General features: G+C 32.7%; 5 protein-coding genes and 1 long non-coding RNA gene across 10 annotated transcripts in view; 3 read left to right on the top strand and 3 right to left on the bottom strand.

Annotated features, from left to right (window-relative positions):
* Positions 1–1,306, top strand: part of LOC128175330 (uncharacterized) — a 2,989-nt gene extending 1,683 nt beyond the window's left edge. The window contains exons 3-5 of the mRNA XM_052840863.1: positions 207–292; positions 869–1,105; positions 1,257–1,306. Coding sequence (XP_052696823.1) covers positions 207–292; positions 869–1,105; positions 1,257–1,276 — 343 coding nt within the window. The 3' untranslated portion in view covers positions 1,277–1,306. The remainder of the gene's footprint in view (positions 1–206; positions 293–868; positions 1,106–1,256) is intronic.
* An 8,652-nt stretch (positions 1,307–9,958) lies between these two features.
* LOC128178067 (uncharacterized) lies at positions 9,959–13,034 on the top strand. The gene is made up of 5 exons (XM_052845063.1): positions 9,959–10,352; positions 10,945–11,072; positions 11,349–11,434; positions 12,560–12,796; positions 12,962–13,034. Exons 1-5 carry the CDS (start codon positions 10,296–10,298, stop codon positions 12,979–12,981), a joined length of 528 nt encoding a protein of 175 aa, XP_052701023.1. The 5' UTR covers positions 9,959–10,295; the 3' UTR covers positions 12,982–13,034.
* Positions 13,035–26,682: 13,648 nt separating this feature from the next.
* LOC128175708 (uncharacterized) lies at positions 26,683–40,388 on the bottom strand. The gene is made up of 2 exons (XR_008242715.1): positions 36,691–40,388; positions 26,683–36,556 (listed from the first exon to the last, which is right to left on the bottom strand). It is a non-coding gene; the product is annotated as an uncharacterized LOC128175708 (long non-coding RNA).
* Positions 40,389–41,955: 1,567 nt separating this feature from the next.
* On the bottom strand, positions 41,956–54,547 carry LOC128175707 (U3 small nucleolar RNA-associated protein 25 homolog). The gene is made up of 21 exons (XM_052841532.1): positions 54,390–54,547; positions 52,782–52,842; positions 52,512–52,605; positions 51,811–52,050; positions 50,028–50,119; positions 49,777–49,878; positions 49,590–49,665; positions 49,449–49,501; positions 49,046–49,131; positions 48,683–48,748; positions 47,224–47,338; positions 46,884–46,962; positions 46,516–46,672; positions 46,244–46,340; positions 45,868–45,953; positions 45,664–45,746; positions 44,850–44,926; positions 44,435–44,506; positions 44,155–44,279; positions 42,853–42,951; positions 41,956–42,568 (listed from the first exon to the last, which is right to left on the bottom strand). The coding sequence occupies exons 1-21, from the start codon at positions 54,518–54,520 to the stop codon at positions 42,319–42,321; spliced, it is 2,241 nt and encodes a 746-aa protein (XP_052697492.1). The 5' UTR covers positions 54,521–54,547; the 3' UTR covers positions 41,956–42,318.
* A 4,065-nt stretch (positions 54,548–58,612) lies between these two features.
* Positions 58,613–60,421, bottom strand: LOC128178623 (uncharacterized). Its single transcript, XM_052845869.1, has one exon. It carries the CDS (start codon positions 59,426–59,428, stop codon positions 59,018–59,020), a length of 411 nt encoding a protein of 136 aa, XP_052701829.1. The 5' UTR covers positions 59,429–60,421; the 3' UTR covers positions 58,613–59,017.
* A 4,769-nt stretch (positions 60,422–65,190) lies between these two features.
* The window catches only part of LOC128175615 (uncharacterized), a 4,508-nt gene continuing 4,145 nt past the window's right edge, over positions 65,191–65,553 (top strand). For 2 of the 5 annotated variants that reach the window (XM_052841376.1, XM_052841378.1), the window contains exon 1: positions 65,191–65,310. The gene's annotated coding sequence lies outside the window, so the exon portion shown is untranslated. The remainder of the gene's footprint in view (positions 65,311–65,553) is intronic. The other 3 variants (XM_052841379.1, XM_052841380.1, XM_052841377.1) reach the window with 2 other exon arrangements.

Consider the following 65,553-nt stretch of genomic DNA (forward strand, 5'->3'; position numbering starts at 1 on the left):
ATATATAAAAGGATAGAAATGTCATTGTAAGAACACAAATATTTATCAGCTATATTTCAAAGTTGCAATGAAATGATATTTTTTGTGTAGCTTTTCGTGGTATTTTAAGATTTGATTTTTGCACGAAAATAAAAAAAATGGTTTTTATTTAACAAAGAAATGTCCTTAGACATATTCATTAGTTAACGTTCGTCTTTTTTTGACAGATCGCAGTGTCTCACGGATGCTAATTATTCGTTGAAAGTGGTAGATAGAGAACCAAATTTAACTATGGAGAAATCGATGAATAACTGTGAGTTGTTTTTTTTTAAATATTTTCAACTCTATTAGAAATGATCCATGCCACCAACGTTGTCGTTTAAAATATACGGTCTATTCGTGAAGGAAACAATATTATTACCAGTGTCATAAGAAACTAATAGAAAACTTACAGAAATATAAGCATATCCATGCATTGATGAGAAGGCATCCGATTTATCAATTTGATATACACTTCTCCTTTTCAAAATACGCCCATATATCGAAGTATCTATGTGTCATGTGATATAAGAATTTTCAATGTATGTTTATACAAGATTGATACATTAATGGCTTGGTTATTTTTTAATTTTCATTATAGGCAATATTGTGGTATAAGATATAATGTGATCAAGGAAATTCACTACTTGCATTTGAAATCAGGTTTTTTTTTCATTTTAGATCTTATTTGTTTTTTTAACCCATTCACACCTAATTTATTTTGAAAATTATGCATCATTCTAAGATGTGTTATAATTGATAAGCTTTGTTTATGTTCTAATGCATTGGAAACAAAACAAGCAAAAGCTATACTAATATTTTACTTATTACTTCACTTCTGGAATTTTAGGTACATTGTATCGCATCATCATACTCCATGATGAAAACAACACGGAACCTTATGTAATCCTCAATGTGAATCTCTCAAACACCTTCAATCTAAAATCAAACGAATGTATTTCCGCTTCCGGTTCCTATCCCGTGGTGCTGACCCAGACTCGGAACCCATCAGAGGAAAATCAACGGAAAATATCGGATGATCTGAAAAAGCTTGGCATAGACGGACTCCAACTTACAGACCATTCAGGTTAAAGGCCAATTTGAATTAATACTTATTATGTTTATTTCTATTTACCATCATATACATTTTGTTTTTTCCTTGTAAAATTAGCTAAAATTATTATTCAATACAAAAATGTATGAAGGATCACTTTTACAATAATTGTTTTCTGTTTCAGTTTGTCCTGACCCAGTCTGAATTGTGAAAATCAAAAGAAACTGTCTGAATATCAAATAAATTACATAATACTTATATACTATTGCGTTTGCTTAATTACTTTTTATTTTATATTCAACAGCTTAAGGAGTCTAGATGGTTAACAAATTATCCATCAGATGTCATAAAATACCTTCAAAATTAAGATATGATATTTTCATAAATTGATATTATAAGTTGATAAAAAATATAATAATCTTGCTGAACAATTTAAACATATTCTTTTATACTCATATGGAACTTTTTTTCACGAGAAATTTTAATATCCCAAAATCTTTATCAATAGAGAAACCAAATTCTGGCTATTTGTAGCTTGTTTTTGCTAGTATCATACAGACTGATGACACATGTAATTAGTGTGTGTACTGGTCATTTATAAATTGGCTGGGCTAAAACATAATTTGAACTAAGAGTACACGAGTTGACTAGTTGATTCAAAAGGTCCCGTGACACAAAGTATCCCAGCCAATTATAATGTTAAACAAACAGAAAAAGAATCAAAAACTAAAATACAGAAAAAAGGTGGTGTATCAAAGGGGCAAAAAGTAGTGAAACAAGGTAAAGTGTATTGTAAGAGTTAGTATGTAGGTCACTTCGCCATCCGAAATATCCATTATATAGTCTAAAATCGGCCACGGCTATCGAACTCTCTTAATTAGATTTAATGACATGAAATAAAAGTAATGCAAATAAAGTTGGCAATATATTCACTATAGAAACATAGTTCTCTTAATGCATTTCCATGCGTAACAAAAAAAAAAATACTTTTGAGCAGAATTGAAAGACTGTCTTTATTATTCAAAAACTCAAACAACAAACATCATCTGCCCATTGAAATAGGCCAATCCGTAATCATTTCCAAGGTTTATCACTCATTTTTAAGAAACATGATTTTTAACGAGTATATAAGAAACAAAGTTTATGCGAGAGACAACAGTAAAGGATGTTGGAGTGTCAACAAATTTACCTTCAGATCTTCTTCAAACATGTTGGATGTTTTCTTGACCCTTATGGTGGCTCAATATACCCTGAAATAGCTTTATCAAATTAAATTAGCAGAAAACGATTCGATCATTAAATCTAATATAATGTCCTGACCGAATCCTAATTGTGCAATTCAAGGAAACTTTTTTGAAATCAAATAAATCACACATATATTCACATCAAGATCATTTAAATATGCAAATTGCACTGGGAGAAATTCAGTAAACATAAAACAAAACCCGGATCTAAACTCAAGATCAGCGGAACACGCCTGATACTTTAACCAATGAGCTATGATGGTATTCAATCAATTCGGTACTTTGCAAACATTAAACAAACAAAATCCGAATGTATTAGACATTGTGAGGTTTCAGTTCCGTCTTGTTCTCTTTTTTACTTCTTATTAATTTGAAAGGTTTTTTCTCGCCGAATGTCTCGTCATATGAATCAATGGATTGCATGATAGTTACACAACATTTCATGATATATCACCAATAAATAATGTATATGCCATTTTGATAAATTCCTTATGACTATAGATTAAATGATGTAAGTGAAAGCGGAAAGGCCATATTGACCAAAAAGTAAAAATTTGTTGATTCTGGAAAAAATACTGTTTCCTGTCTTTCCTTCCCTGACATGTACATATTATATATAATATATATATTATACGATTGCATAATTAGAATTAACAAGTATTTATGAAAATAAAAATTCAATGACTTCTAAGTCAAAAGATAATTAAGGTGTTAGCAAGGCCGTACAAATCATGTAACTAAATTTTTGCATCAGTTTATAACAAAAAAGTTTTCTCTTCGCTTACAAGAAAATGAAAGGAAAACAATGGAGGTGGAAAACTTTATTAGCAAAACTGGGAAAAGGTGTGCTAGGAGAAACTTTGTTGCTGAAGGAAGAATGGGGACCTTCATTTTTTGACCTTTTTCCTTTTGACACAAATATGCAATAAAACTAACGTTAGTTTATATGTTTCATCATCTACAATAATTTTGTAAATGCTAATAAGGGTAATGTTGATTATTTCAATAAATGCTATTAACAGTTTCTATGGCGATGCAATCTAATTAAAATTAGATCTTAGATCCGCTCACTATGATCGCTACACTACACTACACTTAATGTAGCGATCGTAGCGAGTGGATCTAATTTTTAATTAGATAGTATGGCGAAGCAAACTACAGACAAACAAGTTGATATAACAGGACTATCAGCAGTCTCGACTGAAGTCATCTGTTCGTAAATTCTATGGTCGATACAACGACCTTTTCAGCAAATACAATCTTCCACTGGGTCGCATGTTAACTGACGTGTTATGCAATAATTAATGACCTATTTATTTAACATTAATTAACCATCTAATTGTCTTCGGACTTTTCCGTTTTTTCCAGATTACGACAAAGAGCACACAGCGGGTGTGACCGGTCAGCAAAGGATGCTCACTCCTCTTAGGCACCTGAACCTACCTTTATCTTTTAGAGGTTTGTGTTGCTCTGCTTTGAATTTGTATTTCGTTTTGAGATGGTTGACAGTTTGTTATTGTAATTTTTTTATCCTCAGCTAAATAAATACAAATACTGTATAAGAGCTTGGTATCTATGTTGTTCCTTAAAATATATTGCAATGTATTACTCATTGACTAATATCTGCACCAAAGCAGTTACCCGACATTAAACTACCCCGAGGATTATTCATTTATAGATACTTGTTTAGTAAATAAAATGTGTGATGTACACATGCACAAAGCATCAGAGGGCAGCGGAAAGGGGATGAGCTCCCCATTTTTTCTCTCATCAAACATTTTTCTCAAATTTACATAACGAAAATTGAATTTTGAAGGTACCGCCCCAACCTATCTTACAAACGTAGTAAATTAAGACATTTAAGATTAAAATAATTGGTCTATAGTTAGAACCTCTTCCCCAAACTCCACGGATTAGAAATCAACTGCTATCTGTAGATCCCCCATTGTGGCTCCACCTTACCCCCGGGGGTCATGATTTTCACAACTTTGAATCTACACTACCCGAGGATGCTTTCACACAAGTTTCAGCTTCCTGGCCTAATGGTTCTTGGGGAGAAGATTTTTGAAAATTTCTCAAAATTGTTCATTAATTTCTAATTATCTCCCCTTGAAAAAGAGTGTGACCCTTAATTTTCACAACTTTGAATTCCCTTTGCCTAAGGATAATTTTTGCTAAGTTTGGTTGAAATTAGCCCAGTAGTTCGTGAGAAGATGTTGAAAATGTGAAAAGTTTACAGACAGACGGACAGACAGACATACATACAGACAGACGGACAGACGGACGACAGACAAAATGTGATCAGAAAAGCTCACTTGAGCTTTCAGCTAAGGTGAGCTAACAACAGCAATTTCATAGTTACAACATGCAGTTAACCTATCTCACTAATAACCACATGTGTAATTAGGTTCCATACACAATCTAGTTACACCCCCATATATTCCACTTATACCTCCAATTAGGTAAATGGTAAATTAATCTTATTAAAATTAGATCTTAGATCCGCTCACGTACGATCACTGTAAAGCGTATGGCAGAGGAGCGGATTTACAAGTGTTAATTTCAATTAGATTTGATGGTAAATCAACCTGCAGGAAGGAAGTTTAACCATCCGTCTTCTAGTGATGAATATACAGACCTACGATAAAATAATGTGAGTGTACATTGTTTGGTTGTCAAGGATAAATATACTGGGTCATGGAGCTTTCATTGGTCAAAGTTACGTTTAACAGTAGTCTTCCTCACTTTTTTTCTCACCAAAATTCAAACAGCTGCAATCTTTTTAGAAGTGGGATCGGGTGCTTATGTGCTTGCGGTGCTTTGAAATTGTATTTCTCTATATGTTTTTTCATATGGTTGACCGTTTTATAATGTTATTTTTCATTTGCAGAAATGGACTCAAAATTTTGATTTCTTAATCATTAACAACAAAATATTTACCTGATTGAATTTATTCAGCATTACAAAGAGAAGGATACTTTTATAGTCGAATATTGCATGATATGGTCCATTTTTTTTGTTGTTGTCTCTTTCTACATATTTTTACATCCACGTTTAGTATGTTACATATTGCGTTAAATGGATCAAAAAAGCATCATTCAAAGAAAAGTTGGTTTTAGTAAGACTTCACTAAAAAGGAACAGCAACATTCCTTTTAAAAAAAAAGTACCTATTACCTGAATGTTTAACATAGGTGCTGAAAGTTTTTAATTTTGTATGTCAACCACATCATTTATTGAAATTCTTATAAATATATGGCTCATGATAAAAAGACTATTAAGTACTATTCAAATTAAAGTACTGAGAGTACTGAAAGACGGGGTCTTGAAAGTTTGATTTTGTAATTGTCCACGTTTTCCTCGATTATGTTCCAAAAATTATGAGTTTGAATTAGTTGTTTCAATCTAGTATGTTAAAATTCGGCTTTGTGCAATTACCTGATACTTTGTCATAATTTTTCCAAATCCCGGCCGGGACTCTTCTTCATAATTGTAGAAAATTGACACAACGGTATTTTAAGTAAATAAGAACCAAAGAAAATTTTAAAAAAAACTACAACCGGGAAAACCAAAACAACTATATTTATGTAGATAATTTAAATCATTAGATTTATTAATTTTGTGATCCAAGGGAAAATCTACAAGTCGGACGGTATCTGTTATACAAGGTTTATGAAAACTTCGAAAACTCTCAAACTGCTGAATTACCAAGCAAAGTTAACATTTGTATACCAATAACAAACACAGGCACCTGACGTTAGAAATAATTCTTTTTACAATAAGATTATTCCAAGTACTATAACAATAAGCAAGAGGCCCAAGGGCCACATTGCTCACCTGAGCAACAATACACATTATAAAATCAGCTTTACGGAGTAATATACCAAAGAAAAAATGTGGACGATGTAATCTAACAGATCCTGTATATCAAAAATTCAATTTTTCCCAGGATATTCTGTTTATCATTGATCCCTTTTTGTCACAGTATAGTCATTTCACATATTGAGCATTACAGTTCTCAAGAAGATCAAAATCAAATGGGATATACATGTAAACCTACATCAAACTTGTGTCCGCCTAAGAATTGTCCAGAGGCCAAAGTCTAAACAATTTTAAAGAATCAAAAATACGTCAAAATGCTGCCATATAAGTTAAACCATATATTATAACATTTTAATTTTGGTAAATTTAAACTGTTTTCTTTAGTAAAATTGGACCCCCACCCCATGTGGCTCCATCCTACTCCTGAAAAATATGATTTTGACAAATTTGAATCCACACTATCTAAGGTTGCTTTCACTAATGTTGCACCTTTTGTGGGGGTTTTTTTAAGAAAAAGATTTTTTCAATATATTCCTTTGTAAAGATTTAACCAGTCCCCATTGGCCCCGTACCCTACCCCCGAGGATCATTATTTGACCAAACTTGAATCTACCCTACATGATGATACTTCACACAAGTTACAGCTTTTCTGGCAAGTCGTGTTCTGAGTAGAAGATTTAAAAATAAAATTTCTCTTTATATTCCATTGTAAAAGTTTGACCCCACCCCATTGTGGCCCCACCTTACCCCCGAGGACCACGATTTGAACAAACCTCAATCTACACTATCTGAGGATGCTTTCACTCAAGTATCAGCTTTTCTGGCCAAATGGTTTTTGAGAAGAAGATTTCTTTTAAAAATATCACCAAATTTTCAATAAATCCTAATTATTTCCCCTTAAAATAGGGCATGTCCCTTTATTTTCATAAACTTGAATCCCCTTTACCCAATGTTGCTTTGTGCCAAGTTTGGTTGAAATTGGCCAAGTGGTTCAGGAGAAGGAGTCGAAAATGTAAAAAGTTTACAGACAGACAGACGGACAGACAGACTGTCGCTGGACAAAAAGCGATCAGAAAAGCTCACTTCAGGTGAGTTAAAAAAGTTCGTCGCAGCAGCCATTTTGATTTTTAGACCGTCTTACCTGTCACGATTTTCTTGCAGCGATTCATATAAAATTACTAGGTAAAAATAAATTCGTTCGCCATATACTACTTTTTTGTGTAAACTCGTGCATCATCTACACGAATTACAATACAGCCCTTCTGAAATTTCATGAAAAAACCATACTCAGAATTCAGTCAACTGCTTTTCAAATCGATAAAACTAGAAAATGGAGACCAAAAGTGAATGAATCACGTCATTTTTTGAGGTAGACCTTTCCTGATTAGTTGTTAAATATGATAATTGTAAATTGTTAATTTAAGCTATTAATTCAGAATTATTTGATTTTAAAATTTCTAAAATATGCAAAGTTAACGCTTTTAACAGCAAAATTAACACATGTTGTAGGACATTGTCATTTCAGGGACCTGTGTCCTTTCAATACACTCTCGTTTATTAAGCGCACAATTTCATGTGTGTCTTGGAAAAATAAACTTAATTTCGAAAGCGATTTAATTTCAATTTTTTCGAAGAGCTACAATAAAGGATTTGTAGATCAGATTTTAAAACTACGATAAAAACTTGTAGTTTTTATCTTCTTTAATTTGAGATAAGTCATATTTATTTACATGTACTACCACACGGTAAATTAAAAATTAAAAACATAACAAGCATGCATTATCTCTGAATTCATAGGACTAATATTGGTGCCAGATATTTATCGATGGGAGAAAGATCAGCCAAGTTTCTGATGAGAGACACTAAGATATTGATGAAGAATTCTTAAAATCATGAATATGACTGGTTTTGTCCGTTATAAAGCATAGAAAAAAAGTGTAAACTACTGTCTCATAACATTTAAAAAATATTACATGTTTGTATATTTCAACTAAGCCGGACAACATGAAGATTAACATTTAACTAGGTTTTTCAATCGATAAGATTGTATATATTAATTGATCTATTGGTCACCCAAAATGTATAATCTATTTAGATTTTCGTTACAATGCATTGTTCAAAATTTAAATTCAGTTTAATTAACTAAAGAGTCAATGAACGAGAAGGCATATTCAGACTTGTTTTTATTTTCTATGTACAGAATTCCTTTATAGATGAACAGCAGTCATACCGCAAATAGACTGGAAGCCAATGGAACACCTATTTTATATGTAGGACATCTGTGTATAACCCGGCCAGATTTTAACCTCGGCTCGCGCATGAAGTTTGGTATTTTTCCGGTGATAAATTGTTAAAATAAAATTCACAACTTTTCAAAAATGGCACTTTGCGTTTGGGAACTTTACTTTCGATTTAACCTTCAACCTCTTCTATTGATTAATGAGCTCGTCCACCAACTGAATCGTCGACGGTGTTGTGCATTCAGTTACGTAACTCATTCCACAAAACACTACAACTATTGAACCCGAGCAAGAATATTTTGATCAATAAAGCTATTTGTTTATTTTCTTTATAGAATTTGGTTTATACATAGACTTAAAACGATTTAATGCATGTTTTTATAATACATATTTACAGAAGTGCATTAAAAGTTTCTGCACTATTTTCTTACGCGTATACTCAATTCATGTGTTTTACGCGTGCCTTCCGGATTGAGACTTCGGCTGACAGTAAACTAATAGACGGGGTCACGTGACCCCATCTAAAAATGAGAGAATATAAAGCTTTGGTCACAGCTGGACTCTTATTGCTTGTGGTTTCTTTTTATCAATTTACTTATGATTAGAATATTTAACATATGTGCTCAAAGTTTCTAATTTTGTACGTAAACCACAACGTTTATTCAAAATGTATTAATATATGACTCATAAAAACCTATTAGAACTATTTAAAGAATGAAATACTATAAGGCTATGGTCTCAGCTGGACTTTTATTGCTTGGGTTTGTGTTTTTACATCTAATATACAGCTTTAAAAATCAATAAAACATTTGTAATTTTAAAGTAGATTAAATTGGTGTAGCTATACATTTGAAAACCATCAGTGATGCTACATTACTAAAGGTAATTGTTAAAAACTGTGGTTTACTATGTTTATTTTTACGAAAAAGAAGTATGTTTTAAAAATCAAATATCCGTATTTGAGGTATTTTGTGGTGCAGACACATCAAACATAAGTACAATTTGAGTAATACGCTGTTTCTTTTACAAAGATGTGGAATTTCAAGCTTTAACACAAACAATTTTTCAACGCCGGTTGGTAAACTTATGATTAAATTGCAACTTAAATTGTTCGTGCCGTAAAAGTTGTCCAAAGATTTCGGTGATCGCCTTTTTAGAAATATCAAACGGCCTTATAATTTATTTAGGTATTGAAATATTGAAATTTCACGACTTACACTCATACAGGTACATAATTTGTATTATATTATGAGTATTTACATTTTAACATATTTTTTATTTAAATATAAAAAATATTAAATATACAAATGTACAGCATAACCTTGCTTATTAAATTCTGTTATTAGTTGTTTTAACTTATGCGAAAAATTTCACATAGTATGATATAATTTTTCAGGGGTAAAAATAATAAAACATCTAGTAAAACTTCCTTTTTACTCGTATTTCTTTAGTTTGTTTTGTTTTTTCTTTACTTTTATTTTTCTTGCGGAAGGCTTTTTACATCAAAATCAATCTATTCATAAAATACTTTTTTATTTACCATCTTTACTATGATGTGACAAATGTAATACTATATTATTTCAGAGAGCAGATGTGAAAGTTTTAAACAATGTCCCTATAACTCGGAAAATTCTTAGAAGTAAATGAAAATGAAGTTGTTTGGATTTAGTTCACCGGTTACAGAGTAAACAAAATTTGAAGGACAACGCAATTGATGACGACAGCAAAAACGACAAAACCAATTTGATAAGGAAAGGGTATTCGGGTCTTTTGATAAGCAAAGCTAAAACGGAAATGGATTTTCATTGGTTAAATACGTTCTCTGACAAATTAATATTTAAAGATGTGACATGTGTTGCCTATAAATATAAATGTGGATCAGGATAAAATCTTAAATCATTATAGTTATCTAACCGAAATGGTCGTCCTAAGAGTTGTTCTGCCTTTGATTACTTTCCTCGGAGCGTTCAAACAAGTAAGATTAAACTAATATGTTTGTTGGGTTTTATGTTGTTTTACAAATCAAACTTCCCGGAATTCACATAACTTTTGCACAAAACGTTTTTTTTATAATTCAGATAACATTGATACAAAAAAACTTTCAATGTAAGACCATTTTGTAAAATATATGCCTCTTCTTGTACAATCAGCTGCCCATTGATAACTTCAGACTTTCCGAAATAAGAAAACCTACTCCTTACTGTTCAGCGATGACAAAACCTTTTCGCTTTGCTTTTGTTCTCCTTCAAGGATCTCTTCTTATAAAATTTTCAAATAATTTTTTTATCTTAGAAATTAAGCCGATTTTATTTTAAAGCTAAAGTTATATATTGATTAATCATACATCTTTTACAATTCATGTCATTCTGTTGTTTTTTGATGTGTGAGCTGAGGCCACGAACAGTATGGCTTTACTTTCATTAGAATATACTTTTTGTACTTTAGGGGTGGGGGAGATACGAAAATAAATACAAGCCTCTCACAAATCCATATATTGCTTCCTCGCTATTGATTACTATTGTACCGACCTGATAAAGTCTTTTGAAAACGACCATTGTTGTTGGCAGATTTCCTGCGCTTCTTTCATCTGGCACCATTACATGACTAGTCAACCATTACACCAAGATCATGTTATCTTCCATTACTTCAAAGTTGAAGATGAAGGAATTAGCATGTTTGAAAAATTATTTAACGGGTAAAACTATATATATATATATATATATATATATATATATATATATATATATATATATATATATGCAAAAGGATAGAAATGTCGCTGTAAGAGTACAAACCTTAATTACATGTAGCTGATTATTTGAATTGTAATCAAATTTCAAGTTGCAATTAAAATATAACTTATTCGTTTTATTTTCTAGCATAAATATTCGATTTTAGGACCAAAATATGATTTAAACAAATAAATGTCAATAGACATATTCATCACTTAACGTTAGTCGTTTTTTGACAGGTCGCAGTGTTACACAGATGATAATTATTCTATGAAAGTGGTAGATGGAGAACCAAATTTTACTTTGGAGAAATCGATGAATAACTGTGAGGGGTTTTTTTGCACATTTTAAAATCTATTCGAATTGATTTAAGGACCAGTTTTATTTTACATTGTGCGTGTTTTTCTGCATTCTAATAAAATGCAGTGCAATTATATTTTTTATCATTTTTTACGATATTATTAATAAAATACAAATAAAAAAAATGATATTTCATGGAAAATTTTCTTTTTTTAACGATTTTTCTTTTGCACAATAGGTGAGCGTCGCTAGTGTGCTTTTATATCGTTATGAACTATGAAACTTTGTTAGAACTTACATAAAAAAAATTTAAAAAATCGTAAGCTGATGAAAATCTATACACAGAATATTGCTATCCTCGGGGATATTTTTCTTAATTTTTGAATGAATCCATTATTCTAATCTAAATTTGTTATAATCGAAAGGTAGAGTACAAATTGGTGCATTTTAATATTTTGAGATGGTCACACTGAAAACCGAGCGTAGGATTTAATATTTGTTTACATGCAAGGTAGATAAAATGATATAACTAATCACAATTCAGTTTGAGAAGAAGAAAAAAAGCTATTGTAGTATTTTTTAAATCTGCTTTCTATTGCGGAAAATGACAATTTCCTATATATTCCAATTTAAATGTACCTGTATTTTGAGATGCCCCTTAAGAGAACCAGACTGTCGATTTTCTTGAAACTTTGGAGATAAACTAGAGTTGGTATGAATTATATATGATTAAAACATCATATATCATTCCAATAAACACTTTTAGTTTGCAAAATACCACCCACGTTTCGAATTCTCCTTGTGTCATATAATATCAGAATCTACAGTGTATGTTTATGCAGCAATTGAAACATTTTTGGGTCTGTCATTTGTCTAATTTTGTGATTGTCATTATGTGCAATAGTGGGTAAAGCGAATATTTGATAAAAGAAATTAATAACTAAAATTTCTTAATGAAATTATTCTTTTAGGTCTTATTTGTGCATCTTTCACCCATTCACACTCAATTTATTTTGTAGATTATGTAACATTTTAAGATTCATTATAATTAAATATGCTGTATTTATGCTTTAATGTGTTTCAGATAGAGCGAACTAAAGATATGCTATTTAGAAATGTTGTACCAATTACTTCACTTTTGAATATGTAGGTAAACAACTACGCATAGTCATATTACATAATGAAACTACCGAGGAACCTTATAAAATCGACAATGTGACTGTCCTAAACACCTTCAATCCAACATCAAACGAATGTATTTCCGCATCCGGTTCCTTTCACGTAGTGTTGACCCAGACTAGGAACCCATCAGAGGAAGATCAACAGAAGATATCAGATGGTCTGAAAAATCTTGGCATACACGGACTCAAACTGACAGACCTTTCAGGTTAAAGGACAATTTGAATTAATACTTATTATATTGTTCTCCATTTTTCGTCTTATACAATTTGCTTTTGTCTTGTAAAAATAATTAAACTTATATTCAATGCACAAATGGTTTTTACAAAAATGCAATTAGGATCAATTTTTCAATAATTGTTTTCTGTTTCAGTTTGTCCTGACCCAATCTGAATTGTGCAATTCAGAGAAACTGTCTGGAAATTGAATAAATGGTATAAAATTTATATACCTTTGCGTTTGCTGACATACTTTTGGATTTTGTATTCTTATAAAAGCTTCAGGAGGCTGGATAGTCAACAAATTATCCACCTAATATACCTAAAACCCTTTAGTGAAAAAATGACAATAACAAACCGTGAACCATCTCAAAAATCCATTAAACGAAATACAAATTCAAAGCAGAGCAACACGGACCTCCAAATAGATAAAGGTAGGATCAGGTGCCTAGTAGGATTGAGCATCCTCTGCTGACCGGTCACACTCGTCGTGTGCTCCTTGTCACAATTGGGCATGTCGTAATCGAGGTAAATGTCAAAATTGGGAAAATATCATAATAGGGAAAAAACGAAACGTTGATGATTTGGTTTGTTTGTGATGATCAAAATACAAACCTTGAGACAACACGGACCTCCATTACACTGGAGGTAGGATCAGGTGCCTAGGAGGAGTGAGCATCCTCTGCTGACCGGCCATACCCGCCGTGTGCTCTATGTCGTAATCGGTATAAAACATGACTATTTAGAGTCTCGTTTGCAGTCATCTTTTCGTACGTTCTATGGTGGATACAACGCCCTTGTCAGCAAATACAATCTTCCAGTGGGTCGCATGCTGACTGACGTTTTTCATACTAATTGTTAGACCATAATTAATCACCTATTTGTCTCCAAACTTTTCCGTTTTTCCCCCCGATTACGACAAAGAGCACACGGAGGGCGTGACCATTCAGCAGAGGATGCTTACTCCTCCTAGGCATCTGATCCTATCTCTATCTATTTGAAGGTCCGCGTTTCTCTGCTTTGAATTTGTATTTCGTTTTATGGATTTTTGAGATGGTTCATGGTTTATTATTGTCATTTTTTCAATGATCTTCAGCAGAGAACGACTCGATGTTAATGAATTACATGAGAGTTGCACAATATTTCATGATACTCCACCACTGAATAATTTTCTGCAATTTTGATAAACTCCTTATGATAATGTAAATGAAATGATGTTAGAGAAAGCGGAAAAGCCGTATAGATCAAAGAATAAAAATGTGTTGGTTATTTGAAAAAAAAAAAACTATTTTCCTTTTTTTCCTGATATGTAACAGACTAAGCGATGACATGATTAGAATGAACTATAAGGTCTCTATAAAAAAAATACTTATTTAGCTTAGGTACATTGCAGTAGCATTGTTAAAACGTTAGATCTCGCTTAAAGAGAAAATGAAAGGAAAACAATCTATATGGAAAGCTCTGTTACTAAAACTGTTAAAGATTTGCTACGCGAGTATGATAAGGCAAGTCTCAGCGATCGATTGAGTTAGAATTCCTCTGATCGATATGACGTCACAAGAAGCAGCATGATGAAGATATAATTTAAATAAGAAACATGCCGATTTTTACTTCATTTCTTGTTTTAATTATAAAAGCTACCGGCGTAAAATGTCCCTAGAAACTACTCTAACTGTATATATCTTCGATTTCTCTTGAATCAATGTCGGGAGACAAATCATCGGAATGCATCTAAGCAATGCCGAAATCAGACTCAGGCTTATTTCATACTAATACACAAAATCTAGATAAATGTCAGTTTGGATATAATCAGGATAATACGGGCGTGGATATTTTGTTTTTATTAGCGAGTGTTATAAGGTAAGCAGATATACATTTATATGGCTTGATCGGCATTTTCTCTGTCAGTGTGTATATAAAAGGCAAAAGTGTAACACTACCCCGAAAATTATGAAAGTTGAATTTGGCAAATATCAAAAGCATGTGACATTAACTACTTGAAAAGTACTGCTAGAATCCTGTTCTTCGTTGTTGTAAATAAAAAATACATAGTATTTACGATAAAGTTAAAGAAGTCGAGGGGTTTCCGACGAATAATGACAATATTTATTTTATGCGATTAACAATAGGATTCTATCAGGAATACTAATAAACATGAACTAATTGCCGATCAATTCATTGTATCATATATACAAATGAACTTCGGGGAAGTGTTACACTTTCTGATTTTTTGTTAAGGTAAAAAAAAATTATCTAATTTTAACTGTCACGTGATACTATGGCACAGTATGAACCTCTAATGATAAAACGCCGCTTAATGATACAAATATCATTAAGCGTTGCAATTGCAACCCCTAATGCTATAGATTCTTGCATTAACAGTTGACAATATCAACCACTAAAGATAAATTACCGCATTATGATACGATTTTATTATTAAGCGTCGCGAATGCAAAGCAGACCTAACGCTTAATGAAACAAGCAAAAAGGTACAAGATCAAACCCTTATGATACAAACGTTTTTTATCTTTAAGTGTTGCAATTGCTCTCTTAATGATATGATAACAAACCAAAATGTGAAACTCACGCCATTTAAAAAAAATATATAGGAAAGAAAGATGGATGGCAGAAAAATTATACATACAGAAGGAGGATTTTATCATCATATCCAATACAATGTCGTATCATGCGTATCCAAAAAAATTCATTAAAACACATTCTTCAAAATTACCGCTTTAGACTCTTAAATTCATAAAAATGCAAAATAAAAACAATAGCTATTTTTTTTTACTGCGAGGGTGTGTTCTTTAGCTTCACGACCTCTTTCTTATCATTTAATTGGGGATACTGTGATAAGCAGTGCAACTATCCTCTTTTTAGAATTATTTTTTAAAATGTCTCTCTGTTACAAAAAATAAAATAAATCCAGATTCCCGCAGTCACTTTTAAGCAGTATTTGTGACAATGACTGCTTGAGAGCCGTAAAGTACGGGGGAATCTAACAAATCAAAATGTTTGATGTCATTGATAAAATACATCAAAGCATCATGAAATCAAATCAGTTATGTAATTATGTAAAAATATGCAGTTATGTAAAACAGAATTAGCAAATCAAAGCAGCAAAACAATGATATCCACGTGATCAGTGTCCTGCATATCCTTAAATTTGGTAGAAATCATCATTATGGATAGGAATATATAAACTGTTTACATTTAAGACCAATTTCTTTCCAAAAAAGAAACTTGCCAGTGCTTTATGAACTTAGGTATGCGATGTGGTCCACGCGTATCTTGTTTTTATTTTCTTAATCAATGTCAGGGGGTTTAATGAACTTTCAGAATGAATCTCTGCATGATAAAGATATAGTTTGTTTTATTTAATCTTCATAATTTTTATTTTTTTATGCGTGTTTTTTTTTTTTTGAACAACTGATAAAGAAATTTTTCCGGCACAAAATTGATTTTTCAAAAACATTTTATATTAGAAACTAACCCTTTTCAACAGCTTTGACCGTTTTTTAAACACCGCCAAGATCATGAAATAGGAGGCACAGGGGTCACATCGCTCAGCGGGGCAACACTTTACAAATATGTAAAATGTTGTTCCCACGTTGTGGCCCCATCCTATCTCTGGGTTGTCAAGATTTGAACAAACTAGAATCAAAACTACATAGAGATCTTTACACATAAGTTTCAACCGGTTCTTGGTAAAAATATTTTAAACGATTTTCACGATATACTACTATGTAACAGTTTGACCACCTCCCCCATCTCTGTGACCCCAACCTACCCAAGGGGTCGTGATATAACGTAATGTTAATACAACAATGCATATAAAGTTTCATCAATTCCTATTTATCTCACTTGAAATAGGGTGTAATCCTTCTTTTGTACACACTTGAATTTCCTTGCCCAAAGGTGATCTGTGCCAAGTTGATTGAATTAGACCTACGACGACAACAACGATGATGACTACGACAAAAAGAAGACAAATTTTTATCAGAAAAACTCACTTGAGCTTTCAACTCAGGGGATATAAAATTGTATAACCTTAGATATGTGTTTCCTTTGTTTCTATATGTTATTTAATCTTTTTGTATAATCTATCAAATTTTTTATTAGGTCAAATTCCAGTCATGAATGAAAAATAAAGTGCAAATATGTTTTTTTCATTGTCAATTACTTAGGGATAAATGAGTACAAAACTTTGTATTCTTTAATCATTTTGTTTCAGATACAATCATGCAATATGAAATAATATATACAAAATACACATCGTATGAATTCAAGAAAGATCTTCCTTGAAGACTTTGCTTCTGAAGTTTTTCTTACAATATCTATTTACCGTATATACAAAGCATATGCTGCAGCCAATAATGCAGGTGTAAAGAATAATAATGACCCCCCGTAGAGTAATGACCGGGGGTCATTTTCGACGTAGATTAATGACCCCCCTTGCTGTAGAATAATTGGATTTTTATGAAGAAAAAAAACCAGGGATTATTTTTCTTTATGTTAAACACGAAGAGAAATGACCCCCGCTGTAAACAAGAATAGAAATTGCACCGTATTCAAGATATCTGACTTTGAATTACTTGAATTTTTAGTTTTAAAGTTTTAAAAACCGAACTTGTAAAGAAATCGCTGTATATTGTTTTTCATAACGGTAGCAAACACACACAAACACACTTTCATTTCAACAAATTGATTGTGAACAGTTACATCTCTTCTCTCGTCGACATATGGCGGGAAATGACGCTGTACTTGTATATAAATCGGCTGATCTGGCTCCGATTTCACAAAAAAAACTTAAGTCAAATCTCAGACTTAAGTCTGAGTTTTTTCTCAAATATTTGAGTTTTTTCTCAAATTTGAGAAAACTCAAATCTCTGCATTTCACAAAAAAAATCTTAGTCATGTTTTTTACTCAATTTGAGAAAAAACTTAAGTTTACTCCATGGCAGACTTAAGTCAAATCTCAAATATGAATATGTCATTAACATCATTAATACAGTATTATATTGTCTATAATGTTCATTTCTTAGATCTGTTCCACTCAATGATCAGCGTATATGCAATATTTCATCCAGGTTTGATAAATATTTTTTTCATTAAAAAATAGTAATTTTGGCGGAGTTATCTCCCTTGACAAAAATGTAAACAAAGGGAACTAATTCATTTGTTTGTTTTAAATGGAATAACTGTGCAGTGATTCTACTTTCTATTGATTTTAAGGTAACCATTATGTATTAAATGTGTTCTTTTGTTTGCTATATAATATATAAGATCATGTAGATATGTCATCTATAACTAGCATAACAAAGTGTACATTTCATGACTGATTAACATTTTATGACTCTTGTTATTTTAATCCGATTTTCCTCTGTTGAAAACATAAGCAGGCGTTTGTTTTTATTGAGAATAAATAAAAAAAACAAGAGAAGTTATAAGGGGCCACTTGTGACAATGAAAATTCTTGACTCAGCTAAGTAAAAAAATCAACTCAGCTGAGAAATGACTAAGTTTGATTTGTGAAATGCAATTTGAGAAAAATCTCAGCTGAGTATATTCTCAGGATTTGAGTTTAAACTTAGGTAAAAACTTAAGTTTTTTTTGTGAAATCGGAGCCTGTACTTTACACTTTACATGAATAATTTTACATTACATTTTATATACCTTTATTATTTAAAAACGATTATTGGTCATGAAAATTTAAGCACAGCTTGCTACACTTTTGTAAATTATTTATGGCAATTTTACAATTGCATTGGCACACAAACTTAAAAACACACGCGTTAGGTTTCTCAATATTTATAAGGTGGTCTGAGTGCCTCTATCATATCTAAATGTGTCCATTTAGGTCATTTGAACTTTTTGTTTTTACTTTTCACAACGATATTGTGGTGAAGGGTAGGCCGTTATCTCCCTTTTCTTAAAAGTGTACATCAAACGAATGACAGGGCAGTGCAGGAGATCTATAGAGCTATTATTTTCTAATCATCTTGATATTAATTAAAGTATGTGGATGATAAAGTATAATATATATTCTGATCGAGTACTCTCAGTATTTTGATTATTTTCCTTATTTGCCGTTAGCTTCTACTGGCTTAATGACTGCTGTTAGCGGCTGCTAACGTCAGGATGGTTTTAATGCCTAACAATGGAGTAAACTTTTCATAATTTTGGTTTCATCATTTAATCTGGGAGATGTTATTTCATATTAAATAGTTTGTAGTAGGGAAAAATCGTCAATGCAAGTATAATTCATGAACAATATCGAGTCTACTCTTTCATCCCCGATAAACAGAATTTTGTTTTATAGTGTCTTGTATCTTGAATTAATTCTATTGTTTTACTCGTTAAGATGACAACCACACCGGTACCCCGATACAATACGTCAGTGTCTTGTTATAAGGAAGGATTTTTTCCTAAGATATACCCCCTTCTCTCCGGTACTTTCTGTAAAATGCAATATTACAATATTGTAAAGACTATTTCACAAATATTAAAAAAAAATGTACTGAAAAACACTAATCTATAAGGGGGTTATTATTATACAGGGGTCAATTTTCTTCATGAAGAGTGGGCTCATTTTCATAAAAATGACAGTTATTCGCTATGAACAATTGTTTTATGCTTAAAACAAATCATGAGAGAGAGAGAGAGAGAGAGAGAGAGAGAGATCAGCTTGAAAAACCGATATATTAAACCAATGTAAACTAAAACATGACATGCGCCTTGTTGACAAGTAAAGAATTGTGAGCTCTGTATTTCGCTGATAACTCTACGACTGACACTCAAATTCTATAGTATATCTCTAGAAATCTTTTCTAAAGCATTGTTATCAATAAAAAAAATTTTGTTTAAAGGTGAATGTCAGTAGCCAGTATTTGCATGCTACAATATTATTAGATAAATACTTTATGATGACTGTAAATATCCAGTGCTTTCTGGTCGCAAAGTAATTAAAAATGTATACAAATAAATATCTAATTAAGACAAAAAAAAATATTTTTAGATAATTATTTTAGCCATGAATTGACTTTATCGAATGCTAACTGACTTTGTCAGACTAATATAATTTAACCACTTATTACACTTATTACAAAGTAAGTTCATGATATAACTTATTTCAAATTAAAGGGCTTCGGAAAAATATTTTACTTCTGAATATGATACTCATTTCAACTGTAATTTTGGAAATCAAAATTTAATCTATAGTTGTTCTGAATCGCATAATATCAAAGTTAATAACTAACTTACTTCATTTTATAGTTGATAAGAGTGTTTTGTTAATACGCCTGTTTAAAATAACATCTATGATTGAGGGGAAATATTAGCGTTATACTGAGAAATGGACCGAGTACATGAATTAAAAAGAGAAAAGATTTTAAAAAAAAATATCTATTGATTAACAGAATAATTCTGTAAGTTAAAAATCTGAAAGAATTAAAATAAAAGAAGAAAAGAGACCCCCGTAGAATAAGAACTGAAAATAAGTTTTCGACGATGAAAAATTACCTTGGTCTTTATTCTACAAAGAATCCCTCTGCCCGTAAAAAAAATTGTCAAGACATTCAAAATCAGCACATTCTAATTGATAAACAATGACCTTGAGATGAATAATGACTTATTTGTCTCCCCTTTCTTTGAACATGCAAAATAGAGACCGTTCAAAATCAAAATGTATTATTTTGTATTTTTATCAACCATTAACATACTTATTTCGATGGTCCATCTTGTGATACAAATATAAGTGTAATATAAGCCTCGATCCGAATCTGTGTTATAGGATTAAGATGCTGGAGGTGGTGGAAATTTGAAACAAATTAAAGTTTTTTCGAGCAGAAATCGTTTGAGTTCAACATATTTGTCTACGTTATTTATTGTTCAATCTTTTACGAAATGGATGGATCCAAAATCGATTGATGATGCATTTTAAATTTTATATAAAACTTTTCAAGGTTAAATGACTAATCTTAGCAATAAATTTTGGATGTAAGAGGAGTTTAAACTTTCTGGAGCACATCACATATCTATGGCACGCCAAATTCACAAAAATGAGCTTAACATAGTTTCACAGTTGATAAACTAGGTTTATCAGCTGTTAACTATAGTTTACGGATCCTAAACTTTAGTTAACGATTCGTTAACTATAGTTTACATCTGTGAAACTATATTTCACGAATGTAAACTATACTTTACGAATGAAATCATAGTAGTTTATCTATCTGTAAAAAAACGTAAACAATAGATTTTGCTGATAAATATAGATTCACATTTGTTAATTATAATTAACAATCGTACACTATAGTTAAGAGTTGTTAATTATAGTTTCACAAATTGTGAAACTATATTTATCAGACAAAATTACAAAAATGAGCTAAACATAGTTCCACAGTAAACTAGGTTTATCGACTGTTAACTATAGTTAACGGATCGAAAACTATAGTTAACGACGTTAATCTATTTCACGTCTGTAAACTATAGTTAACGCGATAATCTATGGTTCACATATGTTAACTATAGTTAACACTGAAAACAATCATTTGCGATTGTTAAACATAGTTTATCTGATAAATATAGTTTCACCATTGTGAAACTATGATTAACAACTCTTAACTATAGTTCACGAATGCAAATTGTATTATTTAGACATTAAGGCGCCAAATTCACAAAAATGTGATAAACATAGTATTACTTTGTAAAGCGTGAATTATAGTTTATGTCTTTTAAATATAATTTATAAATATAAATGACAGTTAACTATAGTTTAGAACCGAAAACTATAATTAACGATTGTAAAACATAGTTTATCTGATAAATATAGTTTCACAATCGTGAAACTATATTTATCAACTCTAAACTATAGTTTACGAATGTAAACTATAGTTTACATATGTGACTCTATATTTATCAGCAAAATCTATTGTTAACGTGTATTGTATTTCTAGACAGAAAAACATAGATTTGCATTCGTAAACTATAGTTTACAGATGTGAAATATAGATTAGCGTCGGTAACTATATAGTTTAGGATCCGTAAACTATAGTTAACAGGCGATAAACCTAGTTTATCGACTGTGAAACTATGTTTAGCTCATTTTTGTGAATTTGGCGTGCCATACATATCTACGTATTAACTTGCCCTTACCTATCCAATCTTTATGTTTAAAGTACAGAACAGGCTTCATATACGTAGAAAAATTTTGATTATCGGATTCAAAAGCAGTTAAAATTTTGAGGAAATTCAAAGTAGGTATACATAAATCTATATTACGTCATCAAATCGGACATGTGGATTTGATCACCAGATTGACTGTAATGATCACCCAATAAAAGTCAGAGAATTAATCTTTATTGTCTAAATATTAATATCAACTCAACTTTCTCTTTTGTTTCTCAAGGAAACCAATTATGATTCAGAGTTCAGTAGAAACTTACAGGACCGAAAACTGCATGATCCAGTTTTAACGATCGATTGAATCTATTATCAACCTAAAAATGCACAAACTCCTCGACACAACGGCTAGACTCAAATTCCATAAATAGAAAAACTTGCATTTTCTCCTATTTAGCGAACTGATATTCATCAAAATTAATTGAATAAATTCTACTTACTTTTTAACATTAATTGAATAATTTATTAAACAAAACATAAAGATTCAATTATTAAATGCTTTATTTGATAAATTCATTTGATTTCAAGACATATATTGGATATTGGAGAAAAAAAATTACATAACCCACGTGTGGTATTTGTGGACTTATCCATGTATGAATTAACTATGATTTGACGTCAAAAGGTGTGAATAGTGCACGGACTACATCTCTTGGGTTCCCTAGTCGAGGATGGATGTATCTTGGTGCATGACAAAGGCAACATGAACCCACCTGCATGGACCAATGTTTATGTATATAGTTCGGCAATAAACACTATATTGGCACCCAACGTGGGTCACGAGATTCACGGCTGGGTTGGTAGTCGTGAGTTTTACTCGTTTTTGACTTGCATTGGTTTGCTAGTTTTGACGCCTTTATTGTTGGCCAGAAAAATGTAGTTTGTTAGCTATTTTTATGAGCATAAGTTTACAATGTCGGAAGATATTGCTTGGTCAGTTATATTGTCAGTTAGTACCAGCACAGTCACTTTGGGTGAGGGTTGTACGTCTACAGGCCACAACCTTATCAATTCCAGCGGGCATATGGATAGGAACGGGCCGCTTGTAGTGTCATCTACCACTGTTATGTCAGGGCACACCCAGAGTGTGCAGGGAGTGTGCCTTTTGTTCCCGTTGTGAAAGAGGGATGTTTTTGTAAGAAGTTTGCTTCGGTCAGTTGTACTTCAAGTAGCGAGGATATGATCAATCATAATGTTGAATCGCTTAAAGGGGAAGGAAACTAAAAATATGTTGTACATAAATTAATTATTATCTACTATAATTGTAAATCGTATTCATTTTCATAAAAAAAACCCTCAGAACAATGCATAAATAAAGAAAATTGATCGCTTAATTTAATATTTCCCGCCGCTATGGGAGCTGCCATTGAACCTCAATATATGACGTCACACCATCGATTCCGGTTTGTTTTATCAACAAAGCATCAGTATATAATCAAATCATGATTTTCGTTCTAATTGAAACGATATCGACTTAAGACCGCTTTTTTACCTTTAACTTTCCACTAAACGACAAACCAACCTCAAACGGAGTATGTTCGTTGAAATCAAAACACGGAAAATAGTGTCGGGGTCGGAGGAATCTCAGCGTAGATGCCACGTCTGCCGTCGTTATTTCGATATGATAATTCTGACCTTAGAGAAAGTATTTCATCATCCCGATTACAAATTATAACATACTTATTTTGTAAGCGAAGAATTTGACTTGGAATAAAAATTTACTCGAGGCTGTTTTCAACTTTGAATGATAGCAGATTTACTCGAGGCTGTTTTCAACTTAGTAGTAGATTAACAACTGTCATTTATTTCATTAAAATGCAAATATTTATGCATGCATGTATTTATTCTTTAGATTGACGTGTGAACCTTAACATTATTAATTTTCTTCAGTCGATTACTCGAGTAACAGAAAGGCACAACTTAGCGTTTTATTCAGCGCACTGTGTACATTGTGTATGTATGCCTCCAGTAAATACAATTTCTCTAACTTAAAACATGCATTAAATTTAATTATGTAGTTTATTTTCAAAGCAGCATGACCACATGTAATAAATTAAACTACTTTATTAATATAAATTAAATATGTGCTTGACTAAATTCCCTTCCCCTTTTAAAAACTTGCAAGTCAGTGTGTCAGAATTTGTTTCACCTAGCAGTCATGCAAGAGCCCATGTAACTTTTTTGCTCTGTGCTAGGGCAGGTACAGACTTTTAGTAGTACCCCTGTTATAAATAAAGGACATTCAGTGTATATGGGAGGTGCTCAAGGTAACGTGAATAAAGACTGCATCTGTTTATTGACCTACCTCAAGCTTTTGATGTCCTCTTCCAGACGTCTATGCCTGGCGGGTCTTCATGCAATCCTGAAGGTAGTAATATGGTTGTTTCTGAGGGCTTACCAAGGGTCTACACTTTCCATGGATGTATGGTGTTAGGTACTGTTGCCATTGCCCTGTTATTCGCATCTTGATGTCCTGGCCTCTAAATCATTGCCTGTCGATTGCAAATACTAAGATAGCGGTGCAAACTGTAACCTCCAACAGAAGACGATGGTTCAACAACCTCAAATCTGCCCTACGCCTGCAGTCCTGTCAGCCATTTTAAAAAAGAAAGAACGGAAGATTGAGTATATGCATCCAACCTACCCGATTGGTATTTCCTAGTTGCTCAACCCTGATGATTCGCACAGCTGTACACGCGAGCCCGGGGATATACAGAGTGAACAGCCAAGAAGCAAACCTACAGGGACCTGACGTATGATAGAACACTGGAAGTCATTTCTGTTTAAGTTTGAGCGATTATTCCATAATCAGCAACAATCTGAAGTAGAGCAGCATGACCAGTTGTTTCCGAAAACGTGAGCTTTCATTCGGTATTTTATTAAAGGTTTTTCAAAGTTGTTATCCTCGTACCAAAGGACTGCTTATCCCTTAAAGGAGCAGCGAGTCACTACTAAAACGAACCAGAAAATCAGCCTTAGGGACATCTTGTGTTCGGCAGGCGGTTAAGATTGTTCGGATCTTTTCTGATTCACCCGCTAAACATCCAGTCTGCAACTTAGCACAGCAGAGAGTACCTGTTCCAGTGGGCTGACAGAATCCTTACTCTGGTCACTTCTGCTTTTCCAGGTCCGCTGGATGTGCATGTCTAAGCCATACTTAGCCTGTGCTTTGGAGCAGAGGACCAAAACGCTGGCTGTGTGCCCTTTATAGATATTACTGCTGTTCATATATTAGTAATGAGTAAATATACATTTTAAGGTACGTTTTGAAAAAAAAAATACATTTAAGCATTTACCTGAATTGGACATATTAGCTTCAATCAATCTGACCAATATATAACTTTCGCTGATTTCATATCCTTAGTTCTTCAGCATTAGTTAACAAATATCGTCTGACTAAATAACAACCTTAGGTATGAACTCAATTGTTGATTATAAACATAGAGAAATTAAAAATCAACGAATGTCACAATGAAAAAAACAAGGAACATGGCTATTGAATAATTTTAATATTTCTTGCAATTAAAAAATAACAGCTTCAATACTTACTCTGTCAAGGTTATTATGCATCTTTTGTATATGATCTTGCAAATTTTACAAACACAAAAGCTCAACTTCACTAAAGTTAATAGCTAATTCAAAAAACATTGACGATTATATGTGAAATGAAAATAAATAATTTTTGTCTATACCGATTAAATATAATCCTCTTAACTCTGTGTTCAAATGCAATATCTCACTAAGATACCTACAATTCTATGATCTTTGGTTCCATAACATGACCAGTCAGACCCTGGAATCAAGGGCGATGGTCTTTAGTTAATTCAACGTTAGCAAACACGGGGAAGATACTAACTTTGAAGCATAAATTTACGGGTAAAAATTATTCCTGAACTGCAATTAAATTTGAATTTTATATTTATAAAGGTTATCCTAGATAGCTTCCAATACATAATATATTGCTATTAAAGATGGTGATGATAGAAATTAAAAATAATTATTTACTTTTGATTAAATTGCTATCATTGTAAACAGATATTGGATATGTTTATAAGTTAAATAAAACAGTTATACATATGCAAGCACGACAGTTTAAAATATCCATGTGTCTTTACCGAGTATATGTCAATTATTTTACGTTCATGCAGCATCAAGTGGGGTTTTTTTGTCTTAGAATATTTGCTGGAAGTATTTGCCGAACAACCAAAAATCAAAATTAACGCTAGAGCAATCTTTTGGTAAATTTTAAGTTTCTGTGTTTTATATCCAGAAACTCTCATTCATACCAAAGGACATCATTACATTATGACAGGTTCAAATTGCATTCGTTTCTCATATTGAGCAACCGATTTTGATGCATGGTTACATTCATTCATGTACCGGTATATCCTACGTGTATATTTTTGGTATTATGTGTAATATGTATAATCATTAGTTTTCATTTTTAAGGAATTGTTGCAGTTCTAGACAATTTGCATAACTGTACTGTTCATTGAAACATACTTTTCTGTTACATACCTTGCATTGTACTATAACATTTGTATAAATCTATTTACACATGTTGTTTATAATGTCATAATATGTCCGTTTTTAGCAGATAAAGAGAGAAAGATAATATTAACAATAGGTAAATGATAATGAAAATACAAAACGTGCAATTATTCTATTCCGAAACTAAAATGAAAATACGGAACAATTATCATGCAACAATGGTTTAATTCAAATCATGTAACATTAAGTTCTGTTGAACGCAAAAGTAACATGTCACAAAAGTATCCACATAATGAAAATCACATATAGGTTATAGGCTTATATAACTACAATGACTTAGTTTCATATTATACAATTATCACACTGATACTTTCCCATCACTATCAATACTTCAATGTGAGTAATATGTCCATGGTGTAATAGTTACGTTAAAAGGTGAAAATGTATAGCTGATTACGACCGGTTAAGACAAAGAAAACCTTGTATTTGTATTATTGTAAAACAAAGTTTCTGTCAACAAAACTTTAATTGGACTAATGTATAGAATTCAAGTATTCCAATGAAACAAATATATTTGATATCAACTTGGCAACAAAATTTTAAAATGTTGCATTCTTTGTTGCATTGTATGCCGAACAGGGAATATGAATACCAGGAATATTTATACACAGCTATGAAAGGTAAGAAATCGGAATTATATGCACCAAAAGCTACTTTTCTCAAGTTTGCGTTTGCAACGTTAGATAATATCCAATAGATACATGTAAACGCCAAAAATATCTAATACAATAGTTGGACAAACCAAAATATTTTTGTGTCAGGCAGTTTACATACAGTTAAGACTTTATAATCCATATTGTAAAACAAAATTTATAACTAAATATTTATATACTAGTCTCTAATTCTGGTTATAACACTTTATTTGATTGGCAAAATATATTCATCAAAATTGTCATTAATAACTTGCTAAGAAGAACACAAAGTTTACAATACGTCCAAAACTTGTAAATCCGATTTAATATTATTCAAATTAATGCGTCTTACTGTTTGAGTTTACTTATAGCAAAGTATATCAACAAGAATCAATCCAAATTTTATGTTATACAAGGGAAAATGGTACTGTTTACGCGTTTTTTATTAACCGATATTCTGATTAAACAGCTTAAGTTTTCTCAATTACCTAAGAGTAAGATGATCCACAAACTTGTTACTGATTTAAACGGTTAAGATGTTTTTGAAAGTTTTGTAAGATGTATGTTATATTTTAATATCATTACTTTTCAAAATGTAAACAACAAATTTTTTTCTAAAGGAATGCTTTGTTGGCAATATCATCGATAATAAAAATTATACTTTTTAAAAGAGAAAAATAAACATGGGGATGCTGAAAAGGTATTGGAAAAAGAGTTTAAAAACAAACAAAAATGATGGACTTGGCAGTCATTGCAAGAGCACAAAGAGATACCCTTGAGCAGAGATCATTTGTAGAAAAATACCAGGGATCAGTCGATGACTCATTAAAATATTTCCATTCTTGTGGAAGTGTTTATTTGTAAGTACTGGGTAGTTAAAAAATGAAATGATTCTTAATAATTTTAATTATTAAACATTAAGATAAATAATATCAGACTTTTCAAAGGAATACTTTATGAGAGAGGAAAAGAAACAAAAATATCGATGTTTTAATTAAATAATTGTTTCCATATATTCCATCTTCTTTAAGACATTCGTTACGATTGATAATTTTAATTAAGGTGTTAAAAATATTAATTATACATATTTTTTTAAGATTTAGAAAGAGTTCTTTCTTTCAAAGCCAAATTTGAAAAAAAAGATATTAATGATTGATGGGAGACAGTCATGAGTAGAGGGACGATTTTCACGGATGAAAATTAAGAAACTGTTAGATATATTATACTAAAATATATTTGTTTAAATATTTCGAGTATCTTTCAATTTACATGAAAACTAATAAATATTAGATAATACAATAATATAATGATACTATTTTAATGAGGCGAAGGTCGTAGCTTATTCAATGAAGATAAAGATTCAAAATTCCCGTCTGATATTATGTTTTATCTTGTACAGAATCAAGTGGTAACCATAGATACGCTCGTCAAACTGAAGAATGCATTGGAATACAAGGCCCCAAAGAATCCAGTTCTGTCACTACATGCAGGTATGTTTTTGACAGACATTTTATCAGTGTGAAAAATGAAAAAAACCTTAAAGTTATTAGCTGTGTTGCACATAATGATTGTATATTTATTATGGGCTAGTGAATGGAATGGAATGAAGAGCAAGAAAGAAGATCCTCCCAGACTAATTGCCGTGCTCAGCTCACAAGGAGCACTACAAAACATATACGTTGTTGGAGCTGGTCAGAAACTTGAGACACAAACTTTTCTTTTGCAAGATAGATTCTTAAAACTGCTATGTGCGTATTACGCCTGGGATGCCATACCCCAATTTTTTTTATCTTTTAGGATTTATTCAGCACCATGTCTTGGGGGACAAAAAACAGAGTTCATTACTTCAGACAATTATCTAAAGTTTTGCAAACGTTTCGAGTCCATGTAATATGGACAAGTTGGTAAGTTAAATGCAAATCATCTTTGACACCATTACCAATATTGTTTCGTGAGGATACATTTATACCCAAAGATTGTATATAACATGACCTGTATTCATATGCATTTGAAACTTTTTTCGCAAGGAGACAGTGCAATCTATTCAAAACAGAGTATTAGAACCAACATGCAAATTCGTCCATTATATGTCAACCTATATGCATGTAGGAATTAGAGAATTTTTCTTTCTGTAATTCGAGAATTTTTTCTTTTTGTTTAGCTCGTATATATTTCAAAATTAGAAAAATTAGATAAAAATATTTATGTTACGTACTTAAAAATTCCTTTAGAAAACACAAGAATTATTGACTTGATTGAATAATCTATACATTTATGTGTTGTACAACCTATACGGACATCCTTTAAATGAGTGAAAGTGTTAGATTTGATGAAAACCAAACATTAGAGTTCACAGTTTTTAAGAGGCAGAGGGCATTTCGATGGAAGTAGGGCAGAATGCCAGAGAGGCTCTGAAACTACTTCTGTTCACTTACTACACATTGGATCTTAATTATCCAAAGCAGTACCAGCTTCTTGGATTCCTTCAACACTACATATTAAATGATCGATCCAACGATTTCTTCATGTGTTCTAATTATCTAAAGTTCACAAAGACACTGGATAAAAAGATGACACACCAAGAATTATAGAGGATGATAACATTCCAAGAGTTGTTTTCAGCTTTAACAGCATAGAAACTCTTTCTCGGATCCTACTTGCGTTGTATATTTGTCCTGTTGTTTATGGACCAGATTTATAGGTCTAATTTTATGAGATTTTACTGAAGTACTTTTTGTTAATCATGTGTATCAATGCAATTGCACAAAATTAAATTTCAAAGAAAATCTTGTCGTAAAATTGACAAAACACATAACTCTACAATTTAAATGAACTTTTAATCAGGAATTTTTATCTTTTATCTAAATTACAATTATGGTTTATACAATTTGAAAACATAACTAGTATGCATGTGTGAATCTGTATAACATTTATTATTATTTTTTTTTTTTACAAGTATTGACATTTAGTGGAAACACTCATTAAAGTGTTTACTTTCAATTTCAATCAATGTGTTTGTTTTTTAAATTGTAGAGTGTAAACAACGATATGTAATTTATGACAGGACTGGTGAGAGGCATGAATGCACAAATGTTCTGTGCTTTTTGTAATTTTTTAAAAACCACATTGCTGAGAATTTAGTCCTCAATGCCATAAATGCGTTTAAAGATGTGTTTAGATTCTAAACACATTTAGATTGGCATGTTTAAAATCTAAACACGCCATCTTGATACATGTTAAGGAAATGAACACATTTCTAAATACGTTTAGCTAGAAAACATGTTACAATTATAAACACGTTTAAAATTTATTACATCCGTGGCGTTTAAAAAAACGTTTAGGACCTAAACATAATTCTTACAGTGAATTGTTATAGTTTCTCGCAGTTAATAATTCGATATCTTTGCATTTTCTTATATTGTTGCATACAATTCCATTTATTTCTGATGGTGGTACAAGATCTCAGTTTGGAAATAGGCAGAAGAATCATGTCAGCAACATCAAGGGTAACCTTTCGAATTTAAATTTTCATTGAATGAAATGGAGTCGAAGGATTAGTTTCAGATGTTGAGATTTTAAACATGTTGGAGACAAATCAAAATGGAAGGGATTATGTGTTTACCTCCTAAACATAATGGCTTATTATGTTTTAGATAAAGAATGCTTCAGTAAACATGTTTAAGCATGAAGAACTTTTTTAGGCGAAATGTGTAAAAACTATTTTTCACAAATTTGTATTGAAAACTGTTCTCGAATGAATAAATATCTTTTTTACAGTGTAAGCACAGAAAAGAAAGTAAAGATAAGAAGCCCTATGAAAGAAACAACGATTCAGGGCCAACAACAGTCATTTGGAACTATCTTTACCGTTTCGACAATTCACAAGATGTCATTCAGGACCATGGAACTACCCTAATACACCAGGATCACAATCACAAAATATTCAACTATAACCAAAATCCATAGAAATAACAGAATGTTCTTATTCTTTATTTTTATTCATAATTCTTCTTTTTAAAAGGAGATCAATCTCAAAATGGCCACGATCATCGAGCCCTGTGGAATTGGTCTTTACTGTAGTTAAGAGTAATGGTAGGATTCTATGTTTACAGGATTTTGATGTAGACATCATCAACAATATTAACAGTTACAAGATGATCTCTTCAAGTTTTAAAGTGCAAAACTGATTTCAAGAAAAACATATTTAAAAATTCAAATGATATATAGGTGAAATATAAAAGCATGTAGATGTTCTTTATGCCAGTAATACGGATACATATAATACCTTTTAACCTAACAATAAGACAGCAAAAAACCCAAATAAACCTGTAGCTGATTTACACGGTACAGATGTTAAATAGTGGACAGCGGGGTAGTTTCTAGTCCTGCTTAGAATAAGACAGCCAAAAGAACCCGTAACTGATATACACAGTATAGATGTTAGACAGGGAGGGTCAATTTCTAGTTCATCTTACAATAAGACAGCAAACAAACCTGTAAGTGATTTACACAGTACAGATGTTAGACAGGGAGGGTCAATTTCTAGTTCACCTTACAATAAAACGGTCAATAAACCTGTAACTGATTTACACAGTACAGATGATAGACAGGGAACGACAACTTCTAGTTCACCTTACAATAAGACAGCCAACAAACCTGTAAGTGATTTACACAGTACAGATGTTAGACAGGGAGTGTCAATTTCTAGTTCACCTTACACTAAAACGGTAAATTAACCAGTAAGTGATTTACACAGTACAGATGTTGGACAAGGAGGGTCAATTTCTTCTTCAACTTACAATTAGACAGCCAACAAACCTGTAAATTATTTACACAGTAAAGATGATAGACAGGGGGACAATTTCTTGTTCACTTTACAATAAGACAGCCACCAAACCTGTTTGTGATTTACACAGTACAGATGTTAGACAGGGAGGGTCAATTTCTAGTTCATCTTACAATAAAACGGTCAATTAACCTGTAGCTGATTTACACAATACAGATGATAGACAGGGAGGGTCAATTTCTAGTTCACAGCCAACAAACCTGTAAGTGATTTACACAGTACAGATGTTAGACAAGGAGGGTCAATTTCTAGTTCACCTTACAATAAAACAGCCAACAAACCTGTAAGTGATTTACACAGTACAGATGTTACACAGGGAGGGACAATTTCTAAATAGTGGACGGCAGTGTAGTTTCTAGTCCTGCTTAGAATAAGACAGCCAAAAGAACCCGTAACTGATTAACACCGTACAGATTTTAGACAGGGAGGGTCAATTTCTAGTTCATCTTACAATAAGACAGCCAACAAACCTGTAAGTGATTTACACAGTACAGATGTTAGACATGAGGGACAATTTCTAGTTCACCTTACAATAAAACGGTCAATATACCTGTAACTGATTTACACAGTACAGATGATACACAGGGAACGACAACTTCTAGTTCACCTTACAATAAGACAGCCAACAAACCTGTAAGTGATTTACACAGTACAGATGTTAGACAGGGAGGGTCAATGTCTAGTTCACCTTACAATAAAACGGTAAATAAACCTGTAAGTGATTTACACAGTACAGATGTTAGACAGAGAGGGTCAATTTCTAGTTCAACTTACAATTAAACGGTCAACAAACCTGTAAATTATTTACACAGTAAAGATGTTAGACAGGGAGGGTCAATTTCTAGTTCACCTTACAATAAAACGGTAAATAAACCTGTAAGTGATTTACACAGTACAGATGTTAGACAGGGAGGGTCAATTTCTAGTTCAACTTACAATTAAACGGTCAACAAACCTGTAACTGATTTACACAGTAAAGATGATAAACAGGGGGGGACAACTTCTAGTTCACCTTACAATAAGACAGCAAACAAACCTGTAACTGATTTACACAGTACAGATGTTAGACAGGGAGGGTCAATTTCTAGTTCACCTTACAATAAGACAGCCAACAAACCTGTAAGTGATTTACACAGTACAGATGTTAGACAGGGAGGGTCAATTTCTAGTTCACCTTACACTAAAACGGTAAATAAACCTGTAAGTGATTTACACAGTACAGATGTTAGACATGAGGGACAATTTCTAGTTCACCTTACAATAAAACGGTCAATTAACCTGTAGCTGATTTACACAGTAAAGATGATAGACACGGAGGGTCAATTAACTGATTAACAGAGAACAGATGTAGACAGGTAAGACAGGTAGACAGGTAAGGATATTTTCTAGTCAACCTTCTAATAAGAAGTCTACAACTACAAATCTTTTGTTTTTATCAAATATGAATAAACTATTTAAAGATATTCAGATTTAACTAAAAACACTTTTTATTTTTAAATTTTATATAATCATTTTATAATTTTTTATGAAATTTGATATTAATTTCAAAATTTAGATTCTGCATTAGCGGGTACTTGTTTTACCGAGCTCTTTTGGTCATATAGATGGGTTTCACATGGTGCACATGTTTTTGATATGCAGAATAGGATTAGTTAACATGCATAACTTTCAGTAATTTATAATTCTTAAGGAATTCATATTGTGCTCTAATTGGATTATAATTATGATGTTGACCAATATAGGTAAGTAAATATACATGTAGTAGCGCAATATTATGAAACACCGGTATTATTACTTTAACTGTGTATTTTATAAAATTTCTGAAACCGAATTCATATTGTGCTCTAATTGGATTATGAGTATGGTGTTGACCAATATAGGTAACTATAATTAAAGTAGTAGCGCAATATTTAAAGACATCGGTATTAGTACTTTAACTTTCTACTTTTTTTCACCAGTTTATAGAATTTTTGGCAAATCATTTTTATTAGATCGTTTGACAATTATGAAAAGTGTAAATATAAGGTTTTTTCATATTCAGAAAAGTCATTTTAGTTACAGTTTTAAAATGTGTGGCGGTTGACTTCTTAAATCAATATAATTAAGACTAATGTACGAAAAACATTAGGTCTTAGGAAAGGGGGAGTGAGGTGGTAGAATTTACCATGCTCGAAAGTACATGGGTTGATATCAATTGTTGTAGCCCAACGATGTTCACATTCAAGTTATATTATATGAAAGAGGGAGTTTGATCATTATCTTGGGAAAGATTTGACCAGTAAGCACTGTTTTTGTCAATCGCAAAAAAGTATAATTGTTGGGACTATAATAGACTACAGATGTTAGACAGGGAGGGACAGATTTTAGCCCACATTACAAGAACTTGTCACTGATTTACAGAATGCAGATGGTAGACCGGGAAGAACAGTTTCTATAGACAAACTTGCAATAAGACATTACATTAAGAAGTACCTGGTTTACACAGTCCAGAGGGACAATTTCTAACCCATCTTACAATTAAACAATCTACAACATGTAACTAATTAACACAGTACAGATGTGAGACATGGAGGGACACTTTCTAGTCAACCTTACAATCAGACAACCAATAAACTTGTACGTGATTTACACAGTACAGATGTTGAATAAGGAGGGAAATTTTCTAGTCCACCTTACAATAAGACAATCTACAGCTCCATTTTTTAAATTTAGAATTTAACAAGTTATATCTAAATATCTTGCTTTAATTTAAATATATCATCATCTTTTTTTAAAAATCTGTATTTACATCCATATCCTTTCTATTATTTATATTTATTTAATTCTAATTTTTGACATGACCTCACTGGTATGCGTCCGGTTACCAAAAAATAGAGGCATTGTCACCTGACTCGGTGTACTGCTGACCCTTATTTTGTAAGTTGCAAGACAACCCATAGGACCTGTACGAAGCATATTTGTGTACTTCATCCCATCTTCATTTGACATGAGTCACAGGTATTGAGGCTTCATCATCACGATATGGAAAGTAATACAGTACACCATAATATGTTCACCACAGGTTACAGGTAATTAATTAACCGCTATACTTTACTATATACAAACACACAAACCTGTAACTGATTTACACAGTACAAATGTTAGACATGGAGAGGCAGTTTCAAGCCCACCTTACAATAACACAGCCAATACACCTGTTACTAATGTATACAGTACAGATGTTAAATAAGGAGGAACAGTTTCTAATCAACCTCAACAATTACACAGCTAAAACACCCGTAACTGATTTACACAGTACAGATGAAAGACAGGAAGAGACAATTTCAGGTCCACCTTACAACAGGATAGCCAAAATACCTGAAACTGATTTACACAGTACAGATGATAAATAAGGAGGAACAGTTCCTAGTCAATCTTACGGTTTCTAGTCCACCTTACAATAAAAAAGCCAAAAAACCTGTAACTGATTTACACAGTACAGATTTTAGACAAGGCGGGGCAGATTCTTGTCCACCTTACAATAAGACAGCCAAAAACCCTGTAACTGATTTAAACAGTACAGATGATAAATAAGGAGGAACAGTTCCTAGTCAATCTTACGGTTTCTAGTCCACCTTACAATAAAAAAGCCAAAAAACCTGTAACTGATTTAAACAGTACAGATGATAGACAGGGAGGGACAATTTCTAGTCCATCTTACAATAAGCAATCTATAACTCCTTTTTTTTTTTAATTCAGAAATTAACAAGGAATATCTAAATATCCTGCTTTAATTTAAATATATCATCATCTTTTTTTTAAAAATCTGTATTTACATCCATATCCTTTCTATTATTTATATTTATTTAATTCTAATTTTTGACATGACCTCACTGGTATGCGTCCGGTCACCAAAAAATAGAGGCATTGTCACCTGACTCGGTGTACTGCTGACCCTTATTTTGTAAGTTGCAAGACAACCCATAGGACCTGTACGAAGCATATTTGTGTACTTCATCCCATCTTCATTTGACATGAGTCACAGGTATTGAGGCTTCATCATCACGATATGGAAAGTAATACAGTACACCATAATATGTTCACCACAGGTTACAGGAAATTAATTAACCGCTATACTTTACTATATACAAACACACAAACCTGTAACTGATTTACACAGTACAAATGTTAGACATGGAGAGGCAGTTTCAAGCCCACCTTACAATAACACAGCCAATACACCTGTTACTAATGTATACAGTACAGATGTTAAATAAGGAGGAACAGTTTCTAATCAACCTCAACAATTACACAGCTAAAACACCCGTAACTGATTTACACAGTACAGATGAAAGACAGGAAGAGACAATTTCAGGTCCACCTTACAACAGGATAGCCAAAATACCTGAAACTGATTTACACAGTACAGATGATAAATAAGGAGGAACAGTTCCTAGTCAATCTTACGGTTTCTAGTCCACCTTACAATAAAAAAGCCAAAAAACCTGTAACTGATTTACACAGTACAGATTTTAGACAAGGCGGGGCAGATTCTTGTCCACCTTACAATAAGACAGCCAAAAACCCTGTAACTGATTTACAACAGGATAGCCAAAATACCTGAAACTGATTTACACAGTACAGATGATAAATAAGGAGGAACAGTTCCTAGTCAATCTTACGGTTTCTAGTCCACCTTACAATAAGACAGCCAAAAACCCTGTAACTGATTTAAACAGTACAGATGATAGACAGGGAGGGACAATTTCTAGTCCATCTTACAATAAGCAATCTATAACTCCTTTTTTTTTTAATTCAGAAATTAACAAGTAATATCTAAATATCCTGCTTTAATTTAAATATATCATCATCTTTTTTTAAAAATCTGTATTTACATCCATATCCTTTCTATTATTTATATTTATTTAATTCTAATTTTTGACATGACCTCACTGGAATGCGTCCGGTCACCAAAAAATAGAGGCATTGTCACCTGACTCGGTGTACTGCTGACCCTTATTTTGTAAGTTGCAAGACAACCCATAGGACCTGTACGAAGCATATTTGTGTACTTCATCCCATCTTCATTTGACATGAGTCACAGGTATTGAGGCTTCATCATCACGATATGGAGAGTAATACAGTACACCATAATATGTTCACCACAGGTTACAGGTAATTAATTAACCGCTATACTTTACTATATACAAACACACAAACCTGTAACTGATTTACACAGTACAAATGTTAGACATGGAGAGGCAGTTTCAAGCCCACCTTACAATAACACAGCCAATACACCTGTTACTAATGTATACAGTACAGATGTTAAATAAGGAGGAACAGTTTCTAATCAACCTCAACAATTACACAGCTAAAACACCCGTAACTGATTTACACAGTACAGATGAAAGACAGGAAGAGACAATTTCAGGTCCACCTTACAACAGGATAGCCAAAATACCTGAAACTGATTTACACAGTACAGATGATAAATAAGGAGGAACAGTTCCTAGTCAATCTTACGGTTTCTAGTCCACCTTACCAAGCCAAAAAACCTGTAACTGATTTACACAGTACAGATTTTAGACAAGGCGGGGCAGATTCTTGTCCACCTTACAATAAGACAGCCAAAAACCCTGTAACTGATTTAAACAGTACAGATGATAGACAGGGAGGGACAATTTCTAGTCCATCTTACAATAAGCAATCTATAACTCCTTTTTTTTTAATTCAGAAATTAACAAGTAATATCTAAATATCCTGCTTTAATTTAAATATATCATCTTTCTTAGAAAATCTTTATTTACATCCATATCATTTCTATAATTTATTATTATTCAATTCTAAGCCAAAATACCAGAAACTGATTAACACAGTACTGGTATTAAATGAGGAACAGTTTTCTAGTCAACCTTCCAATAACGCAGCCAAAAAAAACCCATAACTGGTTTACACAGTACAGATGATAGACAGGGGGAACAGTACCTAGCTCACCTTAGAATAAGACAGCCAGTAAACCTGTAACTAATTTACACAGTATAGATGTTAAATAAGGATGGGCAGTTTCTAGTCAACTTTCAGCGCCTTGACACTATTACTATCAGCTCGGTTAATGATACAGATATAAATGCATGTTTGATGCTTGAGTAATAGGTTAGCGGCAGCAGACTTTAACCAACCACCCCCCCCCCCCCCGCTTAAAAAAAGAGTGGTTTTATAAGGGTTCTACGTTGTTAAATTATTTATTTTATAATATTAATTATGTGTGGTCATTTCATCAAGTTTGCTGGTGTGGACGTGTTTATTAAGAATTATTCATTTTAATTTTAGAAACGATAAACCAAGAATGCTACCATCGGCTATATTAAAAAGGAGGCACTCCTTAGTTGGGAAAAATATCCTTCCTGTAGTAAAAAAAAATGAGGACATACGCAGGCCAGCGATTGAACTGGTGTAGATTGAAATCGAACACGGCATTAGAGGAATTGTCCAATGCCGTGTTCGTGTCCAATGCACCCAAATTCAAAGAATTAACTAACGAGTCGGCGGAAGAGATTTTAGAAATGTCCGGAAAGGAGTTGTCTACAATCAATTTGAAATCACTCCTCCATTACACAATCCTGCTGGCCAATGAAACCGGGGCACCAGAAGGACAACAGTTAGTTGAGGACAACAAGGTACATACACAGCCAAAAATACCTGTAACTGATTTACACAGTACAGATGTTAGACAGGGAGAGGCAGTTTCTAGTCAACCTTACAATTAGACAATCTACATCCTGTAACTATTTACACAGTACAGATGTTGGAAAAAGAGGGGCAGTTTCAATCCCACTTTACAAGAAGATAGTCCACAAGCCTGTAACTGGTTTACACAGTATAGATATTAAATAAGGAGGGACAGTTTGTAGTCAACCTTACAATTACACAGCCAAAAATACATGTAACTGATTTAAACAGTACAGATGTTAGACAGGGAGAGGCAGTTTCTGGTCAACCTTACAGTTAGACAATCTACATTCTGTAACTATTTACACAGTACAGATGTTAAATAAGGAGGGACAGTTTCAAGCTCACCTTACAAGAAGATAGTCCATAAGCCTGTAACTGGTTTACACAGTATAGATGATAAATAAGGAGGGACAGTTTCTAGTCAAACTTACAATAACACAGCCAAAAATACCTGTAACTGATTTAAACAGTACAGATGTTAGACAGGGAGAGGCAGTTTCTAGTCAATCTTACAATTAGACAATTTGCATCCTGTAACTAGTTACACAGTACAGATGTTGGAAAGGGGGGGGGGGGGGGGGCCAGTTTCAAGCCCACCTTACAAGAAGATAGTCCACAAGCCTTTAACTGGTTTACACACTATAGATGTAAAATAAAGAGGGACAGTTTCTAGTACACAGCCAAAAATACCTGTAACTGATTTAAACAGTACAGATGTTAGACAGGGAGAGGCAGTTTCTAGTCAACCTTACAATTACACAGCCAAAAATACCCGTAACTGATTTAAACAGTACAGATGTTAGACAGGGAGAGGCAGTTTCTGGTCAACCTTACAGTTAGACAATCTACATTCTGTAACTATTTACACAGTACAGATGTTAAATAAGGAGGGACAGTTTCAAGCTCACCTTACAAGAAGATAGTCCATAAGCCTGTAACTGGTTTAAACAGTATAGATGATAAATAAGGAGGGACAGTTTCTAGTCAAACTTACAATAACACAGCCAAAAATACCTGTAACTGATTTAAACAGTACAGATGTTAGATAGGGAGAGGCAGTTTCTAGTCAATCTTACAATTAGACAATTTGCATCCTGTGACTAGTTACACAGTACAGATGTTGGAAAAGGGGGGGGGGGCAGTTTCAAGCCCACCTTACAAGACGATAGTCCACAAGCCTTTAACTGGTTTACACACTATAGATGTTAAATAAAAAGGGACAGTTTCTAGTCAACCTTACAATTGCACAGCCAAAAATACCTGTAACTGATTTAAACAGTACAGATGTTAGACAGGGAGAGGCAGTTTCTAGTCAATCTTACAATTAGACAATCTACATTTTGTAACTATTTACACAGTACAGATGTTGGAAAAGGGGGGGGGGGGGGGCAGTTTCAAGCCCTACTTACAAGAAGATAGTCCACAAGCCTGTAACTGGTTTACACACTATAAATGTTAAATTAGGAGGGACAGTTTCTAGTCAAACTTACAATAACACAGCCAAAAATACCTGTAACTGATTTACACAGTACAGATGTTAGACAGGGAGAGGCAGTTTCTAGTCTACCTTACAATTAGACAATCTACATTCTGTAACTATTTACACAGTACAGATGTTGGAAAAAGGGGGAGGCAGTTTCAAGCCCACCATACAAGAAGATAGTCTGGTTTACACAGTACAGATGTTAAATGAGGAGGGACAGTTTGTAGTCCACCTTGATTATAAGACAGCCAACAAACCTGTTAGTGATTTACATAGTACAGATGTTAGACAGGGAGCAACTGTTTCTAGTCCTTCTTACAATAATACAATAAAACAGCCAATAAATTGATTTACACAGCACAGATGTTAGATAAGGAGGAACAGTTTTTAGCCCACTTTACAAGAACCCGTAACTGATTTACACAGTACAGATGTTAGAAAAGGACGGGCAGTTTCAAATCAATTTTTTATTAAAGGTTGTTGGGCACATTAAAAGCTGTTCTTACAAAAACAACTCCAAATTGAAGATCTTTGTACATGTATATCAAATCAAAGTCAGTAAATCAGAAATGCATAACAATAACTTCACGGATCAGCACATTCCATCATTTATCATTTTATCATTTTCTTACAGCCGATGATGTTAGTTTACAAAGTTGTTGTAACAAACAATGCAAGGCAGTCATACTGTCAACTTCCTTGGCATTTTTTCAGACCGACAGCAAGGGACGAAGACTTAAAAATTGTCAGGGATGAAGACCGTTTTGTAGCTATATGGGATGAGATTGTCTTTAAATGAAAACCTGAGCACAATTGTGTTCAAGGATTCTCCACCAATCTTTGAATCAACCAAACTGAAGTTGCCCTTGGTTAATTAAATCAAATATTTGTCTGTGTTTGAACAACCAAGACCAAATGTCATTAATTTTTATTTTTTCTGCCAATCAACATTACTCATTTTGACCAGCTGAATTGCTTATTGCTCAGAATTTATTAATTTGTTATCCAGAATAAAATATTTATATCATACAACTTAATTAATTTCTCCTGTTAATTTCGGTTAAGCCATTGCAATCAGATTCAACTTCTTTAGGTTTATCTTCCATTAAAAAAAACATTAAAAAAAAAGGAGAATACAGGTTCAAATTTCTAAGGCCTATAAAAAAAATTTGTGTGTTTAGGGTAACACTGATGAAAAAATTAGGTTAGGTAGGTCGGGATTTTTTTTTATTTTATCGTATGTTTGTTTGTGTCATATTTAAAAACAGATTTTTTAATAGAAATAATATAAAATTCACAATCGGATAAAAACAGACATCTAAAAATGGTAGGATAGGGGCATTTTTGTAGGTTAGGTCGGGTTACCCTAAATCACAACTTTTTTTTTAGGCCTAATCCAGTAAAAAATAAATTACTTTTTAGCCAATAAAACAGTGTGTTACAACCAGAATTAAATTACATACTACAGTAAAACTCGTTAAGTACCAACACGGATATTGCGAATTCACGGATATAGCGAAGTCATCTTGGATCCCCAGCTATGTAAATTTAATGAATTTCTTATACGGTTATAACAAATTACGGATAAAACGAAGTAATTTGTTAAGTCCCAGTGACTTCGTTATAACCAAGTTTTGCTGTATATCAATCAAATTACCAAAATAGGATTTACAGAATAAAACAATTTGAAATTTGTTAAATTGTTACAATCTAAGCATACTAGAAAATACAGAAGATAGCCAATATTTAATGAGTAATTTAATCATAATTCACTTTAAAAAAAATTAACATAAAATTAGCTCTACAGAAATGTTGGAGTTATTTTCAAATTTGTATTATCTGGCTTTAAAACATTTTTTGTCATCATTCTCAAAATTACAAACCAGATGTTCTATAAAGTTATCAAAATTGACCATTGACTTAACCACCTTCAGAACCCAAAGATATAGCAATTCTAAGCAACCCAGAAGCTTTCAAAAAGCAAAACGGGTCAATCTAATGCCTTTAAACAAACACTCCTACCTTACTTTGTAACATAAATATCAGTTTTGACTTTGAATAATTTTCCATCCACCAACTTCAAGAAGAAGTTCCCATTCACCAATATCAGGAGTTTTCCCCTGTGACAAACATGTGAACTTTCTTTGAAGAGCTTATCATGCGAGCTGCTCTGTCAGTGCCTACAATGTCCGCTAATCTCTGAGCATCAAAACTTGAATACATCACAGTACACGTGAGGTTTTCTTTGTCGGTCTGTTTCCGATTGTCCTGTAGCATGTTGCAGATCTCACTGTAAAATTGGGGATACCTTGGCAGTTCATAAAACACTATGTGATGTATTCCCCGCAGCTTGAATCTGTAACCAAACAAAACCCCTCATTAAATCTTCAATTTAAAACACACAATTTGATATGGTAACTTACAAATAAATCTTTAATTTACAAGTGTTTCACTAGAATCAACAATATCAATATCTTTTTTTTCCAAATTATTCATGCAATTTGCAATACATGTTTAAGAAATTTTATAATTTGCAAAAAAAGCATGTCAATTTATTTTTTGCCTCGTAAATAATTCTAAAGAACCTGCCAAAAAAATTGCTTTGATTGCAGGTTGAAGTACATGGTAACCCTGATTTACCTTCTGTAGAAATGAATTCTCTCTGTGTACAACAAAAAGTGAACTCTTCCATGATAGAATTCCCCTCTAGATCTAGATATAGTCTTGTCACTTGAATACCTAGAATAAATCAAATACCTCCACATGAACTATCTAAAATCAGCGCTTTCACATTCCTGATTTACCTTATCTGTCTCTACACAGCAGAATTCAGAAAATGCAATGTAAACCTTCAACTTGTAACAACTTTATCTTCTTTACTAACAAGATAAATAAATAAAAGTTATCCTATTTTGATTGTACTATAAACCAACTTTTAATTACATTGACTTTTTATCTAAATAAAACTTTACAAGCAAATAACTGACAATTAAGGGTGTTGTTTACTCAGGGTTTGAGTTCTCAAATTCGGATTGTTATAAAGTTCAATGTAATGAGTAAAATTTGTTCTAAACAAAAAAAGTATTAATAAAATGAATTATTATTGACAAAACATTTGATATTTTTACTTTATTACGTAATTAGGCTCAAACAAAAATAGACTTTTAGCCAAACAGAGGAAATTCGGACTAAATTTTGTAGATTTTGTTTTCCGCTAAAACATTTTTGGCAGTACTCTAATATTGAAAGTTAAGATTTTATATTTTAGTCTATATAATTTTTCATATTTTCTGCTGGTTTTATCTCACTTATTCATTAAAATAATTGTATGGCACGAATTACGAAAATATTAAAAAATGCTTAAAAACGATAAAAGACACCATATCTCAAAATTTTGATCATTGACCTCATATAAATTGTATGCCAACAGAATAAGGTCAATATAAATAGTTCAATGCTATAAATGTTTCTGTATTATCATCATTCAATTTTTTGTAAACTTAGATCAAAAATGGGTAGGAATTTGAAAACTGGTAGAGGAAATTCGGACTGGAATATTTTTTCAAATTGTAGCTGAAATCTTAATGTTTTGTACCTATTTAGTGCCACTGCCATTCATAAAATGTATTACACTTTTTGAAGTGCTTTATTATTTGAAATATATTTACAATTAAGAAAATTTCAATTGTAGTGTAAAATTTGATGGGATTTTTCTTGATTTTTCAAAAATATTCAATGGACATTTACTCAGAAAGTAGGTCATTGACCTACTTTTTTTAAAGTGAAAAATAACACTACAATCAAAGGTCTATAACATACAATAGATGGGGTTTCATTATCATCAGTGGAATTTTTTTTCATTCTGAGTAAAAGTCATCCTTAAGCTCTGAAACAAAGAAAAACTTCAATTCAGTGTTGAAGAGAGAACAATCATATACTTACTCATTTATCTGAGCAAACTCTAAATCCTCCCTCACAAAATAGTTCCTAATTCGAACATAATCAAAGTAAGAAGATATGAAGACAAGTGTTTGTGACATCACAGGATCTTTATGATTTGGTAGAATCTGTAATTTTAAAGTAAATCTTATCAAATAAAATTGTATTAACATAAGAAAATGCACTTGCTGCTATTTGAACTTGGTAAAGGGCATGGACATCTACTATATCATAGTCAAAACATGGCCCCTTATGACACTTGCCATGCTTTAATGTGTTATACCTTTTTAAGGAAGAAATCAAATCTGACATCTGCAAGTTCTGCATAAGAGGAAGCTGGTAGCTTATGAAAGACCTACAAAAAGAAACCAAATGGCTTTTTTTAAACATCCCCAGAACAATTACGGTGGAAATCCATTTATTTCTCTAACATGTCTGAAAAATACAATTAAATCTTTTGAGAGATGCTTGCAAGTCATATTTGTCTCTTTATAATAAGTTCAAGCTCATAAATATTTCCGTAATTCAAGAAAACTAGTAAGATGGTAAACATGCATATATCCATTTCATTTGAAAACTCTCACAATTTGTCATGCGTTTGTGTACTGCAATGTATAAATTTCTTGGATATTAATACCAGTTGAAAATTGATCTGACTAAAGACATTGTTTTCAATGTGTGTCTGTAGATGAACTGACCTGAGGTAGTTGAGTGACTATGTGACAAATCGTTCCTCTAGTGTCCTTCCTGTTGACAGCAACCTTTCCGGCATAATCTTAGAAAGTCAAGGAGATTCCTTCAGTTTAACAGGATAAGTGAGACGGAATTTTTATCCTACCATGTACATGTACAATCTACATGCATATATAACACCAAACTTCGGAAGGGAGTAAAGAACTAAACCAGAATGTGAGATTTAAATGTGTTACTTATATAAAGGTACCTCACTACATCCAGACTTATACTTTTTAAGACACTACATCACAAGATGGCGATTTAAATGTTTTGCTGAATTGTTTATATCATTCAATTCAGTTGTATATCGTCGTAGCGAAGAGGTTAAAGTATTGGGCTTCTGAACCGAAAAGCATATGTTTTGTTCATGTTTACTGAATTAAATTTTCAACAATGTAATTTTTCATCCAATATTGCACATTTTTTGCCTATTTGACTCAAATACTTCTTATCCATTATGATATTAATCATAATCAAGTAATTTTCTGCTGATTTGAGAAAATGTTTCAATGTGTAGTGAACCACATTTAAGTCAGAATAGACAGTGTACTACAGAACTGTAATAGGCAGGTTTCATTGTACTCTATATAAACACACTTAAACAATATAAAGCTGTATAAATAAAACAAACAGCGGCTACAGTTTAAATAAGGTGGGTCTGTTTTGAATGTTCATAGATCCTAATCTCTGAAGCTTTCAAAATTTCTACAAAAAGCTTCATCATGTGTAAACTCCATTACAGACAGAGTGCATACAAATGTCTTCAGTAAAGGATACTGCAGCAGTGTCGGTTATGAAGGGCGTTTAGTTCAGGAGTAGCCAGGGAGCTGAAAATCAGAGTTTGTCTGTAATACTTGGACCTAAAAGAGAAATAAAACAAGCTTAGCTACATGTAATAGACCTGTAACAACCAAAATATTCTCACATAACTATAACCATGGACATCCTATACAAATAATGGAATAAAGGTTTTGTCCTCACCATCCATTCAGCGTCCACATTCTGACCCGAGAGAAATCTGTGCCGTGGGCTTCCCGCGGCTGAAGGTGAAGGTGGGCCATCAGTGTCTGAAATCAAGGTTATTGTCACACTCTGTGTTAAACATGTCATCTCACATACCATACACATACACATACGTTTGTCAAATTAATCTAAAGTATTGGGTTACGTTCAAGGATTATCCAATTTTACTGCTAGTGACCTTATTTGAAAATTGTGATAATACAATGTAATAATCACACTGTAATGAATATATTGGTGATAGTACAATGTAATTAACATGCTGCAATGAATATAATGATGAAGGTACAATGTAATAAACAAGCTGTTATGAATATAATGCAACTTGAGAACTCACAGTTATGTGCTCCCAGTTCTGCATCAAAAAGATGTCTGCTTGGTCAAAAATCAGAAGTTCTATTGAACTTAAAAAGTCATAGTCTCTCTCTTTCTCTCTGCAATTGAAAAATATATGCTATTAGAATACTTTTGAACTGTTGAATGGTACAAGCTTAAAACTAAAAAAAAAATGCCATGCATTTGCATCAGTTCTGTTTCATCAATGAATAACACAGGTAAATTATGAAAAACTTTCATTAAACTGGATTACTAGTATAAGAAGCGACTTACCCCTCCACCCCAATGATGGTCCTTAGTCCCAGGGGTGAAGTCAGAATAATGTCCGAGGCATAAAATTTGGTGTAAAGCTTCAGAGTTTTCTTGGCCACACCTAAACCTACTCTGAAATGGTCATCTATGTTTCCTGCAAATATGGCTTCAAAATCCTCTACAAATAGACAGACTCAATTTAAAGCATATAAAAATAAAAGATATATTTATTAAGGCAATGGATTGCCTGAAGTAAGTACAAAAAGTCATGTACACGGAGCACAGGACTGGAAGTATAACAATTTGTTTTTACAGGTTTGGTTATAAATGTACATGATATGTGAACATGTGTATGTATGTGTGACCTTTCTCCACAGGTAAGTACATACCTGGTTTTTTAACACCTCTGTTTGGAGGATCTTCGTCACCGTATTCAGTTTGAAATCTCTTCTTGTTGCTAACCATGCTCTAAGATGTTGAAAGTACACAGTTAAAGAGTTGTAATATTATTCTAAATTTTGATCAGGTAAAAAAAAGGTAAATAAAAATCTGCACACTAATAATAAGTCTTAACTGCATATCAAACTTTAAAATACTGCTCATTTGAGACCAATAGGAACAAACACCTACCAATTCCATTCAAAATGGAAAGGATTTCTTCTGTTGTCTAAAGACACTTAGACAGATACATGAAGCTAAACATTTAAAGATCAATCAACAAGAATATACCTGGTCCGATGACATCAGAAGCTGCATCATAATGTTGACAACTTTAAGGGCGGAGTCGCGGAATGGGAGAACGATTAAAACTTTGGGTCGAGTCAAGCCTTGGTCTCTGTACTCCCTGTAGTAAAGTATTAGTTAACATCAAAGTTCAGAATTCTTTACTTGAAACTAAAACAGGCATGGTCACGATTTTGATCAAATTTTATTTTTTTTATTTTTATTGTTTAGAATGCTTTGGAAATGCATTTCTAATAATCAAAGAAAAATTAAGTATCAGTCATAGAGTTATAATCAAGCAACAGAGCTCACAATTCTTTTTCATGTAAACAAGGCTTGTATCCTATTTTTGTTTACATTGGTTTAATAAATGAGTAAAAGTTCTTTTTCAAGCTGATTTTTCTGTCTTCTAATTCGTTTTAAATATAAATAATTTAATTCTGGTTGTAACGCGCTTTCTAATTGGTTAAAAAATTATTTAATATCCTATAATGAATGTTGCCTACGCCATAGTAAGACTAACGTCAAAAATGCATCAATATGCCTGACGTTACTTTTGAATTTTGTACAAATCTTCGTCATTTTAAAGGTCAAATGATCATTTTTATCTACAATGAAGAGTAAACAAATTAAATTATAAGCAATGAATTCAATATTTATTAGTTTTATACGATATAAAATGGTTTGAAACAGTTATTGCTTTTTTATAAACGGTTTCGCGGTTTATAAAGCGTAAACTGCCCCAAACCATTTTATATCGTATAAAACAAATAAATATTGAATTCATGAAAAGTTTTTAGCTTATCACATTCAGTTTAAGTCTAAAACTGGTATTTTTTTACTTCAACCTCCAAAACATAAACAAAAGCTTTGATTGCATAACAGAAAATTGTGAGCTCTGTATCTTGCTTATAACATGACGAATGACACTCAAATTTCCTTTGACAATTAGAAATGTCTTACTGAAGCATTGTAAATACATGTATTAAAAACGTAAATATATTTTTTTACCAAAATCGTCACTATGCCCCTTTTAAAAAACGCATTTCAATCACTGAAACACCATTGCATGGTCCAAAAATAAAGTTGAAAATATGTGCATTGACAACATTTTAGGAGGAATGGGACATCTCCATGTTGATGTATACTTTCTTTTAAATTTAAAAAAGAGAGTCAATAATAATTTAATATTAAAACAATATTTTTATAATCTGCATTTGCAATGTCTGTTAGAGTGTCTCTAATAAAGATATACAATCCACAAGTTTTCTGGTGTTTTTAGAGCTTTTACATGTTTTACTTCTATAAGAATTTATGAACTGTATTTAATATACTTAAATATCATAACTGTTGAAAAATTAAAATGCACTAATGTGCTTTCATCCATTTAAAAAATCCCAGGGTTCATTGACTCCTTATCAGAAAAAGAACTTTCATAAAAGAGAGAAGTTACAAAAGTTCTTACTCTGTGTCTGCATTCTGTTGCTTCAGCTTCATCTTGGTGTTGTGAGTGATGACTCGACTTCTGGTCCTGAAAATCATTTAGAAGAACATTAAGGTGTACCTTATGCTTATACCAAATTATTCTGGCAGTGGGAATATGTGTGGTGTTGAATGGTTTTATAAAATCACCATTTGAAAAATGTTTTGATACTTAAAAATTCATTTATCTGCCAACAAAGCCATATTGCAAATATTACCTTGAATGATTAAATAGTATGGCAATTTCATTTAGAAACATTTGAAACAAATAACATAAACATGTAAAAAAAATTTAAAATTTGCACCGTGACTTATTTAGCCATTGAAACCTTTCTATTTCACTCACTTTAGAACATGATTCAATGCATGCAGACAGTAGACAAGCCGAATTTCTTCTCCATTTAAATGACTTCTCTCTGGATAGTACACATCCTACAATAATTCAAAAACAGAAGCAACATCAATATTTGTAACACATGATTTCAAATAACACAAACAATTTCACAATGTGAACTACTGTTGATGCTTTATTTTACGCGAGTACATACTTCGCAATTCCACCATTTTGCATCAGATCACAAAAATATAATTTCATTTAGTTTACATCTGTCCGAAAAATAAAAGTGAGATTTTTAAATCCATGAGGTGTGTTTCTAGTGATTTTATGCAGATATCAATTCCTCTCATTGAATTAGTAATCTACAGTAATCTCATTATGGAAGTCCTTGACCTATTTTATTTCCACGTACCTGATACTTATTGAGGACTCTAAAAAGTGAGGCTTGGAACGGGGTTAAGGAAGCTAAAAAAAAGTCAGTTATTCAGTTACAATCATATCGTAATGTGACAAAGGCTTTCTACTCATTATTTTAGTTTTGGAAAATACATACCTCCTCTCTTCAAATTTTGAACTTTGCACAGTTTTCGATTCGCATTTTCTACACCTTCAGCAAGCTTATGTTTTACCTATAAAAGAACAAAGTGATGACCTTTTAAAAAAGATCAAGAAACTTATTAAAGCAGGTTAATTAATTTATTATTCTCAGAACAATTTGACTAAGCTTCATTTTTGCTTACATATAGATTTTTCAGATCATCTTCTTCCTCAACATCTCTAACATTTTCTAGATGACATTTTTCCTTTGGGCAAGTTAACACTCCATGGCCAACATGCTTTACCTACAACACAAATTAAATTTTATTCAAATATTCACACCAACATAATCTTGTAAACAAACCAAAAATTAGTTCAGTAGCATAATTGTTCTCGCAAAACTCATTCTCATGACAAATGCAATTCATGGTCTGGACTATCAAGAGACAGATACCTTGATTTCTTCTCGTTTCCATTTTTCTTTTTTACCTAGACCTTCCACAAAGTCCTCCGAGAGTTCTGTCTCAAAATGTACAACAAAGGGATCTACAAAAGAATATCACATGGAATACATTTTAAAAAACCCCATCAGGCAAATACATGTTAAACAAGAGGCCCAGGGGCCACATCGCTCACCTGAGCAACAATTGCCTTAATTCTGATCAAAATAGCATTACAGTATCAAAATATCTTGACAACTAAGTACAGTAGATCTTGCTAAAAAAAATTGAAAATCTGCCAATTTTTATCCACCTCTTTCTTTTGGTAAATACCAAGCCCCTTTTGTTGTTGTACCTGTAAAATGATTTTTCTCTTTTCCTATATACCCCCCCCCCCCATTTTGTTGCCCCACTTTTCTCTAGGGTATCATGGTTTCATCAAACTTATATCTGCATAACCTGTGCTTTCACACTAAGTACTGAGTTTTGGACCGAAAAACTTTTTTAAAGAATATTTTCAAAGATTTTCTCTATATATGTAAAAATTCAAACCGCCATCACGGCCCCGCCCTACCACTAGGGACTGTGATTTTGAATTTACACTACCCGAGGATGCCTCTACACAAGTTTAAGCTTTTCTGGCCAAATGGTCTTTAAAAAGAAGATTTTTAAAGATTTTCTCTATATATTCCTATGTAAAACTTGATCCCCCAATTGTGGCCCCACCCTACCCCCAGGGATCATGATTTGAACAAACTTGAATCTACACTACCTGAGGATGCTTCCATTCAAATTTGAGCTTTCTGGCCTAATAGTTTTTGATAAGGAGATTTTTAATATATATTCCTATGTAAAAATTGATCCCCCCATTGTGGCCCCGCCCTACCCCCAGGGACTATGATTTGAACAAACTTGAATCTACACTACCTGAGGATGCTTCCATTTTAATTTGATCTTTTCTGGCCTAATTGTTTTTAAGAAGAAGATTTTTAAAGATTTTCTCCATATATTCCTATGTAAAAATTCATCCCCCTATTGTGGCCCCACCCTACCCCCGGGGACCATGATTTGAACGAACTTGAATCTACATTACCTGTGGATGCTCCTATTTTAATTTGAGCTTTTGTGGCCCAATAGTTTTTGAGAAGAAGATTTTTAAAGATTTTCTCTATATATTCCTATGTAAAACTTTATCCCCCCATTGTGGCCCCACCCTACCCCCAGGGACCATGATTTGAACAAACTTGAATCTACACTACCTGTGGATGCTTCCATTTTAATTTGAGCTTTCCTGGCCCAATAGTTTTTGAGAAGAAGATTTTAAAGATTTTCTCTATATATTCCTATGTAAAATTTGATCCCCCTCTTGTCGCCCCTCCCTACCCCCGGGGACCATGATTTGAAGAAACTTGAATCTACACTACCTGAGGATGCCTCCACACAAGTTTTAGCTATTCAGGCCAAATAGTTTTTGAGAAGAAGATTTTTGAAAAATACCAACAAATTTTCAATAATTCTCAATTATCTCCCCTTTAAAGAGGGCGTGGCCCTTCATTTGAACAAACTTGAATCCCCTTCACCTAGTGGTGCTTTGTGCCAAATTTGGTTGAAATCTGCCCAGTGGTTCTTGAGATGAAAATGTGAAAAGTTAAGGACGACAACGACGACGACAACGACAACGACAGACAACGGACAAATTGTGATCAGAAAAGCTCACTTGAGCCTTTGGCTCAGGTGAGCTAAAAAATATAAACTTCCTTTTTTCCGCTACAAACAACCCAAATAAAACCAACATACCACACTCTTTAATGAAGTAATCTTCTTTAACATCTTCTTTCTCTAAAATTTCTTCTTCCTCTTCCTCATCACTTTCATCCTCTTCATCAATATCATCACCTTCCTCACTTCCTTCATCATCTGCTTTACCAGATGTGACTACTTCTTCCTCATCTTTCATTTCATCCTCCTCGCCCTCACTTGCTGTCATGTCTTGTGTTCCATTGGTTTTCTCATCTTCCTCTGATTCTTCATCGGATTCTGTAACATTAGAATGATTCGTATTATAAAATTATTCTTTTTTTCTGTTAACTTATAATGGCAAGTACTTGGATATTTTATATGTATGTACACCCTCATAGTGCATCTACTTCATACCAGATATGTAATTTTAGTCCATTATGTGTACTACTGTTGATTACTAAATAAATGCGAGGAATTAATATCGGGCACATCTTGCAGATTTTATAATCTCACTTTTAATTTTAGGGTAGATGTAAACTAAATGAAATTGTGATGAAAATTTGGTATTTTCAATTGTATATTATTGCGATTTGATGCAGAACGGTTGAATTGAATATGAATTAAGTAATTGCGTAAATAAGGATTCCACAGTATCTTGACTTACGTAACTTTGGCTCCTTATCCAATTTTAAACATAATACTATAATATATACATGTAGTAAACAACCACAAAAAGACCAATATGATTTAACCCTGACCTATTATATTGTTGTGCTGGTTCCCATTCACAGACGCCACCAGCTGCTGATAAGCATCCACTTCCTCCTCTGAAGAATCAGATGATTCTGATTCCTGGGAATTTTAAAAAAAAAAAAACATCATTAATTACATGTGTACATGTACATACTCAATAATTTTGATAGTATCTTTATTGAAGAATGATACATATGTTGCTGCTATACTGATCATTATAAAGTAGCGAGTAATTGATTCTGATTCACAATTGAGAGCATTGAAATCAATCTTACCAGCACTTTTTCATTTTCAATATGGTCTGCTACTTTTGTATATCGAGTCTTTGGGTTTACTCTGGATAAAAAAAAATTGTATTGCATGAATTCTTAGAAATATAAACAATACAGTTGAATTTCTCAATGATTGCTGGTGCTTAAATCCTACAATAATTTGTTTTTGATTGGAACAGTACTTTGATTAATTTTTTAACTGCAAATTTCCCCTAAAAATTTACACAGAAAGGGACAAGATTGCAGTGATTTCTACTAATAAGTACCAGTAAAAATAACAATATAATTATATGTAAATTGCTCTGTCCACTAGATAACAGTTCAAAACTAAGGATGCCTACCAAGCAACCTGTCAAAAAATATTTCAAGCACCAAATTTTGCCTATATACCCACTACCCAGATATATATATTGTACATAGATGCAATTAGTTAAGAATATGCCATCACTGACACTGTAAAATCAAATATTTTTCAAGGATTTTCAGTTTTCCAATCTTCTTCATATATCGGCAAGAATACAGTACAGTTTCCCAGTGCAGCAATTCTGCAACCCAGTTACAAACGAAACCAGACTAATATAATACTTACCCTTCCTAATTTAAACCTCAACCTTGCTTGAAATTCTGTATATTTTGCATGCCCAGGTTCAAAGTTTAAACCACAGCAGGCGTAGTATTTTTTTCTGTTACAATAGGGGTACCATGTATACTTATGTTTCACTACCCACAACCCAATAGGAGTTAAAACTTAAGCTTGATCGGTAGAGTGCTGGATTTGCATGCCAGGGGACCCGGGTTCAAACCACAGTAGAGGTAATATTTGTCTCTGTTACAATAGGGATACCATACCATGAATACTTAGGTTTCACCATGTTCACTAGCCACAATCCAATGGGAGTAAATCTCCAAACGGCGGAGGCGATTTGACACGCTTGGGTTGAACAAAAATAAAATCGGCTCTGTGGGGCGAGTTGACAATGAGGCATATGTTTTGGATTATTTCCTTCCTCAATTTCATGGGTCTTGAATTGAGGTATTCTTAAAAAAGGACGTTCTTTAACTTAAGGTCAAGATCTAGTAAATGAAAGGTGCCTACAGGTTCATAAGATTTAAGATATAAATTCTTTCGATGATGCTTCATAACAATAGCTTTGTTTGACAGGGTGTACCGGTGCTATAATGTTTGGTGAACACAATGAAAAATCATGTTTTAAACTGTCATTTTTGATAAAATATGAAGGAAATGAGGAGGAAATTCCGGAGTTTTGTCCATTTTGGACAAATGAAATATATCTAGAATGCCTAGCCTCTCCAAAAATGGAATTAAAGAAGCTCTTGGCCTCCTCTTTAAAATGATGTCAAATTGAATATAGGCACCGGGATTACTTTTCCCATGATTTAACATAAAATGTCAAGAGATTGTTCAATTTTCTACATAATTCCTTTAAAGCCGTAAAGTACGGGAAAAAGATTCTTCAAATCAATTATGACATCATAATGGTTCTAGCACCAAAAAGACACTCTGAAATCATTTACTACATCTTTACCTTAAGTTTCATATCACACAGGCACTTTCGTTTCCGATTACTTTTATTTTTTAATTAAACTTACCCACTACTAAGAGGATCAAGTTCACCAAATTCTTTAATTTCTTTCTTTTCTCTTTTTGATAATTGTGGGTGTTTAATGGATTTGGACTTTCGCTTTAGATTTCCTCGCGTTCCATGCTTTCTGGGAGCCATTACTTGGTAGAGTGTATATTAAACAAATGTCGATCCCGATGAGATTGTTATAGAAAACCCTTTTTCGGTTTTTTACACCATGTACGCTTTTTAACATCGTCGGAAACCCACGGTCGGTCTCGCTTCTAAGAGAAGCGAGACCGACCGTGAGAATTCCAACGATTTCCAATGATTAATATTAAATTCGATATAGTTACGAATGTATACCAATTATACCTATATTGTTATCAATTCATTTTAACAAATTATTTAAAATCTGATAGAGCAGATGGGTAAAATAATAATTTGAAATAAACGGTAATTTTGAAAAGATAACAATCATGTTACACTACATATAATATGTTACAATAACTTGAATCATTAATTGTTTTAACAAATTTGATAATTCATTGTAACATACATCTTCGCTAGCCAAGGGTTTTTGGTCCACTCTGGTAACAGAGGGGACCGAAAACCTTTTGGCTAGCGAAGATGTGTAACAGATAGATACATGTAATTGATAACAAATCTTTACATATTTAGTAACTAATAATCTTTTACAATTGTAACAGGTTTATCCGTTGATGTAAAGAAGAAATCAACACTCCTGTTAGGGTTCGATTAACGGGCTTTTATTGTCACCAGTTATATAATATATAATATAATATAATATATATTACATATTATATATATTATATTATATTATATTATATTATATTATATTATATTATATTATATTATATTATATTATATATATATAATATATATATATATAATATAATATATAATATATTGTCACCAGTTATATCACCAGATTAAAAAGATTTGACCCCGTAAATATGAATATACGGCATAAAACACATAAACTTCAAGTATTAATGAATCGATATATTGAAGTAATTCAACTTTATAAAGGGAGATAACTCATATAAGTAAACCACACTTTACATAGTATATCTCCTTCATATCAATTTACATGCGTTTACATTTAAGTTAATATAATTACATTAATATGATATTATAGGCATATGAATGGGCATAAGACTTCGGTTATAACTATTTAAACCTTAACTTATTACTTCAAAAGTCTCTCTCTCACTATTAATTCAATCAGAGAAAGTTCAACAGAATTGTAAATATGATTAAATACTGATTTGACATTTAGTAGAAATATTATAAATGATATTAATATTAGTGATATTGAATTAACTTACCAAGAAGAGATGTAATTTGTCAAAAACGTCTGTACACTTTTATTACAGTATGCTCGAGGTCTCTTCAAACTCTTGACAAAGATTAAACTAAAACCCAAAGAACTTGTGGAGGGAAATCGACCAACCAATAAACAAACAAGAAACAAACTAAAACACCAATGAAATTAAATGACACAACTTACTTTGACCAAAATATAATTACTGCCTTAAAGGCAACTCTGGACCTTTCTACAAATTAAGTTGTCATGAAAATGAATGCACACTAATGTATTCTAAGATCAATTAAATAAGTATAGAATTCAATATAATTATATGCATTCAAAAAATGATGAAAATATCAAAATGAAATGATGTATATGTAATATACATGTACATGTAAATCATAAAATATGAGACTGTTACATATTGATTATCATTCATTCATTCATTCATTCAATATTTTATTCCTCTTTTCAGAGAGTACATGGAATGTATGTAATTGAACAAAATCAAACATGCATATTATACAAAAATTATAAAATATTTATAAAGAGATACAAAATATATATATATATATATATATATATATATATATATATATATATATATATATACATGTTTTAACAAGTGTGAAAATGTGAATATTATAATTGAAAGGTGAAATATATCGTGCTAAATAAATTCAATGAGGTGGTTACAGAAAAAAAAAATACAACGATAGTAATAAAAATATATATATATGTACAGGACTACTGTGTATCATTGACAGCTCTTTTATATAATGCAAATACCTTAATAAGATAGTTTCCACATAAAAGTATGAGTTCTTTTTCATTTTGTTCCGATAATGGGGTGGCTTGGATTTTACCCAATAGATATGAGTACAGTTCCTCCTCGTCAAGAGCGCAAAGTTCAGCACAAATGCCCAGATCGAAGTTAATTATATCACTCCAGAAAATGTCCCTGTTTGTGGAGAAGTACGCGCAACTACAAGCAACATGCTTAAAAATGTCTGTGTATTGAGTGTTGCATAGTTGACAGGTGCTTATATTTCTTGTAGGGGTAATAGTCCAGAGTTTTGTTATAACTTTGATTATATTACTTTGTTGTGCCGACCACGCAAATTTCCAGATTCTTGGTAAGCCCGTTCCATTATGGAGTATAATAAATCTTGTAAAGTCCGAATCATGAATTGTTCGATTAGTCCATTGGTGACTTTCGTAACGGAAGATTTCCGACTTTATCATTTTTTTCCATTCAGTTTTGCTCGGGAAGATACCTGTTTCCAAATAAGAAGTAAGATATTGTTCTAAAGAATATTTGTGAAGAATTGAGAATATATCTTTAACATATCCAAACGATTTATCTTGCTTGTCGTTCAAATATGTAAACAGTCTGAAGAGGAATATTTTTTTTACTAATATGTCATGGGAAAAATTACACAGTTTTTCAAAAAACAGTAATTTCTTTTTATCAATTTCTGATGTGATGGGTCTTAGACCTACTAGACTTTCACACATATCCGATCGTGTTGATGTTTTCAGGCCTTGAATGTCTTTGACAATAAAGTGTTGAAATTTATTTAATAATTGATAATCCTGTAGTTTAAGTTCATTCCAAATTTCACAGCCATAAAGTGTAAAGGGTAATACTACTTTTTTGTAAAGATTCACAAGAGTTACTGGGTTAGAGTTTCCAGACGACAAATTTTTTATTGCGTAATATGAGCGCCGGCCTTTGTTGCATGCTTCTTTTGTTCTAGTAATAGATTTAAAATTGCAGTTTTGGATTATGCCAAGATGGTTATAATCTTTTTGTATAGGTGTAATTTCGTTTCCAATTAACCATTGGTGCGTGAAGTTAGTTTTGGGATTTTTTCCAAACACTATTATGCATGATTTTCCAGCGTTGAAAGAGAATCTCCATTTGCAAGAAAAGTAGTACGCTGTATTAAGCATGGTTTGAAGTGAGTATGGGTTTGAAGATAGACAAGCAATATCTTCTGCAAGGGCTGGGGTTGATGATTTGATTCTATTGATTCCGAAGTTCTTATTTATGACTTCCAGCTCGTTAAGTAAGTCATTTATGAAAACTGTATATAGAAAACCCGATAAGACGCCTCCTTGACGAATTCCTTGTTCTACAGGAAACCATTTTGACTGTTGATAATTTACAATCACTGCACTTTTAGTATTGATGTGACAGTCGTCTATTAGCATCCATAGCTTTCCTTTTATTCCTATATTATTGAGTTTGTACAGTAAACCTTTTCTCCAAACTGTGTCGAATGCTTTCCGACTGTCTAAAAAGCAGGTATATACATGAGATCCATTTTCGATGTAATGATGTATTGTTTCTTGAAGGTTGAAAGCTGCAGTTATAGAACTTAAGCCTTTACGGAAGCCCTGTTGCTGGGGGTTAGGAAATAATTCTTCGTTAGATAAAGTGTCCATAATCCTAGTGTGGATAATTTTTTCGAAAACTTTAAATAAAGTCGATAGTAATGAGATAGGTCGGTAGCTATCCGGAGATGTCTGTCGAAAATGTCTTTTTTTACGTTTATACTCTGCATAAGATGGGTGCTGCATTCCTCGAGGTTTTCCTTCCTTGACCCATTTTATTCTGGATTCCATTTCGCGTTTATGCGCCTCCTTAACTGTAGTGTTCCAGTAGGGTTTGGTATGAGGATTATAGGAACACGTTGGGATAGTTAGAGTAGTACTTTTTATTACAGCATTTACGATTGTTGTAGTGTAAAAATCTATTTCATTCAGTGACATTTCATCTTTCTCTGGTGGAAGATGTTGGTTTAACTCTGTTTGCAGTTGATTACAATATGATTTTTTTGAGTCCTTACAAATGGCTGATTCTCCGAACGCCTACTGCCCAATTATCATTATACAATTATACTGGACAATTATGAGGCCTTCTAAAGGGGCACAGGTAGACTTTACCTGTGATTCCTTGAATGAAAAATAATATAACAGTCTGTCATTTTTGAATGTCGTTATAATTAAAATTGTTGCATAAATAAAAAGAAAACATTGACTCAATTTTAATATATTTATTTTATTTATTTGCACTACATATAATTTAAAAAAATTAAAAAAATGTTTTAAAATTGCATACCATTTTATATACAATTGTCCTTTTTTGGACACATAGCACTGTTTTAAAACACTCATAAATACATGGTTGTCTAAAACATTAATAACAATTCATAAAGTTTTAAAAGTATAATTCATACCAGTATATATACAATATTTACAAAGTAATTTGGGCACGGAGTCTGCCTTAATGTCCTTTCACTTTCACTGTCACTATGTCAATGTCCTAAATGAAGAAGTTCCGATGCTGAATCTGCGTAGGTCATAAGGTCGATGATCCCGTCTTGGTATCGCTCCTTCAGGGTCTGCAGTCTCCTCTTGATGGTCGCATACTTCTTTGTCGGTTGATGAATGGTTCCTCCTGCTTGTTTCTGGATTTGAAGAATTTCTTTGCTGTTCTGGATGTCCTTGAATATCTTGATGACAGTGTAGATGTTTGGGTGCGCGTGTAGGGCCATCCTCTTCAGCTTCCCATGCCATGCTTCTAAGTTGTTATTGGTCCGTGGTCCATTGGTTCCGAAGTGATTCCAAATAAGTCTGTCACCATTCACCCACTGTTCTGGCAGCAAGGTCTTGAAGGTAGTCTGTTGTCGCAAACGCAAGTATCCTGTTGTTCTGGAAGATGTCATCTAGAAGAAGGAATTGTTGACCCGTCTCTGTCTCTGTCCATTTCCCCTCCAGTCTGATGTCTGCTGTAGTCTTTGGAAGTGGTGGTGTCTGTTTCCTGCGGGCTCTGTAGAGTGATGACCTGGCGGTGTTGAAAGTCGGCAGCCTCTCAATGAGCTCTCTGTTGGTGTCGTCCCATTCGTTGTCTCGGAGTTTGTTGAGTTCTTCGCTGAAAATGGAGGGGATGGGCCTAACTTCATCTGTACATCTTCTGGAGATGGCTGTCATAATTTGTTTGGCGACAACTTCAGTGTTGTCCGCTGCATGGGTGTGTTGCTGTCGTCCAAAACCTGTGGGGATGTCGTTCTCTGTTGAGATACTGGCGGAACATCCAGATTTAGTGCACCTCCAGAAGATCTTGTTGTCCGTCCTTCGATTTAACCGGTAAATGTAGCCATTGAATGTGAGATTATGTCCCCCTCTTCTGTTGGTGATGAACTTAACGTTCATCTGTGCATTTGACATTGTGAGTTAAAAGTGATGATGTCTGGATTCTTTCCTTATATTTATACAATTCTGCAGCTTGTGTTCATTTATTTACAACTTGGATGAGTTCAGTTTAACATCATTTATTTACAGCTTGGATGAGTTCAGTTTAACATCATTTATTTACAGCTTGGATGAGTTCAGTTCAACATCATTTATTTACAGCTTGGATGAGTTCAGTTTCACATCATTTATTTACAGCTTGGATGAGTTCAGTTTAACTTCATATATTTACAGCTTGGATGAGTTCAGTTTAACATCATTTATTTACAGCTTGGATGAGTTCAGTTCAACATCTTTACAGTAATTGATTTTAAAACTAATATTTTAAAAAATATCAAAGTGATTTTTTTTTACCATAATGATCTTCAATTACTTGGTTTTATGACTTTATTGAAGCTTATGTCGTTCGTTTATTCACAGCTTGGACAAATTTGTTGAAGAAAGTGATTTTTTATCATAATTTTATCTCAGTCATAATTTAGATTTTCATCCTTTAAAATCTCTGATTTTAATTTATACCTTAAGATATAATGTTTTATTTTGTTAAGATGTAAATTTAAAAATGAAGAAAGATATTTATTTATTTTTTTAAATAATATTTAATGATTATTTTATTTCACTGAAACATTTAGGTTATATAGCTCTATTTATTGCATCCTTTTATTTATTTTTTTTGAATTAAATATAAGATAATGTCGTCTACCTGTACCCCAAAGTATATACAGGTAAAGTCTACCTGTGTCCCCTTAGAGGGCCCCATAATTGCCTTGACCAATTATTATTTTTAATTGAGGAGTAGGCGTTCGGAGAACACACCCTTACATATACTGTGCCATGCGGGCCACTTGGTGGTGTTTGGTAATAGGATATGGGGGTTCTCTACAATCTCAATTTTAGCGATCACAGGTAAATAGTCTGACGTGTTTGATATTACACCTTCGTGAATAATATCATAATCTACTAGGTGGTTCTTCAACGATTCACTGACAAATGTGTAGTCTAACATTGTTTTACATGGTATAAAAGTATATACATCTTTGCATTGTTCAACATTATGAAAAGGAAAAAACAGGTTGTTTTTTCTGTAAAATGTTACAAGTTCTGCTGATTTATAGGCATTTGTTCTTTCAACATCTTTTTGTTGAAGGCTACCATTCATGTCACCAGCAAAAATAACATGGCCTATACAAGTCGTGAAGTACATTTAGTTCTTCTCTATATTTATCTACATCATTTTCAGATGGTAAATACACACCAAAAATATACAATGGTACATAGTTTGGCGTTTTTAAACAAATACCAATGACTCTGTTTGAGTTTGTGTTAACCAATGATGTGTAAAATTCTAGGGATCTTTTATATAATATAGCTACACCTCCTTTGCCTTTATCCCCATTGGTTAACGATTTTTCAAATGTTGCTGTACTGATATAACTTTGGTCAATACTGTTTAAAAATTTTGAACAATTTTCAGGTAGTTTGTGTTCTGAGATTACAGCGACATCACACTTTGTTAAACGTAATAAATTTGTCAAACAAACATTAGAGGACATAATACCTCTTACATTCCAATTCAAAATTGAAAACAACATGATAAACAAAAGATCAATGTGCATTGCGTACTCTTTATGTATGTTCATGGCTAAACAAAAAGTTTATTTTTTTACATCGTCTGATTCGCAACCTTGCTGTCTCTCATGGGCGTTTATCCATGGTCGGCATTTGACTCCGCGAGGCCAAAATGATCGCATATTGATAGTTTCACGGTTTTCTTCCGGAATGTGGATTTTTGCTGATAAACAGTCCGGATTATACTTTGGTTGGAATAGAGAAAGATATGTTACACGGATATCCCTATCTCGGACATAGTTAATAATACCGTCTCTAGTGGTTTCTCGATCAATTCCTGTAAGGTAAAATTGGGCGTTTTTGCGCCTGCGATGTGTTATTCTAAGGAATACATCCCGTTTATCATTTCCTTTTTCTGTGCTTGGTTTGTTAAATTTTTTTGATTCAGTTTTCATAGGTACAATTTTCTCTCGTGAGATGTGCACCGGAATGGGAAGTTTGTTTTCGTTCATTTGTTGTTCTGGTGTGCTTTTAATTGTTTCGGGTTGTTGTTCATTGTTTTCTGTTTTTTTCGGAGACCGCTGTAAGTCAGTGACCCCCTTTACTTGCATGTTAATTTGATTTGCCCCAGAAGAGTCCTGTACACGATGTGGGGAATTCCCCAGTGTTGTAGTATTTATACCGTTACCTGGCGTATTGTTTTCAGGTGGATTTTGTGAATGGTCAGTGGACCGCGAAGTACTGTCACTGGTCTGAAGACGGGTAGTAGGGGCCTTCGGCGGGGAAACGACAGCAGCAAATGACTTTTGGAATTTTGATTCTGATAATTGTTTTTGGTGATTTTGACAAATTTTTGATAATTTTAATAATTCGTTGTCGACCCTTTGTGATTTGGCGTGTTCTTCCGTGGAATCAAGACCGTCAACACATTTAAGTCGTGAATTTGTGGTTTTACGAAATGTTTCACACGTTATTGAATGAGCTTCGAAATCATTTTTCACTTTATCGATATCAGCTGTTAAAGCAGTGTTTTTGGACTTTAGGTCTGATATCGTTTTTTGCATATTTTTGATGACCTTGCTTGTATTGGAGACAGTTGATTCAAGTTCACGTACACGTTCTAACAAAGTTTGTGTCAGGCAGTGTAGATCTATGTTAAGTGATTTTGGCGTATCTGACGGGTCATGCTTTTTGTCAAAAACGTCAGTAAGATGGGAAGTATCACCATTACAAAACATATAAAGGGCATAGCAGTCTTTTGCATATCTTACTGAGCCTGGGTTACCTTTGGTGGTTCTGCGTTGAATAAGGTTTCCCTTTGGACACCCTTCAATGGTTTTTGCTCTTGTACACAAGAGTGCTCTATATTCAATAATTATCTGTTCATTGCTTGAGGATAATTGTAATAATTTTTCAATATAAAATTCTTTTGGTACATTTTGTAGCACATTATCAAATAAGACAAAGTCATTTGTACTAGTTGATGGTGCATCATTCAGGTAAGTGGCATCGACTTGATTGTCGTATTCGGGTTGATTTTCGTTCACTCGATTGTTCATCAATACATCCACCATTTCGGTGTTTTGTGGGCTGTATGCACAATGTACCATGTCATGATCATTGAAAACATTGTCCGTATTATCTGCTAAGTTACTTACAGAGTCTGTACGGCAGCTATAGAGCAGATATATATATATATATATATATATATATATATATATATATATATATATATATATATATATATATATATATATATATATATAATCCAAAATGAGTAAAATTAATCCACACAAGTAATAAATAATAAAAAATAACAGAAAGCCGATTCAAAACTCATTTGAATCGGCTTTCTGTTATTTTTTATTATATATATATATATATATATATATATATATATATATATAATAAAAAATAACAGAAAGCCGATTCAAAACTCTACCGGTTTCATTAAAATCTTCAGGAGTTTTGAACAATCACCATAGATACATAAGATACATACATTTCAAATGATCATTGTGACGTCATATAACATCAAGTATATGTTGCGCTTTTCAGAGTTCATTATGACGTCATAGTATAAGCGTTTTATAATAGTACGGGAAAAACATAAAATATATTCAAATATTCCATAATTGTACAAGAAAAACATAAAATATATTCAAACATTCATAATTATAATGAAAAAGTCCAAAAATTCATATTATAAAAATCAGTGGCGTACGTAGCGCCCTTTAAGCAAAAACGCAAATGAATACACAAAATTTTGCAAAGCATAAGTCTTATGATTTGAGTTTCCTATTTTTAAGTTTGCACGTAAACAAATCGTATTGAGACTCCACTGAATTATAATCTGCATATTTAGTATTCAGTTATCATCGTAAACCATGCAATTACTACGATTCCGGAAAATACCGTCAGTCTATACTTACATGTAATTTAAAGTCGGCGATCGGGTGTTTAAAATTTTGACAAAGTCACAATACATTGTGATAAACTTGATCAAAAATTTGTCATTTAGGTAAGTATGTTACGGTTTGAATAATAGACCTGTTTCAAAACGCCTATTATCTTTAGTCATATGCAGTTGGTTTCCGCTGGGGTATCAGTGTTTCATATATAATTACATATTCTTTTAAAATTCAACATTTCCCTTACACATACAGCATGTAAAATTGTAACATTTTGAGACAATATCTCATCATCAAAAGCCTGTAAATCTAAAAGCTAAAACCTAAAATCCAAGAGCATCGGGGGTCTTGAAAATATTCGAAGAGTACCAGATAAATAATGTTTGTCTCGGAATTCAGCAACTTTTGTTCATATTTATTGGAATCATAATACTTAAAAAATGTCATATTTTTAAGGCTGTTTTGTCATTTAAATAACATAAAATCCAGGAGCTTCCGGGGGCCCCCACCAGGCCTCTGCCCTGGACCGGCTGGGGGCCTCAAGGCGGCCCCCAGACCCCCTACCTTTTTTTGAATACAGTAAATTAAAAGGTAGCTACGTCACTGAAAATGTGCGTAATTCAAATTAGAAACTATATGTACTTGTCATGCAAAATAACATATCATTGATTTTAAAATAAACATCGACGAAATCAACTCCCGTCAGTTCTTCAGTACTTTGATTATAAATATCAATCTATAAGACTAATCCACACTTTACAAAAGTTATGTCCCTTTGGCCCCCATCTTTGGGGAAAACCCCATATATTTCTCACAGTAGCCTTTGTAGTTTAAAGGGTTGTAACTTCGTCATTTGACATTAGAAATCAGTTTCCCTGTGAATTTTGATTGCCCCAACTAGGGGCAACCCACACATCGAAGGAATAAATTAAATTCCAAGAGATTTCTTTACAGAACGCCCAATTATTTGGTTGCATAAAGAAGGGAAAATTTTAAGTTGTTTTTTCCCTTTTGACCTTTGGGTTGACCCTGCAAAGGTGAACAACTTTTGCAAATTGTGGATTGGACTCGAGTCTTTTGCATTGCTTTCTCTCCAAATTGTGAAAATCATTGTCTCTATAATTGGTATGAAGTTATTGCTGGTTTGGGGAGCTTTAATGACCATTTAGATGAATATCGTAAGTCTACAGTCTAGTTCCATAAATAAATTGTAGTTCTGTTCATGTCGACATAAGTAAGCCGTAAGTGAATATTAATGTGATCGGGTTCGGGTTCTTAATTATGTATGACGTCACTTCTAGCGTGGGGTCGGCCATCTTATCTGAAAGTAGATGGGTGTCTAAAGAGAAGTAAATACTCATTTATGTGCATTTAATGTAAGTATACATAGGCTTACCATTGCAAGAATCAGTTCTTAGTTCAGGGAATAGTTTTGTCGTAAACCTTTGCATGTGGAAACGAAGTGATGTGCGAAAAATAAGTTCACAAGATGTCCTCGCCTTTGTGCTGAGTAATGAAGCAGCGCATGTGCAGGCGTAGACGTGTTGGAACTGCAGCACCTGCGTTCGACCATCGACATTTCGATTTATATGTTCCCGATTTCTTATGCTCTCGTTATT

The sequence above is a fragment of the Crassostrea angulata genome, chromosome 3 (assembly GCF_025612915.1).
Source record: "Crassostrea angulata isolate pt1a10 chromosome 3, ASM2561291v2, whole genome shotgun sequence".
NCBI lineage: Eukaryota > Metazoa > Mollusca > Bivalvia > Ostreida > Ostreidae > Magallana > Magallana angulata.

Coding starts and splice junctions, on each gene's coding strand:
- LOC128178067 (XM_052845063.1), top strand. CDS start 10,296: ATGGTCGTCCTAAGAGTTGTTCTGCCTTTGATTACTTTCCTCGGAGCG. Junction 11,435..12,559: donor GGAGAAATCGATGAATAACT/GTGAGGGGTTTT, acceptor TTGAATATGTAG/GTAAACAACTACGCATAGTC. Junction 12,797..12,961: donor CAAACTGACAGACCTTTCAG/GTTAAAGGACAA, acceptor TTTCTGTTTCAG/TTTGTCCTGACCCAATCTGA.
- LOC128175707 (XM_052841532.1), bottom strand. CDS start 54,520: ATGGCTCCCAGAAAGCATGGAACGCGAGGAAATCTAAAGCGAAAGTCC. Junction 49,666..49,776: donor ATGATCTGAAAAATCTATAT/GTAAGCAAAAAT, acceptor GTTCTTTTATAG/GTAAAACATAAGCTTGCTGA. Junction 44,927..45,663: donor TCATAACCGACACTGCTGCA/GTATCCTTTACT, acceptor TGACTTTCTAAG/ATTATGCCGGAAAGGTTGCT.
- LOC128178623 (XM_052845869.1), bottom strand. CDS start 59,428: ATGACATCTTCCAGAACAACAGGATACTTGCGTTTGCGACAACAGACT.